The sequence below is a fragment of the Phoca vitulina genome, unplaced genomic scaffold, assembly GCF_004348235.1.
Source record: "Phoca vitulina isolate PV1807 unplaced genomic scaffold, GSC_HSeal_1.0 scaffold20, whole genome shotgun sequence".
Taxonomy (NCBI): domain Eukaryota; kingdom Metazoa; phylum Chordata; class Mammalia; order Carnivora; family Phocidae; genus Phoca; species Phoca vitulina.
The window spans coordinates 18,067,751-18,139,839 of NW_022589723.1; the positions used below are offsets into that span (position 1 = coordinate 18,067,751).

At 38.5% G+C, this 72,089-nt stretch overlaps 1 protein-coding gene across 1 annotated transcript; it reads right to left on the bottom strand.

The window, feature by feature from the left end:
- Positions 1 to 7,247: 7,247 nt before the first annotated feature.
- On the bottom strand, positions 7,248 to 56,999 carry SPPL2A (signal peptide peptidase like 2A). The gene is made up of 15 exons (XM_032417196.1): positions 56,787 to 56,999; positions 43,195 to 43,314; positions 42,686 to 42,868; positions 41,963 to 42,052; positions 41,354 to 41,487; positions 31,121 to 31,272; positions 28,437 to 28,533; positions 27,897 to 27,998; positions 26,856 to 26,937; positions 26,242 to 26,316; positions 21,816 to 21,872; positions 21,035 to 21,137; positions 18,681 to 18,758; positions 17,030 to 17,190; positions 7,248 to 7,549 (listed from the first exon to the last, which is right to left on the bottom strand). Exons 1-15 carry the CDS (start codon positions 56,850 to 56,852, stop codon positions 7,475 to 7,477), a joined length of 1,575 nt encoding a protein of 524 aa, XP_032273087.1. The 5' UTR covers positions 56,853 to 56,999; the 3' UTR covers positions 7,248 to 7,474.
- Between the last annotated feature and the right edge of the window lie 15,090 nt (positions 57,000 to 72,089).

The window sequence follows — 72,089 nt, forward strand, 5'->3', positions numbered from 1 at the left end:
GGAATTACTGTAAGTAAGTATATATGTCCATTTACGTGTGTATGTGTATGTGTATATACCTGCCTCACTATTCTTAGATTTTCATCTTGTTTCATGAAAATCTCAAAGGGATAACATGCAGGTAGTTAACTTAATATACTTCAAGATCATACAAGGCAATTACAGTATACATAACACCTTAAATAAAGCTAAAATATGTAAAAACATAAAATAACCAAGAAACCAGTTATTAATTGGATTAATTGGCTCTGTGCTTTGAAAAAGATTTAAATACAATATAGATGCCAGTGATTACAAATGTACAGCTCAAGAGTAAAAATGTAAGGAGAGATACACATGGAAGGAAATTGAACACACACCTAAGTTTGCTCCATTGTAACATTACATGAAACAACAGTTCTCAAATGAAAAATTTTAATAAATTCATGCAGGTGGAGGGGGGGATTTCATGCATACACAAGAGTAGAAACAAGCACCCATCACCGAGCTTCAATGATTATCAAGATTTTACTGCATTTGCTTTATCTGTTTTTTTTTCTTTTTCTTATTTTCTTAGCTGAAGCTGATTCAATTTAAAGCAAATCATAGACATCGTATCATTTTGCTCTTTATTTTGACATACATCTGTTTAAAAAAGTGGACATCATGCCGTTATCACATCTAAAAAAATAAGTAGTAACTATTTGGTATTGTCTTTTATCTGGTTCATAACCAAGTTTTCCTAGCTGGTTCACCAAAGTCTTGTTTAGTTGGTTTTTGAATCGGGATCCAAACAAGGTCTACACAAGGGATTTGGGTGTCAGGTCACAGAAGTTTCTTTTAATTTAGAGCAACCCTTCTTTCCTCACTTTTCCCCCATGCTGTTGATTTATTACAAGAACCAATTCAGTGGTCCTTTAGAATGTTGCATATTCTTTATCTGTAAGTTTGCTCCCGTGAGTATATTTTTTTTTTTTTTAGATTTTATTTATTTCACAGAGAGAGCACAAGCAGAGGGAGAGGGAGGGAGAAGCAGGCTCCCTGCTGAGCAAGGAGCCCAGTGTGGGACTTGATCCCAGGACTCTGGGATCATGACCCGGGCCGAAGGCAGCCGCTTAACTGACTGAGCCACCCAGGCGTCCCTCCCTTGAGTGTTCTTTGTTTCTTCATCCTCCATATTTCCCATAGTTGGAAGTTCATGCTCTAATTTGATTAGATTCCAGGTTATCTTTTTTGCAAGAACATTTCATGGTGCTTTGTGCTTCACACTGCATCATGTTGAAAGGCCTGCAATGTCTGGTTGTTCCACTTTTAGTAATATTAAGATTTATCAATGATTTCAGGTGCTGACAGCTTAAACCTTCCTTTTACCTAATGATTTCATACACTGATGATCATTGGTTAAACCAATTATTTCATTTGGGATGAAAATAACATGGCTATTTTCAAATCCATGAAAAGCCACAGATCTCCTCCCCTACTTCATGTAGGTGGGCAAGTGTCCCTCCCTGATTGGCAGAAAAGTGGAGTTTTGATCCTTGGAGAGAGTAAAACGGGGGGGGGGCTCTGGCCTGCAGGATCCAGTCACAATTGAGGGCATGCATAGGTAACACACTGAAAATGGTATTTGAGTGAATGTTTACATACAGAACGCTAAGACTGTCAACACTTCCTCCAACCACATGACTCCAGGAGATTGGAAGAGATTGTTTTGAAGGAATCTGATCATCCCACAAGAAGGCACTTAAAAATACCAACATCAGCCTTTCCCAGCAGCAGAGCCAGATCATCCTACAATGTACCTTTCATTTAAGCCCCACTTACGGGTGCCTGGGTGGCTCAGTCGGTTAAGCATCTGCTTTTGGCTCAGGTCATGATCCCAGGGTCCTGGGATTAAGTCCTGCGTTGGACTCCCTGCTCACTTGCTCTCTCTCTCTCAAAAATAAATAAAAATAAAAAGTTTCTTTAAGCCCCACTTATGTGCTCAGAGTATCCAATTGGGTTTTTAGTTTTTCACTCTTAAACATCAGCAGAAATCTGAAAATTTCCTTTCCTCTGAAGAAAGCTTCTAAGATATAACATACAAGAATGGAATTGCAAAGAAAGCAGTGGCTATACAGATACATTTCAAAAACAAGCTAACAAAAGCCCTGTCATTAATATTTTCAGAGTTAAGAGAATATATGGCATCAATGAAACAGCAATAGGATGCTAGAAAAAAAGTGTCAGAGAGCAAAAAAGAGCTCTTGGAAATTAAAAACATGTTAGCAGAAATAAAAAATCCAATAAAAGATTAGAAGATAATGTTAAGGATATCTTCTAGATTAACAGGGCAAAAAGATAAGTTGTGGAATATTTGAGAGGAAAGATAAGACAAATAGAGGATTAGTACAGAAGGTGCAACATCAAAATATCAGGGCTTCCAGAAAGAAAGAACAGAGAAAATGAAGGGGAGGTAATAATGAGTGAAATAATTTAAAAATATTTCCCATAATTGAAGGATAGATTACTAGACAGAAAGGACTCATTGAGTGATCAGTATAACGGAGAAAAATAGACCCATACTGGGAATAAGCTATCAAGAAAAATACAATGTATGTTCTAAGTATGCCTTGGGATACACCTACACTAAAAAGTGACCAGTATTTATCTGAAATTCAAATTTAAATGGGCATCCTGTATTTTATCTGGGAAGCCTACACTGACCTTGTCATTACCGGTAACGGCAATTCCTCATAATTTCAATTTCTAACACTCCACTCATATCACCACTGCTCATCTATCCAACTTCTGATATTCTAAACCCAACAATCACTCAACAATATAGGGACCTAAAATGCATTTATCCCCACACCTTTTCACTATCATTCCATCACCCCTTCAAATCTTCATGTCTTCTTGTCCAGCTTAAATTTCATAGTTAATAAGTTGTATTCACTGCTTCACATACATCCTAAATTCCCTTGTTTCTCTTTAAATTTCTTGACCTTGCTTGGCTAAATCACAGCCCTCATTCAATTCAGTATTGTACCTGTGTAAACCTAACGTGGCTGGACACACACACACACACACACACACACACACACAGAATAGTCATTTTAAATTTAAGGTAACAAACCTCATGGTGGGCCCTTGATGCAACTATTATACTATATTTCCCTAGACCAGTAGTTCTCAAAGTGTGGTCCCCAGGCCAGCAGTACCAATGTCACCTGGGAACTTGTTAGAAATGGAAATTTTTGGTTGGATTCAACCCCAGACTTGAATTAGAAAATCTGGGACTGGAGCCAGCGATCTGGAGTTCAACAAGGGTTCCAGGTGAGTCTGATACACTGGGTCTCACATTTTAGCATGAGAAAAATGAGCTGTAAAGCTTGTTAAAAGGGCAGTACAATGGCAGCAGGGATCTTAGTAATTTGTGAGAACATCAGCAAAGGTGCAAATGCCAGGAATGTTCATTTTAACAGGTAACATTTCTTGGTTTAAAAAAAAAGTCCACACATACATTAATTCAATAAATACTTATGAAGGGGTATTATGTATCAGTATAAATTTCCAGTAAATGACACTTATGGAATCTAGGTTTTATGGATAATTTGTCAGACTTAAATAACTACACAATTTCCTGAAGATTATTACCATTTATACTTTATGTGAACATAATCTAGTATACTTTAAATTTTCAGTTATTTTTCACCATTAAAAATAAAACAAATTCAAATTTTATTTTAAAATATAATTTATTGAATACCATAGTGAATTCAATACATTAAAAAAATTGTTTTTCTTATCAGTATTGGCACATAATGAAGTTTTAAAGCACTGCTAAATTAACACCAAAAAAATTTTAAATTTCAAATCATGTTCCATAAAAAAAATAAAGCCTAGTAGTGTTATAAAACTATTAATTTATACCAACTCACATATCAAAGTGTTAAAAAAAAAATTCCACAAACTGTCTTCTAAGAAGTAAAAATTCAATCATATGTATTTTTAAAAAGGTTCTCATTTGAACAAAATACAACAGGTATAAAATAGGCAAAAACTTTACACTGATTTGTCCTACTGGGAAATTCTGCAGGCTAACCAGATAAACTTTAGATATTAAAAAAATCCGTATTCCAAAGGAATAGAAGTTTACAATATTTTTTATACCTAATCAAAGAAACATACGATGACATTAAATATTCTTTTTTCTCTTAGTTGCCTCAATTGCCAATAATACAGGACTGTTCTAAAATGTAATTTAAAAATGATTTTCCTGCCAATGAATATTTTCATAGATGCAAAGCTGTCCTTAAATATGGCAACATTAAACAAGGAAATTTACATATATGGTGTTCACTATAATATGGCCTGTATATTTAACTCTATCAATCATTTTGTTTACTCTAAAATTTCAGTAACCCAAATCATGCGTACTACACAATTTCTCTCCAATTCTAAAAGGTTGAGTAATTTGATTCGGGTCACTTGAATTTACAGAGTATCTTTCTTCCAGGAAGCAAAAAGTGAATATACTGAATATAAATTCAGTATCTTGATTTTATTTATATTATCCCCCCCACCCCCATTTAGAATTGTCCTCTGAGGTAAAGAGAGCACTGAAAATAAAAATTTTAAACTGCAGAATTGGTTATTTGGCATCATTCAACTTTTTTCCTCATTAATGGGAAAACATAAACCCTTTCAAACTAGTGCATTCCACTGGTCTGAAATGCAATTCCTGTTTTTGAAATCTCATTGGCTGAGATCATCAGGTTGAACTTCTAGAAACCAAGCTTAAATAAAATCAGTTCAAATATTTTTTAGTCAAACGTAGAAATAATGTTTGCTTATACCTACGGAAGAAATTGAAAGAGCAAAGAAACACTGGAAATCTCCTTTGTATTTACTTTAAATGTACCATTTCACCAAAACCTCTATGGACATGAAACTAAAATCTATAAATGCCAACAGCGGATGGGTTAAAATTCTCTCCCTTCAAAAGTAAATCACCAAGTCTACTAAGGTATTGCTAATCTAAAAATCTACAAGCTAGAAGAAAATATAGTGTATTAGAATATAAAGGTCTTTCACCACAAACCTCTTATTTATCTTTGCTGACCTAAACTGAAGTAAAAAATCACCTACATTACAATTTGAGATATTTAGTTCTTTGTTTGATAAGCTACACAATGTTCACACTTTTCTAAAAAGTAATAAATTATTATCTTTTTGCAGTAAGTAATAATACTATATATCCCACTGTTTTAAAGACATATTTAGGAAGAAAACAACTCTCTTCCCCTTCAAGTTATAGGTGGTGGGAGGATGACAGGGAAAGAAATGACACAGCCTTTTAAAGCCAAGCTTTCATCTCCCTCATCTTCCGTTCATTTTGATTTCCAAAATAAGATATTTCTGCACTTTACTGTAATTTCTCAAAATATTTTCAACTAGGTTGCTAGAAGCATTCTTTGAATACAAATACAGTTGATATTGAGAATGGAGAAATTTGTGGAATTTCACTTTTTGTTTCTTATTTTCATTTAATCGATAAGATCTTAATAGCAAACTAGAACAAAGATTTACCTCTGATAACTTATGGTTGGATAAAGTAGAATTTGTATCAAAGAACTAAGATTTCAGATTTCTAGATGTAAAATTTTCTTTAATGTTCTTCTTAAAATGTGGTTGAGGCTTTTAAATATCATAAAGTTGGGATGAGTACAGATAATTTTACTAAAAAAGCTACATTTTGGCAAACATTTTATTGATATTATAAATGAAAATATAGTTGGAGCTTTAAAATGGCACTTAATCTGTTCTATCAATGTCTGCCAAATAAATTAGATTCTCTGGAAAAAATTCAAACTTGATATTATGGAGGCAAAATTAACTCTTACTTGACAGATACTTACGAGTCATTTTGCCATAAACCAAAGGACCCATAAGTATACTAAGTGGAAAGAGAGGCTGACTGTCAGGGAGCTTCTCTATCTACAATTTAGTTAGCAAAATTTAAACAAAAGCATCTAATTCCCTCAAATATTAAATTTACTGCAAACATCAAAGATCTGATCCATTTTTAAAAGGCATTAGCTTTATATTTTAATCAGTTGAAATGGCCTTGAATGAAAGATCACAGACTTGTTCACAATCTTGTACATTACTTAGAGAGAAATGCAAAATCCTGCTGTTGTTGCAATCACTCATCATTTGGGAATTTCTTAAAATAAAAGACAGTAGAAAGATACTTCGACCTCTGACTCCCAGGATAATGTTCAAGGCCACACTGAGATTCAGCAAAGAATGAAAAAGATATTTTTCTTTCTTTTTTTTTTTTTTTGAAAAAGATATTTTTCAAGTTGGAAAGTACCAGAGTGATTAATTGGTCTAACTTATTCATTTTGCAGATACGAAAATTGAGATACAAGGGTTTTGGGCTAAGATAATTTACTCAAATTCTCGTATTGTCAGTAAATTAAGACTAACCCAGTTTCCTGTTTTGTCTCCAATTCTTTCCTCTGAAGCACACTTTGTATATTAAACCATCCTCCATCAAAATATTAAAAGATTAACATTGGTTTCCTATGGGGAAAGGAGCAGGAATTAGGGAAAAAAAAAAGGTGGCAGTTGAGGGGGTGAGAGACTGTTAGGGATGCTGTACTCACACAATGAGCCAAATGTGTTAACACAGAAGTTGATAAAAAAAATAGTTTTTACAAAATTTCAAGCCTTAACATCAACAGAACCAAACTTCAGAGATAAGAAATGGTGAAACTGAATGTTAGAGTGTAGAAATTTAAGCTACCTCTTCAAGGAAAACAGACCACTGAAAACTGTGGATTTCAGTTGCTGTGTCCTTTTAATGACTAGTTCTATATATTGTTCCTTTATATCTGAAAAAATATTTTAATATAATACATATGCAGACTAAAGTAATTTAGATTTTCAAGTTTAAAAAAGATTGGGGCTTTTAAAAAAACTTATGCTACAAAAATATGCATTTATGTATATTCCCAAATTATATTTTTCTAACCTCTGCGGTGAAAAGGTCCAAAATTTCATCGTTGAACTGCCTTCTAACATGGTCTTAAGCAGTTATTTCTACAGAGCATAAAATTTGCATAATTCTTGACAGTAAAAGCTGTTCAAAAACTCACTTTGACAGAAATGCTTTTGTCTATTACTAGGAGTTGTAAGAAACATTTCAGTAAGAAAGCACAGGGGTGGGTCAAGACAGTTCTTTAGAAAAATATACTGTATATAATAGATTTTCAAAATTACACAGACCATATGCTTTATTTAATGTGAAGGCACAACTTTAACATAGTTAAAAGCAAATGTGTTTCAATTATTTGATGTAATTGTCAGTACCAGCTCTTAAAAATATGTATTTGCAAGCATATCACTGAAGATTCGTTAAGATTGTCAATTCAAAAGTCAATTTAAAAAGTCAAACTCTATTTGTAGAAAATCAACTGACACATTATTGCAGGTCTACTCAATATTATTGTTGGACAATCTGTTCACCAGCAGTCACAGGGTTTTCTTCATTTGTTGCGTAGTCCAGATGGTCCATCACCTAGGCATAAATAAAAAATGTCAGGAAATGCAAAATTTCAACTTGCCCTCAATATTCACTACTTTGGCCAAAGGATTCCCACTTTTTCAAAAAGACAGGGGGCGCCTGGGTGGCTGAGTGGGTTAAGTGTCTGCCTTTGGCTCAGGTCATGATCCCAGCCGGGGTCCTGGGATTGAGCCCCACGTCTGGGCCAATCTGATAAATGCTTTCTCTGAATCTTCCACTATATCCATTTCCCAATATGAACTGGCCTTCACGGTAGTGGAAACTCTACCACCAAAGGAAGATATTCCTGATGCTTATTCCAGGATGCGATTCCAGGCAGTGTTCACTGCTAAAGGTGAAAAAATTAAAAATGACCCCACAAGTCACTGTGAAAATACCTGCTACTTTGGGGACAGTGTAACCTGGTTGACACCTTGAACTAACTGTAAAATAATCTAAGAATGATACATGAAATTTTGGAAATACTGTATAACAAACATTTCTACCAAAACCAAATAAACTGAAGGTACTTAAAGGTCAAATGATTCTCTGAAAATAAAATCAAGAATACATTTGCTATAGACTACTCTAGAGGAATTACCAGTTAAACTTTTCTCAAACGGTCACTTCAGCTCTGCTCATCCATAGTCCTATGTATTTTTTTCATATTTGGAAGGCAGCTATGCTCACCACTATACCACCAACGCTATTTTTTTCATATTTGGGACTGAAGGAAAAAGAAACTGCTTACATGTTTTCACTGTGTTCTTCACATGAAATTACTTAGAAATAGAAAAAAGCACCCATTGTCTTTGTGAAGATTGTCAAAGATTTTTAGATTAGTGATTTTCAGTACTGTGATGCACATATTCCCTTCTTTATCAAGAATTAGAAGAAAGACCAGCAAGATAAATGTTCCTATTTTTGTTAAGTGATTCTAAAAGCTTTAGTGTGTTTTGGAAAGGAAACAGTGGGATCACTCCCAAATGGGGTCTCTGACCCTGCCAGACAAGAAGACCACCACCACATGAGCTAGGCTTTCAGCTGACAAGTCTCAAGAAATGGAGACAGCTTATAAAGCCCAACCATGCCAGTACTCTATGAGTCATCTCAAGTCTCCCCAAAATCAGTTTTGAGGTCCTGTATTTGCCAAAGATATCCCCTAGATTAAGAGAGTTACATATTTGTAGCACTTCAAGGGGGGAAAACAAAAGCCCAGTTGAGACAGGTAACACATTTATCACACACTTCACCACACGAAACATATGATGACGTTGTTGAAGAGTTGATTTTAGTCACCATTTAAATGAGGGAGAGCAAGGAGAAGCATGTAAGATCTATTTAGGTCCCTTTTCTTCTAGCAATTTAGAAGTCCTGGGGGTGAGAAGTTGGAGCTGTGGGGAGAGAGAACGGAGGCAGCCTCAGCAGAATGGATGGTGGGGAAAGCCTCTTCCTTCCCCAAGACCTGCTTCCCCTGGCAACTGTACCCTACTGAATTCACAGCCTATATTCCCTAAGTTATCACATGCCTCTTTCCTAATCCTCAGGTACCTCATTGGCACTATAATCTAATCCCTAACTATATATATAAATGTATTTGTTTAAAAAACAAAAACTTTCAAAATCCATTTATTAAGAAGTAAAGACCTATACTCTGTATTTACTTTTCTTTACCGACTTTTCAATAAAAGCAATATAGAAACATGAAGAGCAACCTTGAAATAGGTTTTTAAAAACATAAAAATTAATATAGATAATAAAATTAACTGGCGAAATTGGTATAGGTTTTTGTAATATTTGTAAATAAGAAAGCCAGTTTGGAAAGATGTCCTCTGATATTGGGTCGGCATGCCTGGCATTTACTGATAGTTCTGCTTATTTATAATTAAACCAATCTCCAGAAACACTCTATTAAAACTCCCATTAAAGGGGAGTAACTGGAGAGTTGTTGATACTAAAGCAGCGTTGTTCTAAGTATCTCTGTATTCTGACTTGTCAGTTACACTTGTGACTTCTAAAAATAATTAGAAGCACTAGTGACATTTAACAGAGACAAACCCACTGTTTACTGGATATCAACAAACTGAACACTTACTTCCTATCCTGAGTAAAATAGCCCATTGGAGGTTGCTGCATAAATCTAACTTCACTGATTTAGTATTAGAAACAAACAAAAAGGGCGCCTGGGTGGCTCAGTTGGTTAAGCGACTGCCTTCGGCTCAGGTCATGATCCTGGAGTCCCGGGATCGAGTCCCGCATCGGGCTCCCTGCTCGGCAGGGAGTCTGCTTCTCCCTCTGACCCTCCCCCCTCTCATGCTCTCTCTATCTCATTCTCTCTCAAATGAATAAATAAAATCTTTAAAAAAAAAAAAAAAAAGAAACAAACAAAAAAATCCCCTAAAATGATGATGTCTCTTAGTTGTTCTTTATGCCAAAGTAATTAGGCCACTGCTTGATTTTTCTCTCTGGAGAAGAAACATCTTTATTTATTCTACAGTATCAGAACTTAAGACTTTGGGTAGAATCAAATGGAACTGAATACAAAAGCTCTTGAAGCATTCAAGAAAAAAAGTTGATAGCAAGTAATAGTGTAAGTAGGTTTGAATTATAGACTATACAATTAAGATTTCCAAATTAGTATTATTTTAGTGAAATCCTACAGAAACGTTATTTCTTTTGATCAGAGAAATTCATGGAAAGGGCTGAAAGACTCTAAATAAAATACTAAAGTACTTCCACGAAGTCTCTAAGTTTCAGCAACAAATGGGGTATAATTTCCCCTTTGAAAAAAGCATAAAAAGGCTGTCAGGGCTAACCATGACATTTAAAAGGTGTCTAGTGCAAAGGCCTGCTTTTTACCACCACTATTCTTGCAGTCACTCTACTACCAGGCATTGGAGTGAACCAAATGATTAGAAGCATAAACTAGTATGCCATCACCTTAGATTCTAGCTTCATTTTATATTACCTGTTTTATATTTGATTATGTCAAATAGTAGCAAAAACTTTTGGCACTTGCAAAAAAAATGATTATATATAAAAACTGTAGAGACACAAGTCTAGTTTGATGCTTTAAAAGTGCCTCACTTTTACAAACCTTATATCATTTTGGTAATTCTATGAGGGCTGCTAAAACACAAGCTTATATACATAGACACAAAAGTGACTAAAGGTCAGTGGATTAAGGACCGAACATTGCTTTGCATGAAAGATTTCCATAACATTAACTGAGAATTTATAGTACATAAAGCACTGTTATCGGCACTGCAGGTTCCTAATACCTAGAAGATAATAACTTAATGAGGGAGGCATACGTAAATGTCTATCCTACAAGGCAGATGTTAAGTATTTAAAGTACAAAGTCCACAAAAAATATGGGGAAAGGTGCACCTAATTTCAACTGGAGAACTCTTGGATATCAGCTTGGAGAAAGAAGATTTTGAGTTGGGAATAATATAAGGCACATTCTGGAAACAGGCTGGCAATGCTATGAACATAATGGAGGCAGGGGAGAGGAGGGAAAAGGTTATGACACCGCTGGCCAGAGAGATGAGCTGGGAATGGCCTGAGGGCTGGCTTCAGGGCTGACCCACAGGCCGACCTTACACTGGGTTGATACCTAGTCTCCCTCTGCTTTACTACACTTCTTGAGGTTCCAAGTTATATTTTTCAAAGCCTCAGCCTAGCCTTACCTGATCTCATCCACCTGCCCTACCAAGCCCTGGGGTAACCCACCACTATGAATTATAGATTCTCTACCTGCCTGTAGATACAACCTCGTTTTATGGATGAGGAGACAGAGTCTTCACAGACTAAGTGACTTGCCAGAACGGATTCCAAAGCCTCTAATGTACTGTCCCCCACAAATGGCAACATTCAAGCTAAGTTAAATTTTTGACTTTAAAGGTTGCACAAAAGCAATGAGATTTCCTTTTTCACAGTAACAGGGAAGTAATTCTGTGAAGGCATTACATTCTATAACTTTCAAAAATGCTAGTTTTCTAAAAAAAAAAACTCTCTCCTGGCAGCAGTTTATAATATTCTGCAACTAGCTTGACTAAAATTTCAGCATGTGTCTATTCTTCATATTTTAAAATCTAGTGCACAGTGGGAAAATGGCTGCATTTTTTTTCCTCTGAGGCTTGTGATGGCTATCAAATCTTTTTGCAAGTAAGTTAAAAGAACCAGATTTAACAAAGACCTGAAGTTTTAACATTCAAACTGGGAAAATGGAAATCTAGTTAATGAACTGAAAAATAACAACCAAGCCAAGAAACCAAAACAAAAAAACCCGATTCCTATAAATAATAATAGCAAATGCAGTGTTTATGATGTGCCAGGCACTATTTTAGGCAATTTGCATATTTTACAACAACCCTCTGAAGTAGGATGATTATTATTCCTTTTTACACTGAAGGAAACTGAGGCACCAAGAAGCTAAGTAACTTGCCTAAGGTCATGTGGCTAATAATTAACAAAACCAGAGATCAAACTTAGGCAGTCTGGCACCAGACTCCACACTTTTTATTATTATGTGCTATTTTATATTCTGAATGTCTTTACCTGATAAAACTATGAGACCACACTACAAAAGTGATAAGTGTATAACCAAAGTTGTCTTAACTTTTTTGATATTTTAAAATAGATTTTCCTACCATCAATTGCCTTATTTAGCTTCTATGTCATGTTGTTAAGGCCCTGGAGTCTGCCCCGCTGGGGCTATTTACCACTGCTTTGTGCCCAGCTGCAATGATCTTCCCCTTTATAGGTAGAGTGCAGGAGGAGGTATGGGGGGGAGGGAGGGAGGGAGGGAGGGAGGGGGAGGGAGAGAGAGAGGGAGAGAGAGAGAGAGAGAGAGAGGGAGAGAATCTGAATCTGAAGCAGAATCCGTGCTAAGTGTGGAGCCCGATGCGGGGCTCAATCTCACAACGTAAGATCATGACATGAGCAGGGGCGCCTGGGTGGCTCAGTTGGTTAAGCGACTGCCTTCGGCTCAGGTCATGATCCTGGAGTCCCAGGATCGAGTCCCGCATCGGGCTCCCTGCTGAACAGGGAGCCTGCTTCTCCCTCTGACCCTCCCCCCTCTCATGCTCTCTCTATCTCATTCTCTCAAAAAAAAAAAGATCATGACATGAGCAGAAACCAGGAGTCCGATGCTTAACTGACTGAGCCACTCAGGCGCCCCTCAAGATGATGATTTTTAAGAACGAAACTTGGATGGTCCAGGGCAGCATTTGTTCATTGGGAATATAAATGCATCCCTTAGATGAATTCCTTCCTTAGTTATATCATCCTCTTTCTCCTCAATAAACATCATAGAGAGAAAGGAGGAAAGGTACTATGATAAACAAGAGAGAAAATGAGCTTTGGATATTTCCAAAGAAACACAATGTTACTACATTTACGTCTACAACATCTTTAAATATTTTTATAGTGCGAGTTGGCATAAAAAGATCTCCACACAAACTGTTCAAAGTAGTTACCCCTTGGGGTGTCTGGGTGGCTCAGTTGGTTAAGCGTCTGCCTTTGGCTCAGGTCATGATCCCAGGGTCCTGGAATCAAGCCCCGCATCAGGCTCCCTGCTCTGCGGAAGGCCTGCCTCTCCCTCTCCCTCTCCCACTCCCCTTGCTTGTGTTCCTGCTCTCACTGTCTCTCTCTCTCTGTCAAATAAATAAATAAAATCTTAAAAAAAAAAAAAAGTAGTTGCCCCTAAAGGGAGGCGGGGACATGTGGAATAGTTTGAAAAGGACTTTCTATGTTTACTTTAGGCACTTTTGTATTACTTGTTTAAAGAATGTAAATATGCATTACTTTTTAATTAAAACACAAAAAGGAAAATAAAGTAAAAACAGGGTTAGGGCATATGTAAAAATTTTAGTTCATTAACTGCCACTAAAAATGTTAACCTATGAGACATTAAAATAAATCAAAGATAATCAGAAGTACTTTAATGAACATCTTTTCACATTAATTTTGCCCAAATTTTTAATCACTTTCTGGACAATCCCCTGAAGAGAAATTACTGGGTCAAAGGAAATGGTAAAATACAGCACATGTGTATGAGAATACTGCACAGCCATTAAAATGACTTTTTACAAGAAATTTAAAAATGAAATAACACAAACATGCAGTGAGAAAGCAAAAGAGAGAACTCTTGAGAGTATGGTATCATTTACCTAGGAAGGCCCAGAAGGGTATTTAAGTGATTAAATCCTAAGAGTGGCTACCTCTAGATGGTGGAATTATAGGTGGACTTAATTTTCTTCTATTTTTCTACATTTTCAAAATCTTCTGTAGTAAACACTTTTTTTTTCTTTTTTTAAAGATTTTATTTATTTATTTGACAGACAGACACAGAGACAGAGGGAACACAAGCAGGGGGAGTGGGAGAGGGAGAAGCAGGCCTCCTGCGGAGCAGGGAGCCCGATGTGGGGCTCGATCCCAGGACCCTGGGATCATGACCTGAGCTGAAGGCAGATGCTTAATGACTGAGCCACCCAGGCGCCCTTTTTTTTTTTTTCTTTAAGAGAGAATGCGCGTGCAGTGGGAGAGGGGCAAAGGGAGAGGAAAAAATCTCAAGCAGGCTCTGCGCCCAGCACGGAGCCCAACAGGGGGGCTGGATCTCATGACCCCGAGATCACAACCTGCACAGAAATCAACAGTCCGAAGCCTAACCAACTGAGTTACCCAGGCGCCCCAATAAGCACACACTGCTGGGGTGCCTGGGAGGGTCAGTTGGTTAAGCCTCTGACTCTTGATCTTCGTTCAGGTCTTGATCTCAGAGTCCTGAGTTCAAGCTCCACATTGGGCTCTGTGCTGGTCATGGGCCTACTCAAAAAAAAAAAATAAATAAAAAATAAATAAAATGCTTTATAAGCTGTATTAAAGGGGAAGGAAAATTTTATAAGTAAAAATGCTGGTCATGAAAATAACAAGAAACATACTTAATCCTGTAAGACAGTATGTGTACTCTCACTGACAGTCCTGCTAACCTGAAAAACGATTTAATACTGACCCCAAACAAAATTTCCCTATGTTGCTCATCTTCCCTGTCCTAATTTACCTCACAATTGGTGAATTAGATAAGTGCACCTAATTGTAGAAACCTCTTGCTCACAGTTCTGTCCTGAGTTTTCTCTTCTCCCTCTATGTTCTTACTCATCGAGTACGCTAATGACGCTTCCAAATTTCTGTCTCTAGCTAGGTCTGTTTCCTGGACATAAGGAGACATTTATTCAACTGCTTATTTCACTCTCTTCCTGTTGGTCCTACAGGTACTTCATCGAATTCATCATCTTCTTCTTTAAACTTGTGAATGGTATCACTCCCTACCCACCCAGTTACCTAAGGGAGAAATCCTGGACTCCACTTCCTTCTCTCCCTATACTGACACTATTACCATGTTCCATTAATTATGCCTCTAAATTTCTCTTGACTTTGTCCTCTTTCGATCTCACTACCTTATTAATTCTGGCTACTATCGCTTCTCATTGTAATAGGTGCTTTAAGTTTTGCTCCCTTCTTCAGTCCATTTTGCAGATTTCTTAAAACCCTTACATGGTCTCCGATGCTCTCAAGATAGAGTTCAAAGACCTCTTCAATGGTCTTTAGCTTCCAAGACCCTATAGGCTCTTACCCTTGCTTCCTTCTCCATTTTTCATTTCCTGCTGTTACTCAATATTATAGTCATCCTAAACTTCATTCAGTTCCTAGAATGTGCCATGCTCTCTTCCCTCTGAGCCTTTCAAGACATAGTTCCCTCCATATGGAACACATGGCTCAGTCTTAAAGTTTCAACATAAATTTAACATTCTTTAAGAAGCCTTCCCTAAGGGCTGTCTGGGTGGCTCAGTCGGTTCAGTGTCTGCCTTCAGCTCAGGTCATGATCCCAGGGCTCCCCCCTGGGATCAAGCCCCACATGGGGCTCCCTGCTCAGTGCGGAGTCTCCTTCTGCTTCTCCCTCTGTCCCTCCCCCACTCATTCTCTCTCTCTCAAATAAATAAAAATCGTAAAAAAAAAAAAAAAAGCCTTCCCTAAATCACCTCTGACTGTCACAAAACGACAAGCACTGGGTGTCCAACTGCTAGCTTTCATGGCACCCTACCATGACTAAGAAATACAGTTATCACATTTTGTTAGTGACTATCTGCATTCTCTACTAGACTCTAACTTTCAAGAGGCCATGAGAGCAGGCCTGTTACTAACTTGTTCATCTTTTATCAACAGCACCTAAAATAGCACCTGGCTCATAGAGCTGCTCAATTAACATTTACTAAATGAAGAAATATGAAACTGTTTTAAGAAAATGATTATGAAGAGCACTTTTTGGGTTGTGACTTTCAAAGGCTAACAGTATATGTTGTAGGACAAATCTATAAAAATAAAAATCTCTACGTGGGTGTCCTCTTCATGTAAAAGTTACAAGCTATCTTACTAGTTTAGTTACGGGCCTTGTGGCCATAATTCTTTGTGCATAAATATAAGTTGAGACAATGGCATTGTGAAGTAGACAAGGCAGGTATTATCATCTTAACCAAATTTCAAAGGAATTGTAAGATTTACCCAAAATAACTCCAGACCAGTGCTTCTTCCAAGTACAGTAGTCTAAGTTAACAAGTTAGTCATCTCTTGTTAAATAAGGATGAGGCTACAGACCAACCACAGGGTGGACATGAACTTTGAACTGTTTATCTACTAACAGAACTGCGGGCATCCACCCAAAGTACTTCTGCTTTTGTTCATGTGACCACTAACACGCATGTATGAGGGCAGATGGAGGAGGGGGGTTTGTTGTCATAGGGCAAAGCAGAGCTAACTGCCTCATGAAGGGGTCGGTGCCACGGCCCTGACCTTTACTCGGCTAGAGTTTCCCAACCCTCTTTAATTTCAATGGAAACAAACTTTACTGGAATGTCAAGAACATTTAGGAAAAGAAGAAAGGGGTTTAACTTCAATGAAGAAAAAACTCAAACATAATAGATTCTGATAATGATTTTCTCTGTTCCAGGGAAGTCAGTCTTGATCCATTTAAATCTGAAATGGGTACCCTATTTAATTTAGGTAGACCCATTTAAGTGCTGAAGAAAGTACACATTTTATATCTGTAAAACCTCAGGAACTCCTACTATAAAGAGCTAATATCAGTCTCAAAAACTCAGTACTTAACATAGTATTATTTTTCATGAAGTCTACTTTTGTGTGAATTTGAAAACTCATGTTGAAATGCTGTTTTGGTTTTCCCTGTTGCCCTCCCACTATTCTTGGTAGTTTTAGCTTGAGTCACCAGGGTTTTGGCAGCCAACTGTAACAGGGATGAGAACTACTGAGCAGCAGGTAGACAGTAAGGTGGTAATGGTGGAAAAAACCTGGAATATCCTAATAGATGCAAGGAAACTTTGAGGCACATAAAAGCTTTGATATATATATAGGCGGTTCCCAGCCAAAGTTAGTCACTAAATTACGTCATAACTTGGTAACTGAGATAGAAGCACATACCTGATAGCCGCTACCTTTCCAGAACTTTTTCATTTCCTTACGTCTCCAAGCAACAATTGAGGCAGTAACAAGCGTGCAAGGAACTAAATAGAGGAGAGCAGGCTGCCCCTTCTTCATCAGCACCAGAACAACAAATGTGAGTATCATGCCAACCGCATAGGCTGTAAGAACACCAATTATCAGTCATTTCTACATGCTACCAAAGTGGATTTTGACTCCCTTACTAAAGTGGTGGTTTTCAAATATTTCTGAGGACATTTTTGTCCTATGATTTTTTCCTGATTTTTTTGGGGTGGGCAGCAAAGCAAGGTTTATTGAGCGATAGCAAAGTGAAAATACAAAGCTCCCAAGGAGGGAGGGGACCCGAGGGGGCTGCCCGTATTTTTCCTGATTTTATTTTCCTAGACAGCCATTAGGAGAGACATACATACCTCATTGCTTGTGAAAGTTTGAAAACTGGTTAGTATTTCAATTATAATTACCCTCATCATTAATCATTGACAAAGCTAATAATTCAAAGTCTCCATTATCTGTCACTGTTAAGGATGTTGAGTTGTTGCACATTTTAGATAACTAAAATATGTACCTGTAGGTACTAAAACTTGCTTTGGAAAATCTTCCTCATTTTGATTATATACTTCCTGGACTTCTTCAACAAGTGTATACCAAACATCATCTGATCTTTCCTTAATGACTCAGCGTCTCACCATGAACACAGGATCTCAGAATACTGGAGCTAGCAGAGCCTTTATAGACAGGTCAGTTTACCTCCTGACTTTATGAACGAGGCAATGGAGGACTAGGGAAGTTATGTGAACTGCCCGAAGTTATACAGCACAATGGACAGAGAGCCTTCTTACCTGCCTTTGCATTGAGTGTTCTTGTATTCTATCACACTGACTGGTGCTGGACTTTAATACATTTATGCCCTCAGACAATACCATTTTCAATAGCCTCGAACTGCTTTTCTTATTTCTTTATAGTTTTTTTTTCTTTTTATCATCTTTTCACTCACTTAGCTGTTCTTGCTGTCGGGTATCTATTCCTAGTAATAGTCTTCCCTACTGCTAACATACACTTTTAATTTACTGCATTTAACTCCACTGTGGAATTGAAAACCTTGCCAGAACAGTATCTAAATGGCTCTGGAGCAGGCCACTTACCTAGGAATAAAGAACTCTGGTGTATGGACTTCAAGATATCTGTTTGATATGTTTAGAAGTAAAGTATTTTTTGGCTTGCTTCCTGTTCTTGTCTGTTCTCAATAAGAGAAATAGAGGGATAAATGACAACTACTTCTGCTGTTGCAGCTGAGATGTTATTGTGCCATAAATTCATTTATATAAATACACTGTCATTCATATAGTATTTTAAGAAAATCTAATATTATACAATTTATTGTCTACTTGTGTGCCAGATGCTCTAATAAGCATTTAAGACATAAAATCTAATGATTTTCTTTCACATATAATTTTTTAAACCTCAAAAACTTATGATATAGATAGTAAAGTATTATTCCTTTTTGATGGGAAAACTTGTCTTATTAATTAATGATGAAGAATTAGAATCCAGGACTCCGTATTTTTAGACCTCGACCTTTTCCTATAGACAATACAATTCAACGTAATAGAAAAACAAAACAAAAATTTACCAATTGTGGAGGAAACATAGTATATAGAAGAAGAACCAGTCTGAACATCAAATCTTCTACAGTATGCAACCAACAGGCCTAAAAAACAAAACAAAACAAAAAACCACCAAACACATTATTTTCTTAAAACAGTAACAGCAATACAATTCAACTATTAATTATGGCAACACTACATGCTATATATATATTTTTTTTTTTTTAAAAGATTTTGTTTATTTATTTGACAGAGAGAGATACACAGCGAGAGAGAGAACACAAGCAGGGGGAGTGGGAGAGGGAGAAGCAGGCTTCCCGCAGAGCAGGGAGCCTGATGTGGGGCTCGATCCCAGGACCCTGGGATCATGACCTGAGCCGAAGGCAGACGCTTAACGACTGAGCCACCCAGGCGCCACCTACATGCTATATTGTATTTAACATTCATTATTGCATCGTGAGAACATTAAGGTACCTCAAATTCTGGACAAAATTTTATATGATTTTTTAACTTAATACCATTTTTAAACATTTTCCCAAACCCTTAAACAGTCTTTAAAAGCATGAGTTTTTATTGGCTGCTTCATATTCCATGACACAGAGAAATTTTTTTTATATTTTTGTGGTTATAATGTCTCCTCTTTCATTTATGATTTTATTGATTTGGGTTCTCTCTTTTTTTCTTGGTTAGTCTAGTTGCAGGTTTGTCATTTCTAAGATTTTTTTTTTTTATTTATTCATTTGAGACAGAGAGATAGAGAGAGAGAGCATGAGCAGGGGGAGGTGCAGAGGGAGAGGGAGAAGCAGGCTCTCCGCTGAGCAGGGAGCCGGATGTGGGACTCGATCCCAGGATCCTGGGATCATGACCTGAGCCGAAGACAGAGGCTTAACCATCTGAGCCACCCAGGTGCCCGAAGGTTTGTCATTTTTATCTTTTTAAAAAACCAACTCTTGGGCACCTTGGTGGCTCAGTTGGTTAAGCGTCTGCCTTCGGCTCAGGTCATGATCCCTGAGTCCCAGGATCGAGCTCTGAGTCGGGCTCCCTGCTCAGCAGGGAGTCTGCTTCTCCCCCTCTCTCTGCTCTTCCCCCTCTCGTGTTCTCTCTCTCGCTCTAATAAATACATTTTAAAAAATCTAAAAATAAAATAAAAAACCACCTCTTAGTTTTATTCATCTTTTCTACTGTTTTCCTGTTCTCTATTTCTGCTGTAGTCTATTATTTCCCTCTTTCTGCTAACTTTGGGCTTAGTTGGTTTTTCTTTTTCCAGTTCCCTATATATAAAGTTAGGGTGCTTATCTGCTTTTCTATTTTCTCGATGTATGTGGTTATCACTATAAACGTCCCTCTTAGAACTGCTTTTGTTGCATCCCATAAGTTTTGGGATGTTGTTTCTCTTTTCATTTTTCTCAAGGTATTTTTAAATTTCTATTTTAATTTTTTCTTTGATGTACTTGTTGTTCAAAACTATTTTGTTTGATTTCTATGTGCTTGTGAATTTTCCAGTTTTCCTCCTGTTATTGATTTCTAGTTTCATACCATTGTGGTCAAAAAATATACTTGGTATGTAATTTCGATCTTCTTAAATTTGCTAAGATTTGCTCTGTGGCCTAACTCGTGATCTATCCTAGAAAATGAACTAAGAGAGTTGCTACACTGGACTTTGCCATGCCAACTCACAAGGCAGAGCTGTTGGCTTCTCTGTCTCTACTGGCCTTACTATGTAAATGAAAGGGCTTTTGCAGAACAGCCTATACTTTTTACCCCTTTGCAGGCAGTTAGTACAGACAGACTGTAAGAAAAGTGAAGGACAAACTCTCAGCTGATTAAGAAAGACTAGTTATTACTTCTAAGTTATATTATTCCTGGGCTGGGATTAAGTTTATTCTATAGGTAGCCCAGTGAGAATAATGCAGAGAAGATACACCATATGCTATATTTTTTGTATTATAATGCCCTAGAAGCTGGTGTTCTGTTTCTTCTCTTGATCATGACCTTGCCTGGTATTCCTAGACCACTTTTCATAACACATAACCATTCTTTTAAAATAGAAGTCATAGAAACTGCAATACATTTGGTATTGTTAAATTCAACTTTTAAAGAGTTTTGTTATATACTTTCTTGGGGCAGTAGGTCAAACTGATCCTAGGTGCTTCCTCTAAGACACCTTCTGAGCCATGGGAGATATACTTTGGTTGTTACCATTTGGGCTTTATCTTCTACCCCTCGAAATGCTTTTTTTCTATTTTGGTCACTGATCGCAGCTCTAGCAATAGCCACAAATACTTAACACAGAATAAGTTAACTTTTAATAGATACTAAACATTTGGCAATTTTAAACCATCCGTGTATTTTTACTGAATTGTTAAAAACAATTGCTTACCTGGTACAATAATGTCTCCAAAACCCAGTATTGAAACTGGCATGAGGCACACACTCATTACTGAGAAATAGGCCAGCTTTGGTACCCTGATGACTACTGGTAACTGTAATTATGGGGAAAAAAAAAAAGGAGGCACTAATAAACCTCTTAGGAATCTTTACCCGTATCTCTTAGAGAGGGAAGGATTGATATTAGAGTAATTGTTTTAACATTTTTAAAGAGACAAAAGAAACTGAAATCAGAGGACATAAACTACACACACATATACTCTGAATGCATAGAGAGCTTGAAAGAAATAGATACACAGTTTCAGAAAAATGAAACCCAACACACATCAGGGTTAACAGTATTAATCCAGTATCCCCACATCTAACCTTTATTTATTTATTTTTTCTTTCCTTTTTACCAAAAATAGGACTTAGGCCTTGAAAGAGATTTTTTTTTAAATCTGGATTTTTTCCCCCAAAGAAGAGTCTTGTCTCAGAGGGTATGATTTAAAGTCCAATGAACATATCTGAAATACAATCCTTACTTTCTCATGGGGAGCTGAGGGTTGAGCAGTGGCTTCCACCAAGTTTCCATCATTCTAGGATGAAACCCAAGTCAATAGGTATTTAATAATTTAGAATAACTAAGAAAAGGGCTATATTCTGTGAGAAATAAAGTTTTACAATACCTTAACATGCACTACATGACCAATGAATTACACAGGAAGGCAAAATTATTAACTGGACACACATATATATACTGGTAGCCATTTCTATTTAATTGCCATCCCTACCTTTTCATTATTTCCAAAAGGTCCAGCTGCAAGTTCAACCATGATACTCTCGCCATTCTAAAATTGAGGAAGAAGATGAAAGAAATTGCCCAATCATTTAAAGAGAACAATCTACCAGTATTTAAGAATGATTTGACCCCCTGGGTAATGGCCTACAGTAAACTGGTAAAAAAAAATGGGCTGTAGACAGTTTTCCTTAAAAAGTCCAGCAAAAGCTGGGGCCACCTATAACAAAATTCATCAAGCATATTGCTCCATTCATTAGAGCTCAACAATGATCACAAACTAGCAGATAAACCACACACACATTATTCAAGTGAAGCTCTGGGCACTGATCTATACTGACAACTATAGCTAGCATTTTTTTTTTATGGCTTATAATTTTTTTTTACTTTTTCATTGTTATGTTAATCCCCATACATTACATCATTAGTTTTTGATGTAGTGTTCCATGATTCATTGTTTGTGCAATATAGCTAGCATTTTTTTAAAATTTTTTTATTGTTATGGTAATCCCCATACATTACATCATTAGTTTTAGATATAGTGTTCCATGATTCATTGTTTTTGATAGACGATAAATTTTAAGTGCTTGTAGTTACATTATGTCATGTACTATGTGTCCTTAGTCATTTTTAGCAGTAACAATGAATAGAGACACAAGAAATACTAAAATCTTTTGTATTTAGATTTGTAATAAATATTGGTAACTTTATTTGAATAAAAATACATTTGACCTCCTAGCTACTCACCATAATAACAATGAAGCCAAACTTGAAAAGACCCAGCCCTAAAGAACTTGAGAAGCTTCTGTAGCCTGTCTCCTGTCCAGTTTCAGCCCTGCCAGCTTTTTATGTCCCAAACAAAACATTAACCTTAGCTGAATTTCATCCATTGTGTCTGGATAAGGTCTTTTTATGTGGGCTGTGTGAGGAGCCCCTTAATAGTTCTTTCCTGACAGCCAAGTCTGTTGTGAAGGGGAAACATTTTAAGGTAGCAAATGAAGATTACATGAGCAGCCATCTATGCTTTACATTATGATGAATATATCATCAAACAGGTAGTGGGAAGATAAATAAATGCTGAATTTAAGGAGAATTTGATCAAGTAACTATAATATTTTCCATGTGGGTGGGGAGCATAGGAAAAATCACTTTAGTGTTTTTAAGAGGACTTCACTGACATCTGAGCTGAGTAGAAAGAAGGACATAATCTCTAGCTACAGAAATCTTTCCCTCATGTTATACTTTGGGTTACAGAAGGGTTAAGTCACAGGAGTTTAGGAAAATAGACTAATATTAAATACAATTCCTTAGAGCAAACTCCCATAATGTGATTTAATTTCCAGATAGAGTTCATTTTGGTTTTCTAATTGTTATTTAAGACACTTAAGTGAAGGCCATCACTGACATCCTCTCCCAAATTCAAAGACATCTGAGTAACTACTATTTGCAATATACTCTACCAAGTTACAAGGGTAGATGGAAAAAAAATGAAGACAGGTTTTTCGGGGTTTTTTTGTAGAGAGAGAGAGGGAGAGGGGGGCGGGGGAGCAGAGAGAGAGGGAGAGAATCCCAGGCAGGCTCCATGCCCAGTGTGGAGCCCAACACGGGCTCGATCTCACGACCCTGAGATCATGACCCAAGCCAGAAATCAAGAGTTGGAGGCTTAACTGACTGAATCATCCAGACGGCCCTGAAGACAGGTTCTTATTGCCTATACTCCTGTGGCCACCTCCTCTGCTTACTCATTAAAACTCTGCTAACACCAGAGTTGAAAGACACGTTTAAAATGTCCAATGAGGGACGCCTGGGTGGCTCAGTCGGTTAAGCGTCTGCCTTCAGCTCAGGTCAGATCCCAGGGTCCTGGGATTGAGTCCCGCATCGGGCTCCTTACTCAGCGGGGAGCCTACTTCTCCCTCTGCCTGCCACTCACCCTGCTTGTACTCTCACTCTCTCTCTCTCTCTAGCAAATAAATAAAATCTTTAAAAAAAAAATGTCCAATGATTTTCATTTTGAGTTACTTTCTCAAGTAAGGTCTATAGCCTTAATAAAAACAAACAAACGAGACTGAGAAGGTGTTAAAATAAATCTATACTAGTGAACTCCAAAGAGCATTTCTAATCTTTTCTACCAGATCAGATTACTAGAAATCACATTCCTAGTCACTAGGAACAAATATGGAAAAAAGAAGATGAAAAATTCTCTAGGCAGAGAATAAAGAAAGAGGCCTCAAAGACATCTTTATTATTATCCTGTATCTTTAAAATTCTGAAACTTTTTATGTGTAGGGAATGCAAATAGTTTGCTGGCAGACACAGTTAACATTTATAAAGTGATACTAGTGTTAAAACCGAATGGAGGGGCGCCTGGGTAGCTCAGTCTGTTAACCATCTAACTCGATTTTAGCTCAGGTCATGATCTCAAGCTTGCACTGGGCATGGAGCCTGCTTAAGATTCTTGCTCTCCCTCTGGGACACCTGGGTGGCTCAGTCGGTTAGGCATTTGCCTTCGGCTCAGGTCATGATCCCAGGGTCCTGGGACCGAGTCCTGCATCGTGCTCCTTGCTCGGCGGGAAGCCTGCTTCTCTCTCTCCCTCTGCCTGCCACTTCCCCGTTTGTGCTCTCTCTCTCTTTCTGACAAATAAATAAATGAAATCTTAAAAAAAAAAAAAGATTCTTGCTTTCCCTCTCCCTCCATCCCTCTCCCGACCTCTCTCCCTCTAAAAAACAACAAACAAACAAAACTGAATGGAAAAAAAGTTAAAGGGTTTAGTTATAGTTCGTATCTGTGTGCCCTGTGTAATATATGGGTCATATGCTATGACCATCTGCTGACTTAAGAGCATGGTTTTGTACAGAGAACGCTTTACTTTCACTATGAGACCACTTTGCAGGGACTTACGGAAATATTTTTTTGAACCAAATAAATTAACACAAACTGGGATGGCTTTAGATAGAAAGCTTTCATTAACTGACTTTTTTTGGTTATAATCCATAATACTAATTTTATGCTTTAAAAAGGTTACTTTTGCTCAATGAAGTCAATGACTCAAATGGCTCATCACTGAGGCACAGAAAGATGCTAGTAAAATGGACTGGTTACTTGGGGCAGTTAACTACATTAACTACCTACTTGCACTTTAGCTCCCCAATGGGGCACATCTTTGTGCCACATGTTTATGCCATTATAGCAAATATTAAAAGTGCAGTTTTACAGTGATTTCACACATGGTAGGGGCTGAAGAAGAGATAAAGAACTAATGGGGAAAAAATGCAGTGATTATAGTATCAAATACTGAATCAAAATAAGACAACATAAAATGGGGAATGCAGGAGAATTGAGCAATAAAATACTCGTGAGATAGAAATAGGGACAAGTAGAAAAACAGTAAATAATGAAGGACTACCAAACTCACCCAACACCTCTCCCTTATTCTGGGAATAGCGTCGCCATTTTATGGAAGAGCTAGTGGTGGGGGTGGGGATAGGTGAATGAGGAGCTGTGAGCTGCTATGACTCTAACGTCATAGAAAAAGCCAGTCTGGGACAACGAACACAATGGACAGAAGTGGAAAGGGAGAGTATGTGCCCCTGGGTCTAGTTTCTTCTGAGGCCAGCTCCACCTTGGCCTCTATACACAGGCTGGATAGAAGGGACCTTTGTGGTATAGAAAGTTTAGACTGCATTCTGTCAGTTCCAACCAGAAGAAATCTACTGATGGAAGACGGAGGCTGGAATGCTAGCAATACTCCCTCACACAATGGATTAGGAACCAGAAGCACAAAGTGCTGAGTGACTTGCCAGGATAACAAGGTTACAGGGCTACACTTCAGGTCTTCAGACTTTCAGTGTGGAGCTCTTTCTTAGTCTTAAACTAGGGGTACAGAAATGAAAGTAGCAAGGATGCATTTTCATTCTTTTTGCTGTTTATACTGTCTACAGCAAAAATTTGTTGTTTTATAATAAGAAAAGTTGGGGTGCCTGGGTGGCTCAGTCGTTAAGCGTCTGCCTTCTGCTCGGGTCACGATCCCAGGGTCCTGTGATCGAGCCTCACATTGGGCTCCCTGCTCAGCGAGGAGCCTGCTTCTCCCTCTCCCACTCCCCCTGCTTGTGTTCTCTCTCTCGCTTTTTCTCTGTCAAATAAATAAATAAAATCTTACAAAAAAAAAAAAGAAAAGTTACTTTAAAATGGATAGGAAGAACATTTATAGATATTTTCATGATCAGCCAGGAGACATTTTTCATTTAGCAGAATGACTTAAAGGCTTAAAAAATCCTCTGTTAAAAGGCTAACTTCAATGACAATTTTCAAAAGAGAATTAGTACCCACTTAATGGTAAACATCTGCAAAATCAGTTATCTAAGAGCAGGCTTAAGATTCTCTTCTTTTAGCATGTTTCTCACAAATTTCAAAAATATCATACCTTTGTGATGAATGGTGTTATGAAAACAAAAAACACATCATAGAGGAGGAGAAGGCCTAGAAGTATAACACATGACTGTTGAAAAAAGAAAAAATTTAAAGGTCAAACTTCCATGTAAATTAAGAGATTATATTGTTTTGCAAGTACAAATAAATATGCTAAATTACATTTGAACACTGTTTTTTCAAAGGCATTTAATGGTTATTACTATTTGTAGTTTTATTCTACAAATCACATTAGAAATTTTATCTTGTTTATGCCATTCTTTAAAAAAAAAGAATCACTAACTCAAAGAAATGTTCTTCGTTGATATTTTGTCTGTAAGGATTTTATGAATTTGGCATATTATATAAATGATTAAAAATATTTTAGCTAGCAAATCAGTGGTTGGCTACAGCTGGTGATCAGGACTGACTGCTAAAGGGCAGGACAGAGCTTTTGAAGAGATGAGAAATCTATAATTGATTGGGATGGTGGCTACAAAGTTATTCATTTGTAGAACTTCATAAACCGTAAACTTAAGATGGGTACATTTTGCTACATGTAAATTATACTCAAATAAAGTTGTTTTAAAAAGAAAAAATTATTTTAGCTAGCAAAGCAGTATACTTTACCTTGAAGTTGGGTAACTTCAGTGTTTTAATTAAATTCAGACAGAAAGCAATCCCCAAGATATCCTGTAAAATCCAAGCCCACCTAAAATCAAAAGAAGTTACTCTATTGGTTTATGTAGTTATTCTTAGATGGGACTTCTCAAAAGAAATTGATCACTAACGTAGTATCTTCAATTGTTATGATTTGACTATTTGATTATTAAGCAGCAAGTATAATGACAAAAAACCTCTCATATACTCCATATTTATTAATTTGCTGTCCTAGTAGAATAATGAACACTACTATACTAAGGAAGAGTTGAAAGGCTACCTCAGAACATACATCGGATATAGTACATACTTATTTTTAATCTTTGAACTTATACATGTTTCTTTTGGAAAGGTAGCTCATAACAAAGGGTATTGGTGTTAATGTATGTCCAGATAGTTGGGAGCTAAATGAAATGAGAGCTATGTAACATAATCTACCAGGAACTGATATGCATAATTATCAACTGAAGCTGCCTAAAATTGTATTAAACTTTCCTTCCAAATTTTAGGCTACAAGTGGTTTTGGCCTTTAATAATTTTATTAATAAACCATTAAGAAGTTAAACATTTTTTTCTGGTTATCCTTCCTGCAAATGGACAGATACCTGTATATTTCCTTATATTTCCTTTCTTATGTAAAAGGTAGCATACTCTATATAATCTTTTTTCACTTAAAAATACATCCTAGAAATCACTGCATATCAATTCACAGAGATCTTCTTCATCCTTTATAGCCGCATTGTACTTCATCATGTGGATGTAATTAAGTATATTTTTGAAGCCTATTTCAGCTTAGATGTTTAAATCATAATACATATTTTCTTGTCTATATGCCTTAAATCCATTAGCACAAGATCTGTTTATTTAAGTACTTATTTAGCTTATTTCAAGACTATGGTGTTCTGGAATAAAAGCAAAGAGAAATCCATAATAATCATAATGCGTAATTACCAAGTAAGACATAAAACCATGCATCCTTAATCTAAAAGCAAATACACTGAGTACTCATACCTATCTTCATTTCTAAATACGGCCCAAACAACAGCTACTGCTATGCATAGTCCAGAGAGAAAAATAAGTCTCACTTCAATGCTTTTGCCACGAAACATAATCCTAAAAAATAGATTGAAATAGGTCAGTTTACTCTGTAGGTGAAATATAATGTTCACTTAAACATGGGACATGACAAATGTTAACCACAGTCACAAGAAGGCTACTAAAATATCAACTTAAAAGTCCTAATTTAAGTAAAACAAATAATACATCAAGAAATATTTATCAGTTCAATAGAACTGTCTATGATGAAAATATTCTGTATCTGTGCTGCCCAGTACAGTAGCCACTAGCTACATGTGGTTATTTAGCATTTGAAATGCAGCTAATGAGACTGAGGAACTGAATTTTTAAATTAATTTAATTTTAATTAATTTAAATTTTAATAGCCACATGTATACTGGCTTACGCAGGTTTAAAATACCACTTCTACTTTTCCCTGTATTGTTTTAAATTACAAATACCAATGTTATAAGATTCCTTGTAAGAGATACATACGTGCATCGTCCACATGGTATCTTATGAACGAGTGCAGCAAGACAGTTGTACAGACTCATGGCTGATGCTATGCAGAAAATTGCTATCATAACATAAACTAGAAAAAAACAAGACACTAAATTATATGAGAACAGAAGGAAATGTGATCAGAAAATATTTATACAAGCAACATTAATCTAGCTTTCTTACTGCATCGTGATACTTTCAATGCAGTGACCGTATTATGATCTGAATTGTACTAAGCTGAAAATATTTAGATCTTGAGTTTTATTGAAAAGTGGGTATTTTATGTGTTGTTTTAGTTCCATTACACATTGGTAGGATTGCTCAAGGGCTGAAGCTGGCTCTACGTTTTCTATCATTTAATGATTCAAACTAACATGTCTGTTAGAGATGTCTATGAAGTGAGTTGTAAGCACTTATAAGTACTTAAATGTAAGGAACAGGCAAATTAAGGAAGGAGTAGAAACGCTTTTAAAAATGCAGCTTAGGGATGAGAACTGACATCTACCTTAGACATTAACTATGCTATCTATATTTCCCTCTGGTGGAATTTATCTCTAATTATTTGACCTGTAGTAAAACCAAATCCATTTAAACAAACCACTGTTATGATATGAAACTAAGGTAGTTAAATTCACAAATATTTGTCTATATTAGCTATATTTTGAAAATTATTTAAAATTACATCTGATCTCCTTATTCTTAAAAAGGGGGAGAAATTATTGTACTCTAAAATAAAATATTCATTTTCTTAACTTTCTCAAAATTTCCCAATGGCAATACAAATTTTACCTGACTTTTTCAAATTCTACTAAATTTCAGAAAATTGTAACTGTTCTGTAGGTGAGAGAGAGTACTCTAGATATAGTAAATCAGGGATAGCCATTTTCTTTCTTCTTCTTTTTTAAATCAATATAGCTTTTATTGCACCTTTAAAATGTCACAGAAAAGTCTGAAAAATCATCCGGCATCTTGTTATTTCCGCAGCTGGACAACTTAGATCTTATTCATGAGTCTGCAGAACTGTTCCTTTTTCAGAAACACAGATACCATCCCAAAATTTTCTGATATCCTTGTTTTTAACTGTTGGCCGCTTTCTAACTGGTGAACTTGGACAAATTACTTTTTTAGTCCCTTGTTATTATTTGTTATTACTAGTTATATATGGTAATGTGAGCAGTAAAAGAAAGACAAAGACTGCCAAGTTATGTTTGGTAAGTCATCCACCAAAGGTCGCCAACCCAAGTTTTAAAAGTTAGGTAGAAAGCATGTTCTTGAGACCCTAACAGAGTTTTGGGTATTTCATTCAATGTCATAGTGAACTAGGAAAATGATTAGGCATGAGAAAGCGTCCGGTTAATATAACCATCTTTAGTTACTTTCTTGAGCATGACTTAACATAAAATGGTAGGGGGAACCTTAGCAATTTGATATATTTCATATATTAAAAATGGCAGCAACTTTAGCCATTAGGAACCATTTGAGGTACATTAAATCTTGCAATATCACATAGATTTTGTAAGAGTCATAACTAACTCCCATGTCCCAGGATAACCATGAGATTTAATGATCTTCCTTCTACACAAAAAATTACATTTATAAGCAAGGTCAACTTTTCAAATACCGGTAAGTTTAAGGAAATTTCCCACCAAAAATGAAAATATGCTTTAGGGTAAGGTAAAGGAATCTCTTTTTTCTATCAAAGATCACTAATTAATTGACTGAGGGTCAGACACAAACAATTGAAGGCTAAGTATTAAATTAGAAAAATTATCTGCACAATGACAATGTAATACAAATAACTATCCTAGTATCTACTCTCCCAGCAACAGATTGAAATGAGCGACATTCAAATAATTCTTTTTTCTAATTGGAAATACAGGTCATAGGTCTAGTTTTTAATGCTGCCACAGGATAAGAGAAATTGGACCATAAGCTGAAACTAACCCGAGTGCCTCAGTTTTCTAGTCCAGAAAATCATGCTAATGTTCTCCAAAGAAGCACTGTAGCCTGTGGTGGTTTTTACAAAGGGTTTTTGCTAGTTCCTACCAGGCACACTTCCCTTTTCCCTGGCCCCTCCTCTTTGTGCTGTGCATTGGCCAGAGATAGCAAATTTCCATTCTTTCAGACCACTAACACCCAGGGGATGGGCAAGCCCTTACAGTTCCTACCCCTACCTCCTTAAAGGAAAAGTACCCGTTATTATTTAGACCACAGGCAAGTACTTGTGTGTCTTTAGATGTAGTATGATCTTGACTGTTTACACAAGTCCAACAAAATTTGAGCAATAAAGCACACTTTGGGAGTAAGCAGAGGTGATAAATTAGTAATGTGAATAATCTTCTATTTCGTGTAACTAAATATAGTCACCAAGAAGTCCTTAGTCTGCTGCTTAGATACTGGGCTCTCCAGCTTTATCTGCAGAGATGGAAACTTAGGGGCCACAGCAGTTCTTTCAAGTCATCCATGAAGAAGTGTTCTTATCTCGAAGACACAGGATACTTTTAATCTGAATATTTTTTATCCCAGAGTGATGGGGATCCAACACTCCTGACAGTTTAAAAAGTTATCATCACTTTTTAATTATTTGCTTAAGCTTTCTGGGCATAATACCTAAATCTAGTGAAGTAAATAAAAAACTTGTAGGCTGAAAGAAGCAAATATAAAATATGACTTCTTACCCAACCATTTGTAGAAGAAATAAAGTAAGACCATCATAACACAGCACACGACCACAAATATTACAACTGTTAGAGGACTAAAAGTTAAATATTCTTCCTTCTTTCTCCTCATTTCTCTGTCTTCAGTGTTTGTCACTGCCTTCATGCTCTCCCTGCATAAACATACACAGGAACTTCAGCAAATCTCTGCCAAGTACAGTTATTTTTCAAATCTATCTCCAATACCAACTTAAATTTGTTTCTGATTACAAAGTAATATACTTTAAAAAAACAGCACACCAAACAGAAAATAACTTAATCTAGAAAGTAAAAGGTCCCTATAATTCTACCCTCCAGAGATGATCTGTTATTAACCACTAACTTTTGAAACAGCAATTCTTCTGGAAGCGAAATTGTTGAAGCAGATGATATTTATCATATAAATAAATTAATGTCTGGGGATGTTTATATTATCTAATTATAAAACTACATTGATGTAACAAATTTCAGATGATAATCAGGTTCTTTTTACCCTTATTACCAGCTTACAGATAGCAAAGTACTTCTAAAATTAGTTTCTCTTAAATGTAAACACAAAATTCTTCTTTTAATCAACTCAGTACTTACTGGATGCCTGTTCTGTGCTCATCAGTGTATTATGAAGGATTCAAAAGAAGTTCAAGACATAGCTTTGTCCTACCTTGAGTTAAGATAACAAAATATTGTTTTTAATTCTCTCAACAACCCTTGCTAAGTCACACAGCTAATAAAAGGCAGGGATAAAAGTTGAAGAGGAAAGAGTCAGTCGTGTCCTTTGTTGAGCAGTCTCTGTTCTGTCATCTTATTGTCTCTTCCCAGGTATATGGAACCTACTACATACTCTTCCACCTTCAGTCCCTTCAACTCTGACTTATTAAACTCTCATTCCCTTGGCATACATCCTGACCTTTCTCATCAGGTCTAGGCTTAATATAAACGCTAGGTTAAAAAAAAGTTTATCTCTATCAAATTGTACATTTGCCAGACTGCTTATTCAATATAACACTTTCTTATTAGAAAATTGTTAATTGGGATGGTCACTATATTAAGCAACTGTGACTCTAGGGAGGCTGCCTGGGAAAAGAGCACGGAGAGGGTGTGGGGACAGTCCACTAGCACATTCCAGCAACTGCAGAGCTGGATGACAGAGTATTAAACAGAAGTGTCAATGAAAGTAATATCTGAGTGGGAAAAGGTGCCAACTTTTGGTATCTGTCATTGCAAACAGATACATTTAAAGCTATTTTTATTATAGTGAAAAATTTATATATTCACATATGTCATAATGAAAGATTTATATATTCTTATTTAGTATACCAGTTCTCCAGGTAGAATGTTTTAAAGGAAGAGATAAGGGTGCCTGGGGTGGCTCAGCTGGTTATGCATCTGCCTTCGGCTCAGGTCATGATCCCAGGGTCCTGGGATCGAGCCCCGCATTGGGCTCCCTGCTCAGTGGGGAGCCTGCTTCTCCCTCTCCCCCTGCTGCTCCCCCTGCTTGTACTCTCTTGCACTCTCTCTCGTATAAATAAATAAAATCTTAAAAAAAAATAAATAAAGGAAAAGATAAATTTGGCAAAGGAAAAAGCACAGGCAATTTTTGGAAAGGAAACATATTAGATTTGTATCACATAAAATACTACAATTCATCTTTTTAAAACACTGTACTCCTAATCAGCTCAAGAGCCACATATAATGAAAGCTAAGCTTTCTTTCATGCTATCTTGAGTTTATGAAGCTTGAGGACCAATGATTTCATTATAATAAGACTTTAACTCTCAACTAAAAAGTTTTCTATGGAACCAAGGCATCTTTCCCTTTTGCATAAGGTACATCTTTCATTTGGCAGGGTAATTCTAAGTTATGAGTTCTGGTTCTGGCAAATTTTCCCTTCCTAAGCCTTATTCTCTTTCCCCTTCTCTTTCTTAAAGGTTTTATTTATTAGAGAGAGAGAGAGAGTGAGAGATCTCAGGATCCTGAGATCGTGACCTGAGCCAAAACCAAGAGTTGGATGCTCAACCAAATGAACTACCCAGGTTCTCCTCTCTTTCCCCGTTCTTTTAACTCTCTCTACTTGCTAAATGATAGTACTTATGTTTGTTTTTTAAAATTAAGATCTAATTGACATGTAACATTAGTTTCAGGTATACAACATACTGATTCAGTATTTGTATATATACCAAAATGCTCATAATCAGTATAGTTAACATCCATCACCACAGTTAAACGTTTTTTTTCTTGTAATAAGAACTGTAAAGATCTACTCTCTTAGCAAATTGCAAATACACAACACAGTCTTATCAACTATAGTCACCATGCTGTACATTATATCCCAAGAGTTACTTATTTTTTTTTTTTTTTAAGATTTTATTTGACAGAGAGAGACAGCCAGAGAGAGAACACAAGCAGGGGGGGGTGGGAGAGGGAGAAGCAGGCTTCCCACAGAGCAGGGAGCCCAATGTGGGACTCAATCCCAGGACCCTGGGACCACGACCTGAGTCGAAGGCAGACACCTAGCAAACTGAGCCACCCAGGTGCCCCGAGTTACTTGTTTTATAACCAGAAGTTTGTACCTTTTGACAATCTTCACTCATTTCACCCACCCTTAATCCCTGCCTCTCACAACTACCAATCTGACTCTCTGTATCTTTGAGTTCCTTTTCTGTTTGTTTGTTTCTACATATCAGTGACATTATACAGTGTTTGTCTTTCTCTGTCTGACTTATTTTATTTAGCACAGTGCCTTCAAAGTCCATTCATTTTGTTGCAAATCCTGCTTATGTTCTTAATCATTCTTCTTCTTAGAGAACTTTTTCCTTTTTGTCACTGATTCATATTCTCTTTCTTGTATTGTATATACACTCCTCCCCAACCATCCCCACACATACACTTCGTTCTATCTTTATCCTACTTTTAGAATCAGCCACCGCAATTTCAACATCCATAATCTTGAAAGAGAGAATTTTAAAAACAGCAAGAGAAAACAGTTATATACAAGAAAAACCCCATAAGGTTATCAGCTGATTTTTCAACAGAAACTTTGCAGGCCAGAAAGGGTGGCATGATATATTCAGAGTACTGAGAGGAAAAACTCTGCAGCCAAGAATACTCTGTCCAGCAAGGCCATTATTCAGAATAGAAGGAGAGATAAAGAAGTTCCCAGACAAGCAAAAGTTAAAGGAATTCATCACCACTAAACCTGCTCTACAAGAAATGTTAAAGGGGACTCTTTGAGTGGAAAGGAAAGACCATAAGTAGGAGTAAGAAAAGTAGGAAGCACAAAAGCAGTAAAAATAAGTATATATATAAATATCAGTCAAGAGACTCACAAAATAAAAAGATGTAAAGTATGACACCACATACCTAAAACATGGGAAGTGGGGAGAGTAAAGAATGAGTTCAAACTTAAGCAACCATCAACTCAATATAGACTGCTATATGCAGATGTTATATACAAACGTAATGGTAACCACAAGTCAAAAACCAGTAAAACAGGGCACCTGGGTGGCTCAGTTGGTTAAGCGACTGCCTTCAGCTCAGGTCATGATCCTGGAGTCCCGGAATCAAGTCCCACATCAGGCTCCCTGCCCAGCAGGGAGTCTGCTTCTCCTTCTGACCCTCTTCCCTCTCGTGCTCTCTATCTCTCATTCTCTCTCTCTCAAATAAGTAAATAAAATCTTAAAAAAAAACCCAGTAAAACAAATGAAAAATATAAAAAGGAATCCAAGTATATCACTAAAGAAATCCAACTAATTGTGAGAGAAGAGAGCAAGAGAAGAAACATAGAAGAACTACAAAAACAACAAAAATAAAACAAGTAACAAAATGACATTAAGTACATATCCATCGATAATTACTTTGAATGTAAATGGATGAAATGCTCCAATCAAAAGACACAGGGTGAGAGAATGGATTAAAAAAACAAGATCCATCTATATGCTGCCTAACAAGAGACTCATCTCAGACCTAAAGACACATACAATTGAAAGTGAAGGGAAGAAAAAGCATTTATCATGCAAATGGGTATGAAAAGAAAGCCAGGGTAGCAATACTTATACTGGACAAATTAGCCTTTAAAATAAAGACTGTAACAAGAGACAAAAAAGAACAGTATATAATAATAAAGGGGATAATCCAACAATAAGCTGTAACAATTGTACATATTTATGCACCCAACATGGAAGCACCCAAATACATAAAATAGTTAATAACAAACATAAATAAGTGATAGTAATACAATAAGAGCAGGGGACTTTAACACCCCACTTACATCATAGGACAGATCATCCAAACAGGAAATCAACAAGGAAACGGTCGCTTTGAATGAGGCACTGAACCAGATGGATTTAACAGATATATTCTGAACATTCCATCCTAAAACAGCAGAATACACATTCTTTTCAAGTGCACATGGAACATTCTCCAGAACAGATCACATATTAGGCCACAAGTCTCAATAAATTCAAAAAGATCGAAGTCATACCATGCATCTTTTCTGACCACAATGCTATGAAACTGGAAATCAACCACAAGAAAAAATCTGGAAATACCACAAATAATATAGAGATTAAAGAACATGCTACTAAACAATGAGTGGGTCATTTAAGAAATCAAAGAAGAAATAAAAAATTACATGGAAACAAATGAAAATGAAAATAAAACAGTCCAAAATCTTTGGGATGCATCAAAAGTTGTTCTATGAGGGCAGTTTATAGCAATACAGGCCTACTTCAAGAAGCAGGAAAGATCTCAAATAAACAATCTTACACCTAAAGAAGCTAGGAAAAGAAGAAACAAACCAAAAACCAGCAGAAGGAAGGAAATAATAAAGATGAGAACAGAAAGAAAGGAGATAGAAACTAAAAAAACAATAGAACAGATCAAAGAAACCAGGGGCTGGTTCTTTGGAAAGACCAACAAAATTGGTAAACCTTTAGTCAGACTCATAAAAAAAAAAGAGAGAGAACTCAAACAAAATCACAAATGAAAGAGTAGAAATAACAACCAACACCACAGAAATACAAAGGATTGTAAGAGAATATTATAAAAAATTATATGGCAACAAATTGGACAACTGAGAAGAAATGGATAAATTCCTAGAAACATATAACCTCCCAAAACTGAATCATGAATAGAAAATTTGAACAGACTGATTACCAGCAATGAAATTGAATCAGTAATCAAAAAACTCTCAACAAACAAAAGTCCAGGACCAGAAGGCTTCACAGGTGAATTCTACCAAACATTTTTTTTTTTTTAAGATTTTATTTATTTATTTGACAGAGAGAGAGAGAGAGACAGCGAGAGAGGGAACACAAGCAGGGGGAGTAGGAGAGGGAGAAGCAGGCTTCCTGCTGAGCAGGGAGCCTAACACGGGGCTCGATCCCAGGACCCTGGGATCACGACCTGAGCTGAAGGCAGACACCCAACGACTGAGCCACCCAGGCGCCCCGAATTCTACCAAACACTTAAAGAGGAGTTAATACCTATTCTTCTCAAACTATTCCAAAAAACATAAGAGGAAGGAAAGCTTCCAAATTCACCCTATGAGGCCAACATAACCCTGATACCAAAACCAGATAAAGACACTATAAAAAGAGAACTATAGGCCAGTATCTCTGATGAACATAGATGCAAAAATCCTCAACAAAATATTAGCAAACCAAATCCAACAATAAATTTAAAAAAAATCATTCACCACAATCAAGTGGGATTTATTTCCAGGATGCAAGGGTGGTTTAATATTTGCAAATCAATCAACATGATACATCACATTAATAAGAGAAAGGATAAGAACCATATGATCATTTCAATAGACACAGAAAAAGCATTTGACAAAGTACAACATCGATTCGTGATAAAAACTCTCAGCAAGGTAAGTTTAGAGGGAACATACCTCAACATAATAAAGGCCATAATCATACTCGATGGTGAAAAACTGAGAGCTTTTCCCCTAAGGTCAGGAACAAGACAAGGATGTCCACTCTCACTATTTTTATTCAACATAGTACTGGAAGTCCTAGCCACAGCAATCAGACAAGAAAAAGTAGTAAAAGGTATCCAAATTGGTAAGGAAGAAGTAAAACTTTCACTGTTTGCAGAAGACATGATACTATATATAAAAAACCCTAAAAACCAAAAAACTACTAGAACTGATAAATGAATTCAGTAAGGTCGCAGGATACAAAATCGATTTACAGAAATCTGTTGCATTTCTATACACTAATAATGAAGTAGCGGAAGGGCGCCTGGATGGCTCAGTCAGTAAGGCATCCAACACTTGGTTTTGGCTCAGGCATGATCTCAGGGTCCTGAGACTGGGCCTCCCGTCAGGCTTTATGCTCAGCGTGGAGTCTGCTTGTCCCTCTCTCTCCTCTCTGCATCTCCCCATGCAATCTTCTGTCTCTCAAATCAATAAATTAAATCTTCAAAAAAAATGAAGTAGCAGAAAGAGAAATTAAGAAAATAATTCTACTTACAATTATACCAAAAACAATAAAATACCTGGGAATGCACTTAATCGAAAAGGTCAAAGACCTGTACTCTGAAAACTTTATAAAACACCGATAAAAGAAATTGAGGACAACACAAACAAATGGAAAGATATTCCATGCTCATGGATTGGAAGAACAAATATTGTTAAAATGTCCATACCACCCAAAGCAATTTACAGATTTAGTGCAATTCCTATTAAAATAGCACCAATATTTTTCACAGAACTAGAATAAACAATCCTAAAATTTGTATGGAATCACAAAAGACCCTGAATAGACAGAGCAATCTTGAAAAAGAAGAACAAAACCAAAGATATCATAATCCTAGATTTGAAGAAATGCTGTAAAACTGTAGTAATCAAAACATTACGGTACTGGCACAAAAGAGGACACATAGAGAGCCCAGAAATAAACCCACAATTATATGGTCAATTAATCTTCGACAAAGGAGGCAAGAATATGCAATGAGAAAAAGTCTCCTCAACAAATGGTTCTAGAAAAACTGAACAGCTCCATGCAAAAGAATGAAACCGGGCCATTTTCTCACACCATACACAAAAATAAACTCAAAATGTTACCTGACATCTATCAGGATTAGATCAAAAGACAAGAAATACCAAGTTTGGGGAGATGTGGAGAAAAAGGAATGCTTCTGCAGTGGGTGGAAATGCAAATTGTTGCAACCACTGGGAAAATAATATGGAGGTTCCTTAAAAAATTAAAAAATAGAGGGGCACCTGGGTGGCTCCGTCAGTTAAGCATCTGCCTTTGGCTCAAGTCATGATCTCAGTGTCCTGGGATTGACACAGGGCACCTACCCCACCCCCCACCCCTGCTCATGCTCGCTCTCTCCCTCTCTCTTGTGCTTGCTCTCAAATAAATAAATAAAAACTTTAAAGAAAATTAAAAATAGAATTACCATATGATCCAGAAATTCCACCACTGGGTATTTACCCAAAGAAAATGAAAACACTTATTTTAAAAGTGTCTATTACAGGGGCGCCTGGGTGGCTCAGTCATTAAGCGTCTGCCTTCGGCTCAGGTCATGATCTCAGGGTCCTGGGATGGAGCCCCGCATCCGGCTCCCTGCTCAGTGGGTAGCCTGCTTCTCCCTCCCCCACTCCCCCTGCTTGTGTTCCCTCTCTCTCTGTGTCTCTGTCAAATAAATAAATAAAATCTTTAAAAAAAAAAAAGTGTCTATTACAGCATTATTCACACTAGCCAGATATGGAAGCAATCAACTCCAGTTTCCATCCATAGATGAATGGATAAAGAAGAAGTGGTATATATATATACAATAGGATAGGATATTACTTAGCCCTAAAAATGAATGACATATTGCCATTTGCAACAATATGGATGGACCTAGAGAGTATAATGTTAAATGAAATAAGTCAGAGAAAGACAGATACCATATAATTTCACACCTACATAAAATTTTTTTTTTTTTTTAAGATTTTATTTATTTACCTGACAGAGTGAGACACAGCGAGAGAGGGAACACAAGCAGGGGGAGTGGGAGACGGAGAAGCAGGCTTCCCGCAGAGCAGGGAGCCTGATGCGGGGCTCGATCCCAGGATCCTGGGATCATGACCTGAGCCGAAGGCAGACGCTTAATGACTGAGCCACCCAGGCGCCCCCACACCTACATAAAATTTTAAGAAACAAATGAACAAAGTAAAAAAAAAAAAGAAAAACAAAAAAACAGGCTTGTAAATACAGAGAGCAAATTGGTGGTTGCCAGAGGGGAGGAAGGTGCAGGGATGGGCAAAATAAAGGTGATTGAGAGTACATTTATCTTGGGGTGCCTGGGTGGCTCAGTTGTTAAGCGTCTGCCTTCGGCTCAGGTCATGGTCCCAGGGTCCTGGGATGGAGCCCCACATTGGGCTCCCTGCTTAGCGGGAAGCCTGCTTCTCCCTCTCCCACTCCCCCTGCTTGTGTTCCCTCTCTCGCTGTGTCTCTGTCAAATAAATAAATAAAATCTTAAAAAAAAAAAAAAAAGAGTACATTTATCTTGATGAGCACTAAGTAATGCATTGAATTGTATTGTACACCTAAAACCAATATAACACTATATGTTAACTATACGAGAATTAAAATAAAAAAAAAATTTTTTTTTTAAGATTTATTTATTTCACAGAGAGAGACACAGCGAGAGAAGGAACACAAGCAGGGGGAGTGGGAGAGGGAGAAGCAGGCTTCCCGCGGAGCAAGGAGCCCGATGCGGGGCTCGATCCCAGGACCGCCTGGGACCATGACCTGAGCCGAAGGCAGCCACTTAACCAACTGAGCCACCCAGGCACCCCTAAAATAAAATTTTTTTAAATGCCATAATCCTGCAGGTAAAGAATTCCCTCTCTCCCAACCTGGCTATGAAGGTAACAAATCTCTGTTTTTGTCCATCATCATGTTTTATGAATAAGAAAGTTTATACGTACTCCTCTCTCATCTCCAATTTTCTTGAGGAGGAGCTTGCCCTGACATGTATACAAAGCTTGCCTTGCTAACTCAAAGTGTGGTCTGTGGGCCAGCAAAATCACTTGGGAGCTTCTTTAAAACATGGAATCTTGGCCCCATCCCAAGCCTACTAAATCTAAATTTTTATTTTAATGAGATCTCAAGACATTTTGTACGCACATTACAGTTTGAAAAGCACTACTCTAGAGAAGAAACAATTTACATGAATAATTTATAATATATACAGAAGTACAGTGAGAATCTATATTAAATGGGAAAACATTTTCAATGAATCAGTAGCTCTGGGGAAATTATTTATAAAGTTTCACCAAATAATTAGAAAATGACCTTGGAGATCTTACATGCTATGCTTTATAAAGATTAATAATGAAAACAATTCTTACTCACATGAAAATATGTGACGGATATATATGTTGATACATGTTTTCCAATTATGGAAAATATTTAAAGCTCAATACTCTAGAAACCTACACTGGTTAAATCCTAAGATTTTTCTCTTGACATGAGTCAATCAAATTTTATTTTAAGAAATTACAATTTAGCTTAACTTCATTTAGTTGTAAATAAGCCCTTTTTAATGAAACCTACAGATCGATTCATAAAATGAATATATTGTCCTTTATGCATCAAATATGCTCTGCGCACATTTTTAAATTCAGAGTTATAAATATGAACTGATCCTTTCAAACAATGTTGCCTGCTTTCATCCAGAGCCAAAGGTACATAACTGTAAGAAGACCCGCTTTAGGTTGTTACTAAACAGGAAATCTAAATTTTATGTAATTTGGAATTCCTATATTTAAATTAAAATATGAACATGCTTCATAGCCTCAGAATTCCTAAAGCATTAAACACAATGATGAGGTCACACTGTAATGACTGCTCTCAGGAGGAGCTGAAATCCCCTGCCCCACCTTTTCTTGCTTATTTTCTTCCAATCCAAATAAATAGGCCCACAAGGACACCAAGTATCTTCATCTTTTCTGGGAGAGATAATTAAACAATTTAAAAAGTCTCTGATGTAATTTCAATGTTCGCCTACCAGCAGGAGAGTTAGAGGAAGCTGTAACTTCCTTCTCAGTGAAAAGTTAAATGACCTACAGGAGGACAAACCTGCAATCTGATCTTAATAGCACTATATTCTGAGGTCAGGTAAATTTTAAATGTTGTTACATGATTAAACTGAATATCAAACAATAATTTTTAGCCATTTATCACAAAAACACTAAAGTTTAATTAAACTTACAATTCAATTAGTCCACTCCAGTATCCTCCTAATGCCACAGTGAACACAGCAATTACAAAAATAACCACCATAGTATAGTCAAAGTTAGGCCATGATGGAGAATACATTTTCACAGTAATGTTATCTCCAAGAGTCTGAAAGACAAAATAACAAAAACCAGAATTAGTTTTCTTTCTCTTCCAGTGGATGGTAGCAATATTCCAATTTCACTCTGAAACGGATACTACAGAGTCAAGAACACTAGAATCATTGTTGGCAACATGATATATTCTCTTGTCAGAATTATGAGGCTATGCTTTGGTTTATTAAATCTTGAAAGTTCGGTGTTTCACATAGTCACATCCTGTTCAGGGATTTAAGGGTAAGATAAATGATATAACACAGAGACTGTTAAAGAAGTCAAAACAAATAAATATCCTTTCTAAAGTCAGGGCTTGGAAACACCTTGTGCCCACTGAGAGGTGAACTCTTTTCAAACAAAGACTTGATAGGACTTTATAGCTTCTTGTTAGCAAATGGAGCATATATAATTTAAATTAAATATCAGTGGTTAAAAGTAAAGAATTGTACTACATATAAACTTTGTATAGTATGTAATTACTATTTTACCTGCTTCATATCTATAAAGTCTTTGCGGCTTATAAATGCAATCAGTATTTTCACATCATGAAATTCAGATTTGTTCCCTGAGGGAGGAAACTAAAAGAAAAAAAAGACATCATGACAACTTATGAGCTACTATTTACAGAATAAAATACAAATCATTCCTTTAAATATATCTTTTTTAAAATTATAAAACAAAGTTTCCTATGTTCTTTCTTGATATTATAGTAAGAGTTCTCAAACTGGAATCCTTTTAGCATAAACTTAAACTGACTTACATACAGGTATATGTGTGTGTGTGTATGCGTATTACACTGAAGTTTAATTAAACTTACACACACACACACACGTTCCTAACAAAGTCTTATTCACTTTAGGAACAGAAAAGAAATTACAAAGTTTTCCAATTAAATGCTTATCACAGCGAGAATGCTTATTTTTAAGTTTTTATTACTATTATTTTTTTAAGTAGGCTCCACGCCCAGCATGGAGCCCAATGTGCGGCTTGAATTCACAATGCTGACATCAAGACCTGAGCTGAGATCAAGAGTCAGATGCTGAACTGACTGAGCCACCCAGGCACCCCCAGAATGTTTATTTTGAAAGAACCCTACCATCAGATTATTCAAAGCTCAGCCCCTAAACTACACACCAAAAAGGTAGTTCAATACTTGTGAAACGTGATATATATCATGAGCTCAAAAGTTAGTACTAAGTTTTAAAACTTACTAGGACACTGTTATTGGCAACCAACAATGCTTCAGCACCTCCTGTTTGTGCAATTCTGGCTTTTTCAAGAATATGGCAGGTTCCCCACTGTACTATAACTGCTTTGCTCTTTATTCCATCAGGTGGAATATCAGAAAGATTGCATAGTGGTGTGGTAGTCAGATTCATCAAACTGATGGAAGTCTGGAAAGAAGAAATGTCTTTAACATAATAAACATCGTAATTCACAAAAATGCACTCAGTGACAAAGTATCAATATTGGTTTAATACCAGGTTCTTTTAAATTAGAAATGGTTTATGACAACCAGGCTTTCAGGTAAGTATTTTAAAATTCCCTAACTTGTTTTTCCCACAGAGAGAAAAATACTTAAGCCAAAACAATAAAATAGTTATTGTTTATTGATCATTATATATTACAACTAGTTCACACACTAAAACATAATAATCACTCATTCTCACCTTTCAATAATTTTATGTTTATAAATAAATAGTAACTGTGATTTACTTACTGCATTTTCTAGGGTATTTGGAAGAGCTGTCCAGCGAGGGTTATATAGCATGCAGTAGTCCTTAGATGGTAAAGGTCTGCCATTTCCAGACGCGTGCAGGATTGCTTCCTGAGCAGCTGTCTAGGACACGAATAATAATTTTCACACTGGTAATAATTTGGTTTGCCAATAACTAAGGATTTTAATAATGCTACTTATAAATAGGTTTGGCCACACCTCCTTAAGAGGGAAGGTCTTCCAATGAATTTATTTCTTCTTGTTTGAGGAAATATTGAAATTATACACATTCACCCAGAACACATTCTTTTAAGGAAAATAAGTCACTTTCTTATGGGGACACAATTATGGCCCTTGTTATAAGGGCCATATCCCACAGAAGACTGTTGCTATGCGATAACTTTAATACTCCCTTCACACCTGAAACTTTCCTTCCCAATCTCTTCTGAGTTATTACTTCATTGTTTATGTAGCATAAAAGAAAATGCACTTGAAATCCCTCAACTCGTCCACTCTCACATTGTTATTTAACAATAACACTCACATTGTTATTTAAAATTGTACCATAAGTCCTAGTCTCAGCAATCAGAATTTAATGTCTATAGCAGCATTATCAACAATAGCCAAATTACAGAAAGAGCCCTAATGTCCATTGACTGCTGAATGGATAAAGAAGATGTGGACTATATACAATACAGTCAGGAATATTACTCAGCCATCAAAAATAATGAAATCTTGCCATTTCAATGACGTGGATGGAGCTAGACTGCATTATGCTAAGCAAAATAAGTCAATCAGAAAAAGACAAATACCATATGATTACGCTCATATGTAAAAATTTAAGAAACAAAACAAATGAACATTTTTTTTTTAAGATTTTATTTATTTGACAGAAAGAGACACAGTGAGAGAGGGAACACAAGCAGGGGGAGTGGCAGGCAGAGGGAGAGGGAGAAGCAGGCTTCCTGCTGAGCAGGGAGCCCAATGCGGGGCTCGATCCCAGGACCCTGGGATCATGACCTGAACCGAAGGCAGACGCTTAACGACCGAGCCACCCAGGCGCCCCCAAATGAACAAAATTTTTTTAAAAAAAGAAAAACAAAACAAAGACTTTTTTTTTTTTAAGATTTTATTTATTTGACAGAGAGAGAGCTAGTGAGAGCAGGAACACAAAGCAGGGGGAGTGAGAGAGGGAGAAGCAGCCTTCTGGCCGAGCAGGGAGCCCGATGTGGGACTCGATCCCAGGACCCTGGGATCATGACCTGAGCCAAAGGCAGATGCTTAATGACTGAGCCACTCAGGTGCCCCCCGCCCCAAAAAAGACTCTAAATACAGAAAACTGGTGGTTGTCAAGGATAGGGGGATGGGTGAAATAAAGGGGAGTAAGAGTACACTTATTTTGATGAGCACTGAGCAATGTAGAGAAATGCTGAATAATTATATTATATACCTGAAACTAATATAACATTGTATGTTAATGACACTTCAATTAAAAAAAGAAATGCACAAAGAAAAATGTATAAGGATAGTCACAATATCATGTTACAGAAAAAATAAAGTCAACAACTTTCACTAATAAGGAGCCTATTACATTATGATATGCATAGTACATAACTATTAAAAAGAAAGAACTAGATCCATCTGTAGGAACAGATGTCCACAGTGGGAAAAGCAAGTTCCAGAGAGATATTTATAGTGTAATCCTACTTTTTGTTTTAGGTAAGCTCCATGCCCAATGTGGGGCCTGAACTCACCACCCAGAGACCAACAGTCACATGCTCCACTGACTCAGGCACACCAATGTAACCCGATTTTTATTTAAAAAAAAAGTGACCCCCCCCCCCCCCAACAAAGTTCCCTATGTGTATCTGTACATTTATGTGAGCTTGAAGATGTGAAGAGAGACACACCAGGCTATTTTAAAAAAGAGAGAAAGATGGGCAGCCTGGGTGGCTCAATCATTAAGCATCTGCCTTCGGCTCAGGTCATGGTCCCAGGGTCCTGGGACTGAGCCCCGCATCGGGCTCCCTGCTCCGCGGGAAGCCTGCTTCTCCCTCTCCCGCTCCCCCTGCTTGTGTTCCCTCTCTCGCTGTGTCTCTCTCTGTCAAATAAATAAATAAAATCTTTAAAAAAAAGAGAGAGAAAGAGAAACAAAGGCAAAGGTGATAGTGTGAAAAGATTGGAGAAACTAAAAAGGAAAAACATTCAAACAAAACAGAAAGGTATAAAGTCCCTCTCCTCTTATCCTGGCTCTCAATCACACTCTTACTCAGGAGTTTCTGTCATATCTTTCCAGACACTATCCACATATATTTAATATATATGTATATATATATATACATGAATACATGGATGCATATCTCAAATATGTATAGTTTTATACATGAGGTCAAACTATACTGCTCTGTAGCTTTTCTATACATTTCTAAATTTACATATTAGATTTTCCATATTGACACATATACACTACCTTCTTTTACACAATATATAATATTCAGTGTTACTTTTAAAATTACAGAAACTAAGAGATTTTTAAAAAGCTTAAATGTTCAAGGAAGTACAAAGATACTCAAAAAGGGAAGATTTATTGCTATAAAGGGATTATAATCTTCCCTACAATTGAAGAAAATTCAGCACTGATAAAAGCAAAACTCATTGATACTGGAATTACTAAGGCAAAACATAAATTTTAATGGAAGATTAGTATAAAAAAGTAGAACCATACACAATTGTAGAATAGTTAGTATTCAATGTGAAACATGCCACAAATTTCATGAGCAAACTACCATACCTAAACAATTTCAGCATTTCCACTACATTTTAAAATATCTTAGTAAATTTCTTATGGAGATTGTATAGCTTCAAAAATTTAGTTTATTAACAATAGATATCATGAGCTTTGGAGTTAGAGACCTGGGACAGAATGGCGGTTTCACCATTTACTGCCCATGTTCCAAGTCATTTAACCTGTTTTAAGCTTCAACATCCTCAGCTTTGACAGAGTTGTCATGAAGATTAAGTTAGGTAATGCAATTATCTGCATGTATTGAGCTCCTAATAAATGGTAACTATTATCATTAATTATTAATAAGACATCTAGCAACCTGCCAAGTACTTGTGTCATGCACAAGAAATATGAGATGATAATTGGTTGCTTAGGGTTTGGTGGGATATGGGGATATGAGGTGATTGTTAAAGGCTGTGGGTTTCTTTACCCACGTACCCCCTGCCACACACATGCACAGCCTCCCCCATTATCAACATCTGCACCAGAAGGGTACATCTGTTACAATAAGTGAACATACATTGATCATTACTACCCTCAGCCCATAGTTTATATTTAGGATTCACTCTTGGTGTTATACATTCTATACATTTTGACATGTATCCACCAACACAGTAGCCTGTGGAATAAGGAATAGTTTCACTGCTGTAAATATCCTCTGTGTTCCACCTATTTGCTTCTTTCTGAGGTGACGTGTTTTAAAATGGAAGTGTTAATGGTTGCACTGATCTGTGAATACACTAAAAGCCATTGCATTGTACACTTCAAATAGGTAAACTGCATACTATGTGAATTATATCTCAATAAACCTGCCTTCCCCCAAAGAAACACTACACAAGAAATTAGTCTTACTAGGAAGATTAAAAACAAACCTGAAATAATCAGAAACAGAATGTGATTAAAGTCAGAGTCTCTAATAAAAACTTTGGTAGTTCTTACGGTGTTAGAAATGCAAATTCTTGGGCCCTATTCCAGATCTACTGAATCAGAAACTCCCAGGCAGTTTATTTTTACAAGCCCTTCTGGAGATTGTGTTACTTGTTAGAGTTTGAGAACCACAGCGACAGGAACAGAGCTTCTCAAGATTTATTGTGCATACAAATCATGTAGCAATCATATTAAAATGCAGATTTTGACTCAGTAGGTCTGGGTGGAGTGTGAGATTCTGCATGTTTAACTAGCTCCCAGGTGATGCTGATGCTGCTGGTATATGGACCACACCTTGAGCAGCAAGGCTCTAAGAGAACAGAGTAGTGGAAACTGCATGACTGTGGGTCAATTAGTAGGGAAGCATAAAGAAAAAGGCTTGAAACTCAGTGTCCCTTCAAGCATTACAAACATCAAATTAGGTGAGGCTTGTGGTCTGCCCACATGCCAGCGTTAGATCATTTGACAAAGATCCTATGATGGAAGGGCAGGATACCTTCCTTCACGTCTTCGAAGTTAGAGATACGTAAAACAACTGAATTCACAGTTGGTTAACTGTGGTCTGGTCTTCCATGACTTTAGTCAACCTTTAAAAATTATGTTTGCATTTTCAGTCAGTAATGAAAATATTCTCTTAGTAAAAAGCTTAGTATCAAGGGCTTAAAGGGATTTAGGGATAATACTCTAGGCCCTTCATTTCATAGCTCTAACAGGTCCAAAATGATCAAAATGAAGTGGTCTCAGGGGCCAAGATTAAAACTGAGCTCTCCAAAACCTAGACCAGCCGTCTTTCAACTCTATCATTTCAAATTCCTTCCTGCAGTTTCATCCCCAAGCAACTCCTAGTGCCCAACCAGCACTCTCCAGTTTTATACTGGTTGCATGCATCTCTGCATTAGCTGTTCACTCCCTCTTCTGTGATACTGGTATGGGCCTCCTACCACCACTCAAATTCCTCTAATACCCACTTAGTTCCTCCCACATCACTTCTTTATACTCTTCTAAATACCCCCCATTCTAGGTCTCTAGAGCTTCACGGAATTTCTCTTCCCAGAACAACTTCTCCTTACTGCTCGCCCCGCATCGTCCCTCTTCACCCCAGGCCCTACACGTACTGACCGTGCTATCACGCTTTCTCCAGGGCCATCACATCAGCAGTTTTATAGCAGTGCCTTCATAGTCACATCTTCCTTGATCCTTGATCCTCACACACAAGATAAACAAGTGGACTAGCCCATGGTATGAGGTAGTACTTCCTTTTCTGCCTCAAATTTACCTCCATAAAACTTCATGGGATGTCTGTTGCTCACACACAGTTCCCAATTTACTTTATCTAGATCACTTGACTTCAATCATATTCCCTATCATCTTCTTTTCAAACCCAAAATATTGGTGTGTAAGTCTATCTTAATGTTACAGTTACCTATTCCTTTGCTCACTTTTCTCCTCAACAGCTTTCGGTATGACAGGTGTCAAATGATTACCAAAAGTCTAAAAAAGGAACAACTGCAACAATGTATATTATACTCCCATCCCTGCACACATACTATCTCCCCATTTTCTCAGACCAGTCAGACGGTAAACAAAGGGACATGTACGGGAGCTTTACTTCATCAGTATACTTACAGGGAGTCAGCCTTGCACTGACCTTCCCGTCCCTGTCTCTTGGGAGTCCATCCATGCTGGACACGCTCATCTTCCTGGGCATTTGAATTCCGGGCTTCCGTTCCAACAGCCTCCTGATGGTGACTCACCAGCCCAATGTTAACCTAGTGAGAACAGGCCTGCTCTACTTCTGTCCAACCTAATAGCACAGTGCAAGGATTCTTCTTTCACCCTGGTTCACAGATTTGGTCTACCCTTCTTTCTTCTTCAAATGGTATCTTCTAGCAGATCTCTTTTCCAAATTTGAGTCTTCACATATTCCTTTTGAAAAGAACAATTCTCTAGCTAAAAATGTATCTACCATACTATCCCCTACCCTGTATCCATGCCACCCTTTGGGTCTGCCAGAACTCTGTATCTTGGCCCATCTTCACCTGATCAAGAAGAACTCTGAACAACGCAATGTTTACCTTTTCCCATGTGTATATTTAATTCCCTTCAACAGCCTCAACAGATTCGTCAAGCATGGTTCTTCTTTTTTCCTGGAGATTATGCTCAATACTCTGTACAGCAATTTCTTACTTATTATAGATCAGTGCTTCTTTTTTTTTTTTTTTTTTTTAAAGATTTTATTTATTTATTTGAGACAGAGAGAATGAGAGAGAGCGAGTACATGAGAGGGGGGAGGGTCAGAGGGAGAAGCAGACTCCCTGCCGAGCAGGGAGCCCGATGCGGGACTCGATCCAGGGACTCCAGGATCATGACCTGAGCCGAAGGCAGTCGCTTAACCAACTGAGCCACCCAGGCGCCCTAGATCAGTGCTTCTTGAACTTTAACGTTCTTGTTAAAATGCAGATTCTGATCCAGCAGCTCTTAGGTGGAGCTTATGATCATGCATTTCGAACAGGCTTCCAGGTGATGCTCTGATACTGGTCCACAGAGTACATGGTTATAGACTTCATTATGAATAGTGGTGAAACTCACAAGTCTTCTAGACATTAGCGGGGTCCTCCTAGGAATTTTCTCAAGAGGTGAGTCACACTGTACCTGCAGTCTGCTGGTATAGCCAATATTCATATTTTTGGCCAGTCGTTCCATTCATCCAGGAGTTCCTTCAAAACTCTTCAGTATATGCATCCCTGGGTCCCAGCTTCCCCCACCCCCTCCACAGTCTGTCAATTAAACCAGGTTCATGTTATTTGTGTTGTTATCCATTAGATATACAACATCCTTCAGTTTCAAGGGGCAATGTATGAATGCGACTGTGATTCTCTCTCCAATTAACACCCTGGCAATCTTTCTTCATAAAATCTACAGATTAAATTATTTCTGTGTTTTTAGACACCAAATACAAGAGCTGGGGCTTAGGGGTAAATTTTGTTAATAAACAGAATTTATCCATAATGAAAACCAGCAATTAAAAAGACACTATATTCCTAAACCGGAAGATATAAAGTTGCAATGTAATCCCTGAATGATAAGTACAATGCAGCAATAGCCACCTACCCCAGCACCCTTACATCATAGCAATGTAGGAGGTATCCCTGTCTTTATATACATCTTTCTCTTTACACAGCTACACAGTTAATAGCAATACAGTAAGAGTAGGAAGGGGCCTCTCTATAGCAAAGACAGAGTTGAGGTTGTGTGTCGTGAATGACATTCCAAAGTTAGGTGTCAGTAACTTTCTGATCATTCACTATTATATATTTTCTACGCCTGTTTCCTCCCTAATAAGTTATATAATCAACAACCTGCATTGTTTCTACTCCTACCTCCAGGAATCAAGGTTTATAGAAATGATGCACTGAAAGTGACTAGACCCAGACCCATAAAGATTAAGTGTAATCTTAACTACTTAATTAGTGGCCCAGCGGGTGCTAAGGCATCAAACAGGTATTTACAGGGAATCAGAGGAGTCTGTGGGCCATGGGAAAAGTCGAGCCAGCATTATCCTTGTGCTTAGAGAATCTGGGGATATGTATCGTACAGGTGAAGAGGTATTAGGGTGTGGGGAGGAGACATTCATTTATTCAGTATTCTGCAGTCTATGAGACCCTAGGGGAGACAACAGAGAATGAGTCTGGTAGAGTTTCCCCTTCATGGGGCTCCTATTTTACTAGTTACCTAGATCTATCCTTCTTCTAGGTTTTCCCTAAGTAATCTCTCAACTGTTACAGAATTTATGATTTACACTAGAATTCACAAATTCAAATGACTACAAGGCCAGGCAATATAAATGCATAAAAAGTTGATATAAGATCACAGTGCATAGTGATGTTTGGCAAATTCTGACCTAAAAACAATGAAATTTTTAACAAAATTTTAGCATCTTGGAGTAAGGATCTATACCTGGAGACATTATGGTCTAGAGTTTTGTAAACAGACCCAATTTCAGGTGATTTTTAACCAAAAAGTTATCAAATATATAACATACATGACTTCTATCTTTAAACCCTTTTCTTATGAATAAATAAATTTACAAATTTATCCAATTAGTCTTCTGACGTATTCTCGATTCACAAGAAAAATTATTGCACAACATAGTGGAAAAATATCAAGGAATGTCTAGAAACCCTTGGTTCTAGTCCTTTTTCATGCCTTTCTGTATGATCTAGGACAAGTCATAATCTTCCTGAACCTTCTCAGGATTATTTTGAGAGGAGATGTAGGTTACATTTTGGGAAGGAGATAGCACAGCCCTCAGTGACTGATAAAGCAGACAATGGGATGCAGAATCCTGAGAGGTAGGCTAGAGAAGGTTAAAAAAAGAAAGTTGTGAAGAATCTAAAAGTTAAGGAAGGAATGTGACAAAACCAGCATGTCTATTATCGGGCTGTTGTAACAATATACCACAGACTGGGTGGCTTAAACAACAGGAAATTTTTTTCTCATAGTCTGGAACATAGAAGTTCAAGATCAAGGTGCCAGCATACTTGTCCTTACTGATTTCTGGTAAGGGATCTTTTCCTAGCTTGTAGATGGCTGCTTTCTCACTGTGTATTCACAGGGTTGGGAAAGAGAACAAGGCAACAATCCCATCATAAGAGCCCCACGCTGGTGACCTCATCTAAACCTAATTATCTCCCAAAAGCCAATCTCCAAATACCATCACACTGGGGGTTAGGGCTTCAACCTAAGAATTTGAGGGCCCCCAAATTCATTTCCTTCTCACACACAAAATACATTCATTTCATCCCAACAGCCCCCAAAGGCTTATTAACTTATTCCAGCATCAATTCTTTTTTTTTTTTTTTCTTTAGGATTTTATTTATTTGACAGAGAGAGACAGTGAGAGGGGGCACACAAGCAGGGGGAGTGGGAGAGGGAGAAGCAGGCTTCCCGCCGAGCAAGGAGCCCAATGTGGGGCCCGATCTCAGGACTCTGGGACCATGACCTGAGCCAAAGGCAGATGCTTAATGACTGAGCCACCCAGGTGCCCCCCAGCATCAATTCTAAAGTCCAAGTTTCACCCAATATCATCTAAGTCAAATATGGGTGAAAGTCAAGATACAGTTCGTTCTGAGGCAAAATTCCTCTCCAGCTATGAACCTGAGGAACTAGATTAAGTTATATGCTTCCAAAATATAATGGTAGGACAGCACAGGGTAGACATTTGCATTCCAAAAGAGAGGGGCGCCTGGGTGGCTCAGTGGGTTAAGCATCCGACTCTTGATTTCCACTCAGGTCACGATCTCAGGGTCCTGAGACTGACGATCAAGCCCCGAGTTGGACTCTGTGCTGGGCATGGAGCCTGTTTAAGATTCTCTCTCTCTCTCTCTCCCCCTCTTCTGTCCTCCGCCCCCCCCCTAAAAAAAGGGGGTGGAATCAGAAGGAAATAAGTGGTGACAGGACCCAAGCAAGTCTATTTTTTTAAGATTTTATTTATTTATTTGAGAGAGAGAGACAGCGTGAGGGGGAACAAAAGTAGGGGGAGTGGGAGAGGGAGAAGCAGGCTTCCGGCTGAGCAGGGAGCCTGATGTGGGGCTCGATCCCAGGACCCCAGGATCATGACCTGAGCTGAAGGCAGTCGCTTAACCAACTGAGCCACCCAGGCGCCCCAGGACCCAAGCAAGTCTAAAACCTAGCAAAAGAAATTCCATTAGGTCTTAAGGATCAAGAATAATCCTTTTTGGTTCAATGTCCCATCTTCTAGGCCCACTGGAAGTCAAGCCCACTGAGTCCCCCAAGGCTCCCAGCAGAGGCAGAAGGCCTGCTGAAACTGAGGCAGTGGCCTGATGATCTCTGATTTGCCTTTGGGGTCATTTCTTCTCCTTCTTGAAGAATAATCCATGTTCACAGCCATACAGCTCCATCATCCCACCTGTCAAATCCAAGAAGTCCAACAGCCTTTCTTCATTTTGCCACATCTCTGTCCCCTTCAGTTCAAACTGGCAGTATTTCTGCTCGAAAATCCTTTAAACTCTGTATCAGATGGTTTTCCAGCCACACACTTAATGTTCTTTTCAGAACAAGCTTCCTCATTTTTTGCAATATGGAGAGGCTAAGAATTTTCCAAATCTTCAAATTCTAGTTCTTTTTTCCTTAACAATTCTATCTTTAATTCTTCTCTCTCCATTTACACTTTAGTATAAGCAGTCAGGAGGATTTACACTGCTCCATCAACACTTTGCTTAGAAATCTCCTCAGCTAAATATCTAATCGCATTGCTCACAATTCTTCCTGCTACAAAACACTACATCACAGTCCAGCCAAGTTCTTTGCCATTTTATAATTAGGATTGCCCTTCCTTCAGTTTCTAATAACATGTTCCTCATTTCTGAGACTTCACCAGAATTGTCCTTAATGTCCATATTTCTGGCATGCACCTCAAGCTTCTTCTGGCCTCTACCCAGTTACAAAGCTGCTACCACATGTTTAGGTATTAGCTATTGCAGCACTGCACTCCTGGTACCCAAATCTGCCTTAGTCAGCTTGGGCTGCCACAACAAAATACCAAACAGTGGTTAGCTTAAACAGAAATTTATTTTCTCACAGTTCTAGAAACTAGAAATCCAAGATAAAGGTGCCAGCATGGTTGGTTTCTGGTAAGTTTTCTTTTTGGCTTGTAGATGGACACTTTCTCACTGTGTCATCACATGGTGCGGGGGTGGGGGGGGTGGAGGGGTGGGCGCGGGTATTAGGGGAGAGAGAACAAGCTCTTTGGTGTCTTTTCTTACAAGGCACCAATCCATCACAAGTGATCTATCCTCTGATCTCTCTAAACCTACTTATCTCCTAGAGGCCCTCTTTCCAAACACTATCACACTGGGGGTCAGGGCTTCAACATATGATTTTGGGGAGACACAATTCAGTCTACAACACAGCAGCTCAGCATGTCCCCGATAGCTTGGGTAGCAAAACATACCTTCTTTCCCCAAGAGGATGAGAGAGGAGCGCAAAAGAGAAGGAATTAAAGAAGCTTCTTTGAGTTGGTGTAGTATACCAAAGGAATGCAGATTTCAGCAAGAGATTTCTCTGCTGGGGATCCTGATTATCACTTCACTGTAATAAGTTCAAGATGTGGCTATGTAACACGTCAAATTCTTTGCACTAAAGAAAACATGAACAGAACTTTGGTAAAAACATTATGGGAAAGATTCAGGATTCTCCAGAGAACTTTGAAGCAATTTTAGAAAACTGATCCAGGCTAAACTTACTCATTTTCTTTGAAACATAACTCTGTGACTGGGTCCAAACACTACTATGAAATAAAGGCCTAACGGTCGTGGCTAGGGATGGGGGCTGGACTGGGGAAGGAGGACTGTGAGATGGAATCATGGCAGGGCCAAGAGAGAACTAACCACCTGGCACACACTCTTATTTCTAGACTTAAATGTTTAATGGGCTTAGAAATCATCAAGACAGCCAGATGTACTGTAGCTTGAGTTTAATAGGTCACGTTGATGTGAGGGGGACAAGATGAAGAGGGTAGGCTACGTGATGCTGAAGGGCCTTGCCAATACTCAATCCTCTTCCTGTTCTACAAAGATGTGGTAGTGGTTTCTGGAGACTATTTGCTGCTTCTAGATGAGGATACTGGCCTTGTCCTTACATAACTAAAGGGAAAGCTGGTAGCAGGGCCAGCTTCAAGAGCCCAAAAAGGAGAAAGGAAATGATTAAACTGCCATCATTCATTCAAATGAACACAGGCCACCTAGAGCTGTAAGATTAAGGAAGAAGAATAAGCAAGGGCTTCAGGGAGAAAAATGGTAAAAAGACCAAAAAAATCCAAAAGACTTCAGATAGTGCTGGAGGAAAGGAAGTAGGTATCCAGTAAGCAGAAAGGAGAGAGAGTGCTCCTGCCGAGGAAAGGTACACCAGATTTGAGGTCCTCAGAAAAGGAAAGAGATCATTTCAGGAAGGGTCAAGAAAACAAACCCACAAGAAATCAACAACAGAAAATCAGTAATAGTGGTTGGCACTGAAAATGATCTTTACAACTCAAAAAGATCTTGTCACTTTATTCACGCTCATTGGCACAGTGCGTAGCATATAACAGATGCACACTAAACATCTGCAGAGGAAAAAAATGTTACTGAGTCCCAAAACAGCCCTGAGAAGATCCTCCCAAAAATCAGTACAGTGAGATACAACAAAATATAAACGTGCAATATAAAAAGAATAAAATCTACACTGTGGGAAATATAGGCTAGCTACAATTTAGAACAGGGACGACCTTTAGATTTGTGAAGCCCTTGAAATCCCACTCTGCTCACATTTTTTAGCAAGGCAGTTCAGAGCTTTTGATTATAATTTCAACGTGAGTTATCAGCAGTTGATGTATTATTAAATTAATTACTGTGTTGGCAAAAGATTAGTGGGAATGTGATATATAGGATATATTCATATATCTATATATCTATCTAGGTTATAGTTTCAGGTGTATTTACATACCACCTCAATTGTTATCCTTTAGACATATTGTAGTGGTAAACTACAGTTCAAAGAATAAGACTAACACTGCCTTTGTTGTTCTCTTTATATTGTACTTCCCCTCCACCCCACAAAGCAATTTTTAGATGCACTATCTCATTCATGTTCCTAATGCTGCCTAACAGAGTTAGGAGTACACCAAAGACACTTAACCATTTTAGATTTTGATTTTGGTTTCTTAATAAATGTTAAAGATACTTTTAAATATACTCATTAACAGTAAACCTTTAAATAGAGAATGCAAAATACACTCTTTCAGAGAAGTTACACATCTAATGCAAAGAACCAGAGAGGCATACATACACCATATCAATTCCGTGTAGACAGAGCTCACAAAAGTTTCTGACCTCAAACTCCCTAAGTCAAATTTCCAAGAAATAAAAACTGAAACACCGAACACCGAGGTCCTGACCATTCGCAGAAGCTCCGTTTGCTTGATGTTGAATTTTTTTAAAAAGATTTTATTTACTTGAGAGTGAGCAAGAGAAAGAGCGAGAGGGAGCACAAGCAGGGGAAGAGGCTGACGGAGGGAGAAGCAGACTCCCCGCTGAGCAGGGAGCCCATCCCAGGACCCTGGGATCAAGACCTGAGCTGAAGGCAGACACTCAACCGACTGAGCCACCCAGGTGCCCCATTGACGTTGAATTTTAAAACATTATTATTCTTCCTAATTATGAAAACACACCTGTGAATACATTATTTGTTACTGTTACTTAACCGACTCCCCTCCCCATTAAACTAGACGGAGAACTGAAAACCACAAAGATATTACACTTTGATGTGTCTTTTAAAAAATCTTAAGTTATTACTATTACCCACACCCTCCCCCACCACACACACAAAGAAATCGAATGAGCCCTACAGGGAAGGAGGAACGAGGAGGAAGCCAAAAAAAAAAAAAAAAATCTGTATTCGAGCAATAAAGCGCAATCTTTGAACCGCTAAACACCCCGGGGACACGTATAATTTTTTTCTTCTTCTGGAGAGTGAAAGAGATCAAGATGCTGTAAGAAAGGGTAGACGATAAAACTCAGGTCAATTTAAAATGCCCGGAACCGTGAAAAACTATAGAGAATCCTCAAGGTCAAAGTAGCAAGAGGGGCTCCGCAGAAGAGCTAGCTCGGGGGTGGGTATTTCGAGGACTTCAAAGGACGGGAATGGGGGTGGGGTGGGAAGACAGGAGGAAAGGGGGCGAAGGGGAGGCTGGAAGGAAATGGAGAAATGGGAAGGGGGCAGGCCGTCAAGGCGCTGGCAAAGGAGTCGCCCGGGGGTGGGGAGGAGAAGGGGCAGGGAGCCCCGGCCCCGCCCCGGGGAGGCCCGAGCTCCCGGCCGTCCCCCTTACCAGCGGGAGCAGGAAGCCCCAGAGCAGGGCGGTCGCGGCCGTACGCAACGGCCGCTGCGGCCCCATCGGACTGCTGGGCGCCCGGCGGCGCGGCGCTTCTCGGCGGGCACAGGCTCCGGGTCCCGCCGCGTCGCTGCCTCCGTGGCCGGGCCGGACGGGCGCGGACGGCGGGGGTAGGAACGGGCCGCCGCTGCTGTTGGGGCCGCCACTGCAGCGCCGACTTCCTCTTCCGGCTCCGCCCAGAGGACGCGGAAACCCCCGCGCGCGGCACGTGGAGTCCAGGTCCGCGCGCGCCGCCAGTCGGGCTGTTTCTCGGTGCTCTCGGGTCGCGGTGTTGGCAGGCCGACGAGTGTGGGTCTGGGCGTGTCTCTTTTTCTTTCCAGCTGCCTGACCCGGACTCTCCCCAGAGTCCGGGGAGGTGGGGGACGGGCGCCCAAAGCAACTTTTTCCATACCCTCTTCCTCCTAGGAGTCACCGTGCGCCTGCTCTGTATTTCAGTACCAACCCGGGCGTCCGGGCCCGAACTCCGTGCGCTGAGCCTTAATTCATCTGCCCACCGGCAGGTCCCGGTCACTCACACGTAATCCCAAATACGTCCACTGGGTCCCAAACTGCTGCGACCTCTGTATCCAGATGTTTCTCTCCTCCAAACTGATCTGTTCAAGACTCCGGGAGACCCGTTATCCACATACCAGCCCTAGATATAGATCAGATCATTTCACTCCCCATCGCACTTAGCACAAAATCGAAACTCCACTCTGGCCTACAAAGTTCACATAGTATGGTCCCTGTCTTCTTCTTTGACCCCAACTTCACAACTTTCCCACGCTTTACATCCACATGGCCACCTTTGGTTCTTTTGTACTGGTAGTCCTCCCTCCTGGAATGTTTTTCTCAATACCGGTTCATTGGCATTCCCTCATCAGCGTAAGTGTCACTTCCCCAGAGGGAACTCACTGACATACCGGTACATCGAAGGGAACCATCCAGTCGCTTTCATTACCACGTGGCTTATTTTAATTCTCTGTAAAGCACTTTTCACTCTCCTATTCTCTTGCTTATTTATGTGTTCATTTATCTGCGATGTCGCCTCCCACTTAATAGCGAGGAGTGTCTTTGCTTTGCTCACTGCCATATCCCTCATATCTACAATATCTGGCATAAAGTAGGTTCTCAAATATTTGTTGGATGAATATTTAATTCTAAACACTGAAAAGGATGCTGTCCCTGCCATCCCACAGCTGAGTTTATTAGCAAGGGACACAGATGTGTGAGCAAACATAGTTCAGGATGAATAGTGACTCTTTCGTTTGCACAAGATGCCACGGGAGTATCAAAGGAACATATAAAAGGGGTGGCCAGGAAAAATTCCAACTTAAGCTGAGTCTAGAAGGGTGAGTTAATTTTAGCCAGGCAATGGGCAGGGGAAGGGGGAGGCTTCCAGGAAGAGTGAACCATTAGTGGCAAAGCCAAAGGTGACCTTGGAGGAACTGTAAAACTTGGACTTGGCTGAAGTTATGAGTGGGGAAAGATGAAGTGAGAGAAGAGGGCAGAGGCCAAATCACAAACAGATTAGGACATCCTGCTTGGGACTTTAGGCTTCATCCAATTGTTGGTGGAAAACAGATTAATAATAATTAGAGCAGTGACAATTTTTGGTTTAGAAAGCTCTCTGTGGTGGCAGGCGGGGTGGCAGTTGGATTGAAACAGGGCAAGAGTGGGAGCCAGGAAACCTGTTGGACAGCTGTGGTAACCTAACCCAGGCCAAGGATAGTGAGGGCCTGAACCGAGACGGTGGCAGAAGAAATGGGGAAGAAGAGATGGACCTGAAAGATTTGTAGTAGAATTTGGTAACTGAGAGGACATGGGAGATGAAGGAGAGAAGGAGAGGGATGATTGCTAAGATCCTGTCCTGGGCCATTTATTGAGATGATCACCACAGGAGTTGGGGTTGATGGGGGAGGGCATGCAGAGAGAAATATTTTGGACATGTTTTGAAATTCTTGTAGGACATCCAAGTCAAATGTCTGCAGGTTGATGGCTTGGCAGGTTGGTGCTAAGGTTAGTGGCACAATGAGGCCAGAACACAGGTCTCCTGCCTGTAGATCCTAGACTCTTTTTCACACTTTCCAGCTGCTGAGGGCAAGCAAGTTTCCTCTTTAGTAAAATGGCTGTGATGGACTAGATGACTTCATCTCTAAATATTCCCTCCTGCTCATGGTGGCACTTTGCCTAGTGAATCTCCAGCGTGGCTGCTGAGGCTCTCTGAGGATCTCTGGTTTTCCTGTCTACATGTATCCCCAGTTTTCCTTCTCAATTGGAGAAAATTTTGTGCTTGCAGCCAAAGAAACTGTGTCATAGGCCAGTTCCTTGTACAATCTCTCTTTGCCTGCTTTAGTTTTCTCAGTTGAAAAATATGGACAGTTAATACCTGTACTGCCTGCCTCACATGATTATTGTAAAAATTACCTGGTTTATAATGTGGGTAAAATTATTCTGAAAAAAAAATTTTTTTAAAGCAGGAGGAGAGGAAGCGGAGAAAGAAAAGAATAATAGAAGGCTGTCTTATTGCTGTCATCCATAGTATCAACATTGTTTGTCATAATTCCCCTGCCAGAATGGTGTCTCTTTGGTCAAAGTCCCTATGTAGGATGAGGTGAAGGAAACTGGGAGAGTTAATGGAGGATTAAAAGATTCTTGTGTAATGACTTGACTACTGGAAAGGCTATTAACACTTATTTGGAGGATACCTCTGTGTATACTCCACATGAATTTCCCTATAAGTATTAGGTATGATAGAGAGTACCAGGATAAGTTTTAGTCAATATTTTTCTTCCACAAATAAACTATGTATAAAAATCCAATTACAGGGGCACGTGGGTGGCTCAGTCGGTTGGGCATCTGCCTTCGGATCAGGTCATAATCCTGGGGTCCTGGGATCCAGCCCCCTGTTGGGCTCCTTGCTCTGCAGGGAGCCTCCTTCTCCCTCTCCCCCCACAACTTGTACTCTCTCTCGCTCTAAAATAAATAAATAATCCAATTACAGAAAACAAATATCATTAAAGATCATTTTTATTTCTAAATATACTTACTAATGGAATTTTTTCCAATGATAAAAGAATGTTGTAGGTTGTTGGAACCTATGTTTTCTTCTAAGTGGTTTATAGTTTGTGGTCTTATGTTTTAAGTCTTTAAAGCATTTTGAGGGGCGCCTGGGTGGCTCAGTCGTTAAGCATCTGCCTTCGGCTCAGGTCATGATCCCAGGGTCCTGGGATCAGGTCCCGCATCGGGCTCCCTGCTCAGCAGGGGGCCTGCTTCTCCCTCTCCCACTCCTCCTGCTTGTGTTCCTGCTCTCGCTCTCTCTCTCTCTGTCAAATAAATAAATAAAATCTTTAAAAAAAATAAAAAATAAAAAAAATAAAGCATTTTGAGTTGATTTTTGTGCTTATCACTCTCTTAATGGGAATAATGATTACCATCTCAGTCTCAGTAATTATCTTGTCCACAGATTAAAAAGCTGCTTAGAGTTTCCTGGTATTGCTTTTATGTAAAGACTACCTGGCTTTGGTGAAATGCTTTCCTCCTCTAATACCTGTTATGAGGCATTTCTCCTTGAGGAGAACATGTGACTTGAATGCTTCCTGGTTCACAAGAGGTGACTATGAGCAGAGAGGCGAGCCAACAGCTATGGTTTCATCACTAGATCTTCTGTTTGCCTGTTCACATATATTTATTACTGTTATTGACAGAATTCCTCCCCATTGGAGTTATGTCAATCAGTCAAACATAGTTGCCACTTCCTACATGAGAGGCGAATTTAAATTCAACTTGAATCTTAGGGAGTGTAGAAGAGTGTTCAGTAGTTGAAAATATTGGGAGAAAGAATTTCCTAATTCTCCTCACAGTTGTGAAGCAGCATGTGGCCTAAGGTGATAGACCAAAATTCAAGCTCTGGTCACTTCTCTTAGGAAATCTTTGTAAACTTGCAATAATGGAACTTCTTCTTCCTCCTCTCCTCCTCCTCCTCCTCCTCCTTCTTCTTTAAAGATGTATTTATTTGAGAGAGAGAGAGAAAGAGACAGAGAAAGCAGCGGGGAGAGGCAGAGGGAGAGAGAGTCTGAAGCAGACTCTGCACTGAGCATGGAGCCCAATTCGGGGCTCCATTTCAAGGCCCTGAGATCAGGGCCCTGAGATCAGGACCTGAGCTGAAACCAAGAATCAGATGCTTAACCGATTGCATCACCAAGGCATCCCAACAAGGGAACTTCCTGAATGCAACACCATGCAAAGTTTAATAATAATGTCTTATAAACTATTATTATTATTATTTTAAAAGTCACATTTACACCTGTTTTTTGCATACATTATCTAATTTAATTCATTTGAAGCAATTTTATGAGGTAAATTATTACTTTCATTTTGCAGATGAGGAAGTATAGAGGTCAAATTATTCATATGAAATCTCCTACAAGATGTGGAGCAGGAACTTAAACCCAATCAGATAGGATTCTGGAAAGATAGTGCAGTGGGGAGCATCCAGAATCTGTAAATTGGATTCCCCTTTGTATAATTATAGGTGCTCAATAAATGTTTGCTTAATTAAGAGCTTTTGCCAATAGTTAAGAAGCCTGTGTTGTCGTTTTGAATATTTTTAGGTTCAACTAAATTACTTCTGAAGTGTCTTCTAAAGCTTAAACAGGACTAGACTTTGAGGAACCACTGGATCTAATTTTTAAGAAAGTCAGTTCTTTGATTTTTTTAAAAATTTTTATAATTATTTGAAAGAGAGAGGAGAAAAAGAGAGAGAGGTGGGGGCAGAGGGAGAGGGAGAGAAAGAATCAGAAGCAAACTCCCTGCTGAGCTTGGAGCCTGACACGGGGTTTGATCCCATGTCCCCAAGATCATGACCTGAGCCAAAACCAAGAATCAGATGCTCAACCGACTGAGCCACCCAGGCGCCCCTAGTTCTTTTATTTTAATTTGCTTGGAAAAATCTGAAGGTCTCCTCATTGGTAATAAGGAGGAAGAAATTTAAGTAGCAGATTCAATATTAAGATGATTCTTTTGAGTCTTAAGATTATTAAGCCCAGAAATATATATATATGTTAAAGTTATGTAACTTTTTGAACATTTTAAATTTACCAAGTGATTTCCTGATAATAGGTTTTTTTCCTTCTAGGTTATATTTTACACTAAAAATGAATAAAGGTAACTTGATACATACGTACAATAACATTATAGACTACTTATGAATTCTTTGAATGAATAAGTTGTTTTATAAAAAAACTTCTGAAAGAAAATGTATTGTAAGCTACAGTTATATTGTTCCTGGTGTTGGGGCATAACAAGAGGTGCTATTGTCTATATAAATCAGTGTGACTTTGAGGCAATAGTTGATTTTAGATGTTGCTGGGAATGGCAAAGCCTAGCCCATTTCCAAGCTTCCCAGGCAGAGTGATTGAAATCACATGTTACTAAAATCCCTTTCTGGCTTCAGATGAATTAACTGACATGGTTTTCTTGCTTGGGCACTACAGTATTTTCTTTTGGCATGTTGAGACTGCTCTGGGCTTTTGAAACCAAGTCACTTTATTCATAGGAGCTTCCAGATTAATAAACTATCACCTACAGCAAGTAAATGCAGTCAGATCTTTTTGATGCACAAGGATATTTGCAAGCTTCTAAGGTGCCATTCATTATACAACAGAATAGTTTCCACATGACCTTTCTGGTTATATTTTGCTATGAATCTATGAACTATTAGCTACTCAGGGGGACAGACTCAGGACTTTTGACTAACAGTATAATTCAGGAAACTATATTGAGCCTCTATTATGTGCCAGGTGAATAAGGAAAATTTACAGTTGTTAACCAGTGCTTTCCTTTCCCCAGTTCAATGCTGACAACAATTCATAAAAATAACACCTTAAGTCAACATTTTATGAATTGTCTGATTTGGCAGGAATGTTATTCATAACAATGTGTAGGCTGACCCCCATGAATTCTTTGCTGAAAATATAAAGCATATAATTATGTTTTCTCATTAACAGAGCCTTGACAGTATTAAGCTTTCCCCTTCTTTTCCATGTTTTTCATTAACCTACACCTGGCATTCTGTGTCAGGTGTACATGCCAGAGATCGCGATGATAGGGCCACGTGACATCGCCAGCCCAGACTAGGCATTAGTGTGCGACCCAGTCAGTAACTACAGCTGGTCATTTCCAGCCACTCAGATCAGCTGACATGGGAACATCAATTTAAATGAGGCTGGTGACCCACTGTCACGAGATACAGACTTAAGGCCATGAGTTAAAAATTCAATGATGAAAGAGAAGAGCACAGGAAATAGAGAAGAGTGAGAGAGGTATTTTACAATTTACAAAGATAAAAGAGCACTATATATTCTTTAACTTAACTTTTTCTGGAAGTATAATATACTGACAGGAAAGTGCACGTATTGTAAGCGTTCACCATGATGAGCTTTCACAAACTCCACACTTCTGTGTATGCAGAACGTGATCAGAAACCAGCATTACTAGCTCCTCAAAAGTTCCTCTTGTGAGTTTCCTTCTAGCTACTATTTGCTCCCAAGAGTAACTACATTCTGACTTCTTCCCCTCCAAGCATTGTTAAGATGTAACTGACATATAACATTGTGTAAATTTAAGGTCTACAATATGATGACTCAGTATACATATATATTGTGAACTGATTGCCACAATAAGGTTAGTTAACACATACATTACCTCATATAGTTACCTTTTGTGTGTGTGTGTGTGTGTGTGGTGAGAATATTTCAGATTTACTCTCTGAGCAACTTTCATGTATAAAAAACATTATTGTTAACTATGGTCACCATCCTGTACATTTGATCACCAGAACTTAGTCATTTTATAAATGAAAGTTTGTACCCTTTGATTTACATCTCCCTATTTCCTCCATCTCCCAACCCCTGGCAACCACAATTCTACTGTTCATGTGAGTTCGGCTTTTTTAGATTCCGTATATAAATGAGTTTCTATAGTATTTGTCCTTCTCTGACTTATTTCACTTAGCATGATGTCCTCAAGTTTCATCCATGTTCTCCATGGCAAGATTTCCTTCTTTTTTATGGTTGAAAAATATTCCGTGTATATATGTGTGTGTGTGTGTATATATATATACACACACACACACATTTTCTTTATCCATTCATTTATTCACAGATACTTAGGTTGTCTCCATGTCTTGACTATTGTTTTTTTTTTTTAAGATTTTATTTATTTATTTGACAGAGAGAGACACAGCGAGAGGGGGAATACAAGCAGGGGAAATGGGAGAGGGAGAAGCAGGCTTCCCACGGAGCAGGGAGCCCGATGTGGGGCTCGATCCCAGGACCCTGGGACCATGACCTGAGCCAAAGGCAGACGCTTAACGACTGAGCCACCCAGGCGCCCCCATGTCTTGGCTATTGTGAATAGTGCTGCACCGAACATGGGAGTGCTGATATCTCTTCGAGTTAGTGATTTCGTTTCCTTCAGTTATATGCCCGGAGGTGGGATTGTTGTTTTCCACAGTGCCTGTACCAATTTATATTCCCACCAAGAGTGCACAAGGGTTCCATTTTCTCTACACCCTTGCCAACACTTATTTCTCGTCTTTTTTTTTTTTAAGATTTATTTATTTGACAGAGAGAGAGAGCGCACACAAGCAGGGGGAGCAGTAGAGGGAGAGGGAGCAGACTCCCAGCTGAGCAAGGAGCCCAATGAGGGGCTCGATCCCAGGACCCTGAGATCATGACCTGAGCCTAAGGCAGACGCTTAACCAACTGAGCCACCCAGGTGTCCCTCTTGTCTTTTTTGATTATAGCCATTCTAGCAGGTGTGAGGTGGTATTTCATTGTGGTTTTGATTTGCATTTCCTTGATGGTTAGTGATGTTGAGCACCTTTTCATGTGTCTGTTGGAATTGCTTTCTGACTCCTATCACCACGTATTTTGTCTCTTAAACTTTGCATGATTTGTAATTATATAATTTGTACTCTTTTGTGTCTTGCTTTTCTCTCAACATTATGTTTGTGAAAATCATCCATCTTGTTGCATATGATTGTAGATCAGTTGATTCAATTGCTTTAGAGCATTCCATTTAATGAATATACTACAATTTATTATCCATTCTCTGCTTATGAGCATTTGGGTAATCCTCTACTTTCCATTAATTCAAAAAGGAAGAGCAGGTGTTTTAAATAATGAAAAACTTGGCCTGAACTTGTTGCTCCAGTCTCAGTCTTGTCATTTTCCTGACCTCACTGAAAGTTCCAGTCACTCCTGGCCTTTGAACATTCTGGAATACCTGTTTGCCACCACCTATGCCTTAACCTGGATAATACCCATTCCTCCTTTGCGCCCTCAGTTCAGATGCCACTTCTTCCAGAAAGCAGCTCCCTTCCCCTAAACCGCTGGTATAGGTTATCCTTCTGCATTGCCCATTTACTTGCATGTGTCCTGAGATTGTGGGCAGAGGATGTGTCTTACTGTGTATACAATCCCCCGTGTGAACAGACGTTTGGTTGAATATTTTTATTTTTTTTACAAATTAATAACTAATTAATTCATGATAGACATGCATCATTTTAAGACCTGGTGAGCTTTTGCAGACACAGGACACGATCTGGTTAGTATATAATTTCTCCGCAATTTTAATAAATACAGAAATTGAATGTGAACATTTTCAAAAGGAAAATGTTTCTTTTTATTTTTAAAAAATATTTTACTTATTTATTTCAGAGAGAGAGAGAGGGAGAGAGCACCAGCAGGGAGGAGAGGGAGAAGCAGACTCCCTGCTTAGCAGAGAGCCCAATGCAGGGCTCGATCCCAGGTTGCTGGGATCATGACCTGAGCCGAAGGCAGACACTTAACCAACTGAGCCACCCAGGCGAATTTATTTTTTATTATTTATTTTTTTTAAAGATTTTATTTATTTATTTGACAGAGAGAGACACAGCGAGAGAGGAAACACAAGCAGGGGGAGTGGGAGAGGGAGAAGCAGGCTTCCCACGGAGCAGGGAGCCCGATGTGGGGCTCGATCCCAGGACCCTGGGACCATGACCTGAGCCGAAGGCAGACGCTTAATGACTGAGCCACCCAGGTGCCCCAACCCAGGCAAATTTCAACATCATTCTTGAAACATAGCCTTCTATGTATCTTGCTGTTTCAGTGGGATTTTATATTTGTTGGATTAGAGAAGTGGGACCATTGTGAGGCCAGGTTCAAACCATGTCTGCAGTGGGCCCCCATCTCCAAGTCCTCTGGGAAGAGAGGGAAAAACAGGTGTGCTGAACGATCTCAGGGGTTTTCCCACCTGAGTCTGTCTACCTTCGTTTGGATAATAGGCTGGTTTCTCCGTCTCCCATAGCCCAAGGCTGTTCTTCAGGTTTGGAGGGACTAACCCGAGTTGGAAGATGGATGTGGACGGGACTACGTTGATGCAAGAAGCACTTAGTATATTAGTTTAAAAATATAAATTCTCTGTTGCCATCCCAGATCCTCTTAATCAGAATGCCCAGCAGAGAGGATTTTCTAGGTTTTAGCCTGGTTAAGTTTTACGAGCCCCAGGTGATTGTTATCAAGAGCAAAGGGTGGGAAATGCTCCTGGGAAATGTGAAGTGCTTTAGGACGTTGGGCCGCAGCTAGTGGTGTGCTGGAGCTGTACTGAATTGCAGCTGATTCTACATATTTCTCCCCAGCTCCATGTTTGGTAACTTCTTGCTGGTAGCTTGAAATTTGTCATAATAGGAAAATTTATACCACAAAAACTGGCAAATGCTACAAATCAGGGCATTCCTCATCCCCCAAAGAGCTGGTTGTTAGAAATTTTTGAGCACATCACCAACTACAGAAGTGAACCAAACAAATGAAAATCCTTGCCTTCATGGAGCTCACATTCTAATTGAGAAGATAGACAAAAGAAGTAAGTGAATTATGTTAAAAGTATGTCAGAAAGGGATAAACACTAAAGAGACAAAACTGTGGAAAGAGAGAGGGAGTGTGTGTGTGGGGGGGTTGGTGAGCATTGCAGTTCTTCATAAAGTGGTCAGGAAGGGTCTCATTGAGAACATAATATTTTTGAGCATTAATTTTAAAGAGAGGAGGGAGTAACCCATCCAGATAGCTAAGAGAAGAATGGTCTAGGCAGAGAGAATAGTAAGTGCAAAAGTCCTGAGTCAGGAATGTTGCAAGTGAGGAAGGGGAAGAGTAGTAGGAGCTGAGATCCTAGAGGTAATGGGCAAAGGTGGGGAGGTGTGGAAGACCAGATGATGAAAGGCCTAGAAGAACTGAGAGAACTTAACAAGGGCAATTGCAGTTTTTACAGAGTTAAAATATAAAGGTATCAAATACTAACTTGCCAGATTCCTTGATGAATTTATTATTATTGTTATTTTATTATTTTTTTGTTTTGGACTTGTGCTATTACTTATTTATTTAAAAGATTTTATTTATTTATTTGACAGAGAGATAGAGAGCACAAGTAGGCAGAGTGGCAGGCAGAGGGAGAAGGAGAAGCAGGCTCTCCGCCAAGTAGGGACCTGATGCGGGGCTCGATCCCAGGACCCTGCAATCATGACCTGAGCCGAAGGCAGCTGCTTAACTGACTGAGCCACCCAGGGCCCCTATTAGTTATTAGTGTTGCTTATTTATTTATTTATTTATTATTATTATTTTTTAAAAGATTTTATTTATTCATTTGAGACACAGAGATACAGAGAGAGAGAGAGCATGAGCAGGGGGGAGGCAGAGGGAGAGGGAGAAGCAGGCTCCCTGCTGAGCAGAAAGCCCGATGCGGGGCTCCATCCCAGGACCCTGGAATCATGACTTGAGCCGAAGGCAGACGCCTAACCATCTGAGCCACCCAGGCGCCCCTATTTATTTATTATTAACATATAATGTAGTATTTGTTTCAGGGGTACAGGTCTGTGATTCATCAGTCTTACACAATACACAACACTCACCATAGCACATACCCTCCCTAATGTATTTTATTTTTTTTAGAGAGAGAGAGTGGGAGTGTGTGTGTGCATGTATGTCAGGGGAGGGAGAGTGGGGGAGGAACAAGGGGACGGGGAGAGAGAATCCCAAGCAGGCTCCGCGCTGGGCATGGGGCGCTATCTCACGACCCTGAGGTCATGACCTGAGCCAAAATCAAGAGTCAGACTCTTAACCTACTGAGCCAGCCAGGTGCCCCTTCTTGCTGAATTTAAAGGTAACTTCCTATTGCTTTCTTTACACTGGTTTAACTTCTAGACTTGAGTTGTTAGCATGAGCCACAGGTAACTATTTGAATTTAAATTAATGAAATTTCACATCAGGGAAATGAAAATCGAAACCACAATGAGATCTTACCTCACACCTGTCAGAATGGCTAAAATCAAAACCATAAGAAATAGCAAGTGTTGGTGAGGATGTGGACAAAAAGGAATCCTTGTGTATTGTCAGTGGGAATGTAAATTGGTGCAGCCACTGGGGAAGATAGAATGGAGATTCCTCAAAAAATTACAAATAGAAATATCTATGATCCAAAAATTCCATACTGGGTATTTACCCAAAGAAAATGAAAACACTAATTCAAAAAGATATATGCACCCCTATTTTTACAGCAGCATTATTTACAATAGCCAAGATATGGAAGCAACCTAAGAATCCATCAATAAGGAAGATGTGGTATATGTATGACAGAATATTACACAGCCATAAAAAGGATGAGACTGTGCCATTTGTGACAACATGGATGGACCTAGAGGGTACTATGCTAAGTGAAATAAGTCAGATTGAGAAAGACAAATACCATGTGATTTCACTCTTATGTGGAATTTAAAAAAACCCAAATGAGTAAACAAACAAAAAGCAGAATCAGAACCATAAATAAAGAGAACAAACTGATGGTTGCTGGAGGGGAGGGCAGTGGCAAAATGGGTGAAGGGGAGTGGGAAATAGAGGTTTCCAGTTGTGGAATGAATAAGACATGGGAATAAAAGGCATGGCATAAGGAATATAGTAAAAAATATTGTAGTAGTGTTGTATGGTGACACATGGTAGCTACATGTGTGGAAAGCATAGCATAATGGATAAAATTGTCAAATCACTATGTTGTACACCTGAAATTAATGTAACACTGTGTGTCAACCACTCAAATAAAAATAAAAAAACTAATTAAATTTAAATAACATTAATTTAAATTATTAAAATAAAATGAAAAATTCAGTTCTTGGGGCACCTGGGTGGCTCAGTCGGTTAAGGGTCTGCCTTCAACGCAGGTCATGATCCCGGGGTCCTGGGATCGAGCCCCACGTTGGGCTCCCAGGTCAGTGGGGAGCCTGCTTCTCCCTCTCCCTCTGCCCCTCTCCCCCCTCCAACTTGTGCTCTCTCTCTCAAATAAATAAATAAAATCTTTTTTAAAAATTCACTTCTTCAGTTGTAATGGCTACATTTCAGTTGGTCAATACCCACATGTGGCTGATAGCTACCACGTCGGGCAGCGCAGATATAGAATAGTCCCATCACTGCAGAAGTTTCTATTGGACAGGGCTGCTTTAAGCAGCGAGTCTTGCTGGGGTTTAGTATAGGCTGGGCTCTGGTTCTTAGCCTTTTTGTGGATGGTGCCTTTGCCCTAGCAGACCTTTTGGCAAGAACACCTTAGTACAGGCATTCGGGAGCCATTTGATTTCTGCTCAGATTGTAAGTTTCTATTTCAGGACCTTATTTCTGAAAGTAGCTTTACATAAAACCTGTAATCTTCCCCAGAGACATCCTTCAGTTCATTTATATATTCATAAAAAGTGAGTGGTCACTGGCTATTACCTTGCTTGTATAACCTGTTGTTGTGAAAAGCAAGGATGGGGTTGATGCAAATTACTGGTCAAAAATGGCCCAAATTACAGCCTAGAGACTTTATTTATTTATTTATTTTGTGGTTGTTTTCAGTACTATGGATTCATATTAAATAGTGATTAAATCTGAGATATAAATTGCTCAGAGTCAAGAAATGCAAAACAATCCCTTACTCTTTTCCGTGAGAAAGGATGCTTTGTAGGGTTAACTCAGGGTTCTTCACCCCATACTTCCCCAGTACTCCCACTCTGTACGGAGTGTGGTGCCATCAAAACTTGATCTGACCAGGGACTTTTCTCTAGTTAGTTCTGTGTGGTGGAGAGAAAGTAATCTCTGAACATTATAAAAATGGCAGTTACACTGTGAGCTTCTTAAGCTTGGAGCAGGATGATTCGTGAGCATTCTTTATATCCTGCGAGAGATGGGATCTTTAGGGGAACATGTGTCCCCTGGGCTTGGATAAGCATAGATCCTTTGGGCTGAGGAGGCTCGGCTGGCACCCGTGGTTCCTCGTGTATTTCTCGGGCTGAGGCTGGGTCTTACGGCCAGGAGTACTATCACACGCAGTATTCTTTTTCCTCTTCCCTCAGCTGAACAGAAAGTGCAGAGTTCTACACACTGGCTTTCCCCTCTCTCCATACTTGCCCTTTGGGAAGAATCTGAAAAGTTTATTTATGTTAAAATATAAATGACTTAGTGATTACTTTTCCCAGGAGTAATTTTATGGAAACGGAGACAATCCCCTTGTTGGTATAAGTCAAAGGAATAGAGCTCTAACTATAGAAGTTTGGATACTGGCTAAGCATGTTTGTAGTGCCTCTGAGGTAACATCATGTTTATAGTTAGAGTACACCTATATACAGTTTGCCTGGAACATTCTTGGTTTACACCTATTGCTCTTGCATAATTACTAACAGTGTTCTGTTTCACTCTCAAAATATCTGGATGAGAAATTTAATAGTCACCTTGTTTATAGCCCTTTCTTTGCCTAAAGTCTGGAGAGTAGGTACAAGGCATAATCTTTTCAAACTTATTTCCTAGAGTTAGCTTCCCCTAATAATTTCTATGCCTTTCCCTCTCTTTTCAAATTTCATTCTCAAATTGGAAAGTACTACAAGACAAATGATAGTACCTGGCATATTCTTTTTCTCAGCAGTTGGTTAAATAATGTAATCGATTTGGGTCTTTGAATAAAATCCTAAAGGTGTGCCTCTCTCCCAGACTACTCCTTATCAATTTAATAGTCCTGGTTTCAAATATTTCCCTTTGTTTGTCTAGGAAAACATACTTCCTCTAATCCTTTATTGCATTATTTCCTCATACTGGCATTTTGATTGGACTGATTCCACTTTTTATTTCTAGAACTACAGTGACTTTGGTCACAGATTTTTGTCCAAAGGGCATGCAATGAGAATGTTATGATCTTGCCGTTGGGCTCTACATCTTACCTGAGATAAGAGCCTGGAGTATCTGGCATCTGGAAACCTCATTCCCAGCTAGACTAGCCTAAAGGCAAACTGGAACACCAGTCACTGGCAGTGAGCTATGCCTGCACGCATATAAATGGCATTTTAAGAAGAAAGCATAAAGCCACAAAGTCATTATGTTATTTTAGAGGGGGACTGGAGCTATAAGAAGCACACCATGCAAGCACTTACATTTTTAGCTATTCTAAGTTCTCTATCGGTTGTTTTGAAAGTATATGTACATGCATTTGGATTTTTATATCAAGGAGATATTTTAACAGTTCTCTTTGCTTGTGCAGCTGTTTCCCTTAAATATATTGGTATACATTTTACAACTTACTTTTATACAAAGCCAGGCCAAAAAGGATTTGTCTTGACATTTTGCTTAGCACCTTAGATTACAGAATTTCCAAATTCAAGCACGACCAAGGAATTTTCATAATTTTGCCCCTGTCACCCTTTGGTTCCAACTGGTTAGAAATTAACCTGTTTAATGTCCTCTGGAGCAAAGGGTTAAATCCTAGCATCAAGGTTAATTTAAAACAACAGTTGGCCTCCTGTGCAAACATTCTCTTCCACTTAAGGACACACTCATTTTTTTTTTTTTTTTCCATTCCAAATGCCAGTTTACAATTCAGTGAGCTAGTTTTCTATTTATAGTGTCTTTGCTTTAAATGTTATCCCTTAAATATCAGGAGTTATTTCTAAAACATAAAAATATATCTACCTTTACACCAAAAAAAACTACATAGACCAGGGAAATTACCTATAGCAGTAATGGCAGTGACCATATGAAAGCAACATATTAGTGCAAATGAGAAGATATTAACAGCCTGCCTTTTTCCATTAATTGAAGAACTTACACAAAGAAATAGTAACTGAGTAAAAATAAAAATGAACATGTATAACCTCCTGAAGGGAAAGAAAGATATATTCTAACTAGACAGAAAGATGATATTCTATTTTACTAATTA

Coding starts and splice junctions, on each gene's coding strand:
- SPPL2A (XM_032417196.1), bottom strand. CDS start 56,852: ATGGGGCCGCAGCGGCCGTTGCGTACGGCCGCGACCGCCCTGCTCTGG. Junction 43,315..56,786: donor GGGGCTTCCTGCTCCCGCTG/GTAAGGGGGACG, acceptor TTCGTGTCCTAG/ACAGCTGCTCAGGAAGCAAT. Junction 27,999..28,436: donor ATACCATGTGGACGATGCAC/GTATGTATCTCT, acceptor TCTATTTTTTAG/GATTATGTTTCGTGGCAAAA.